The 72089-nt window shown below is 40.1% G+C and overlaps 4 protein-coding genes across 4 annotated transcripts; 1 reads left to right on the top strand and 3 right to left on the bottom strand.

Moving 5' to 3' along the window:
- The first annotated feature begins 12124 nt into the window (after positions 1-12124).
- On the top strand, positions 12125-19590 carry LOC143862003 (GDSL-like Lipase/Acylhydrolase superfamily protein). Its single transcript, XM_077372995.1, has 5 exons — positions 12125-12425; positions 16379-16588; positions 16673-16842; positions 17332-17602; positions 19143-19590. Exons 1-5 carry the CDS (start codon positions 12176-12178, stop codon positions 19406-19408), a joined length of 1167 nt encoding a protein of 388 aa, XP_077229110.1. The 5' UTR covers positions 12125-12175; the 3' UTR covers positions 19409-19590.
- Positions 19591-22323: 2733 nt separating this feature from the next.
- On the bottom strand, positions 22324-24450 carry LOC143862242 (uncharacterized). The gene has a single exon (XM_077373253.1). The coding sequence runs from the start codon at positions 23807-23809 to the stop codon at positions 22886-22888; it is 924 nt and encodes a 307-aa protein (XP_077229368.1). The 5' UTR covers positions 23810-24450; the 3' UTR covers positions 22324-22885.
- A 1237-nt stretch (positions 24451-25687) lies between these two features.
- LOC143862241 (putative protein phosphatase 2C 14) lies at positions 25688-38037 on the bottom strand. Its single transcript, XM_077373252.1, has 5 exons — positions 37604-38037; positions 36358-36528; positions 29032-29202; positions 28349-28528; positions 25688-26440 (listed from the first exon to the last, which is right to left on the bottom strand). The coding sequence occupies exons 1-5, from the start codon at positions 37967-37969 to the stop codon at positions 25964-25966; spliced, it is 1365 nt and encodes a 454-aa protein (XP_077229367.1). The 5' UTR covers positions 37970-38037; the 3' UTR covers positions 25688-25963.
- A 29252-nt stretch (positions 38038-67289) lies between these two features.
- Positions 67290-67958, bottom strand: LOC143861476 (uncharacterized). Its single transcript, XM_077372404.1, has one exon. It carries the CDS (start codon positions 67956-67958, stop codon positions 67290-67292), a length of 669 nt encoding a protein of 222 aa, XP_077228519.1.
- Between the last annotated feature and the right edge of the window lie 4131 nt (positions 67959-72089).

Here is a 72089-nt window from a genome sequence, read left to right as displayed (position 1 = left end):
TGTCTCTTGCTCTATATTTTGCAATTGCACTTAGGATTTAACTTGTGTACTTATTTTTCATTCTTGATCTCTTAATCTTCGAATTGGGTTAGAAGTTTTCAAAAGATTAAAACTTGTTAGCAACCCAAATTTTACCTCCTCTTAAGTTGCCGTACTCGAGACCACCCTTGGAATTTCACTTGGTATCAGAGCCTTTGCTCTTAAAAGATTTTCTTTTCTAAAAATCTTTAGAAATTATTTTTTAAAATTTCAACAAGGGAAAGATCATAAGATCTTTGGCAACTTTCTAATTGTGAAATGGCAGACAAAAATGGAACCGGACTTTCGGAAGGCCATTCCACAACTAGACCTCCTTTCTTTGATGGGTCCAACTATGGACATTGGAAGACAAGGATGCGCATCTATTTTCTTTCGATAGATGTGGCTTTGGCACATTGTTGAAAATGGATACATTTTGCCTTCCAAGCAATTTGAAGAATGGAATGCTGTAGAGAAAAGGCATGCAAATTTAAATTACAAAGCTATAAGCTCTTTGTTTTGCGCCTTATCTACGGAGGAGTTTAATAGAGTAGCACTTTTTTATTCGGCCAAGATTATTTGGGATACACTTGTCGTTACCTACGAGGGAACATCACAAGTCAAGGATTCCAAAATAAACTTGTTAAAGAGCAAATATGAAATATTTAGAATGGGTCAAAATGAAAGTATTTCCGAAATGTATACCCGATTTTCTAAAATATCTAATGAATTAGCTAATCTTGGTAAATCTTATCATACTGATGAGCTTGTGAGTAAGTTGCTTAGGTCACTTCCTCCTTATTGGGACCCAAAAGTCACCGCCATCCAAGAATCAAAAGATCTCAAGACGCTAACTATGGAGGAGCTTGTAGGATCTCTAATCACTCATGAGATGCTCCTCACTAGCCGTCAAGAAGAGAAGAAGCCGAAAGAGAAAGAAAAAGAAAGTAGATCTCTAGCTCTAAAGGCCTCCAAGACGGACTCATCATCCTCAAGTGAAGCGGATAGTGTTGAGCAAGAAGCGTTAAGAAAATTTAAAAGTTTATGGAGAAAGAAATATAAGAAGGATAAAAAGAAGAAGAAAGAATAAAATGAAGTAGAAGGAGGAATAAGGTGTTACAATTGCAAGAAGACGAGACACAAAAGACCGGATTGTCCACTTCTCAAGTCATCTTCCTCAAAATACAAGGGAAAGAAGGATTGGAAGAAAAATGCTCTTGTAGCCGGTTGGGATGCTTCTAGCACCTCGGGAAAGAGCTCAAGTGAAGGGGAAGATAAAAAAGATGATCTTTGCTTCATGACACTCACCCACGAAGATGAGGTAAATTCTAACCCCTCTTGTAATTCATCAAGTAGTGATAGTGGAAACATATCTTACGATGAATTGTGCATAACCTTGCATTCTCAAATTTTAAAAAATAAAGTTCTTAAAAAATCTATTTCAAAATTAGAAAATGAACTTGATACTTTGAAAAATGAGTCATCTTCTTCCATATCTAAATCTCAAGCATAACTTGAAAATTGTAAACTTGAGATTGAAACCCTTAAGGGTTGTTTGGATAAGAAAACTTGCCAAATTGTTAAACTTCAAAATGTGGCAAGCTCTTCCAAATCTCATGAAGATGACACAAATGATTTTCTAAATCAAATAACCCATCTTCATAATGAAAATGAAAGGTTAAGATTATGTCTCAATGGATTCCTAAATGGTAATAAAATTAATTACATAATCTTAAAGAAGACTAGTCATAGACCTAATCATGCATTTTATGATAGGAATAGTCTATCTAACCCTCATGTTAGATGTCATTATTGTGGAATTAATGGTCATTACCAATTCCAATGTGCATCTAAGATTAGGGATTGTGGTGGAACCAAAAAATCTTGGGTTCCCAAAGCTCCCATATGATTCTCTTCATAGGGCTGGCAACGGGGCGGGTCAGGGCCGGATGTTGGGGTCCCCTACCCCTTCCCCTTTGCGGGGAATTTCCCCCCTCCCCTTCCCCTCCCCTCTGCGGGGATGGTGGGGAATCCCCCTCCCCTCCCCGCGGGGAATATCTAATCCCCTCCCCTTCCCCTCCCCGCATCCTTCGGGGACAAAATCCCCGCCCCGCCCCGCCATCACCCTCTCTTTAGTCATTGATACACTGATGATGGGTGTCCCTAATCAACTTGATGCAATTTCAATATATAAAAATGTTATAAACTAACATACTTGTAGACGAAGGAGATATATTTCTTACTCTTCAGAAGATAGCAAAATCCCTTGAAATACTGACTTGACTCTTGAGTGCCCTCGCAGCAGTCGCACCAACAGGCGTTATAAACCCAAATAGATGCCTGAGCAATGTTCAGAGGCTTGGGAATCACCAAAATGCAAAAAGTGAACTGTGTCCCTAACCTGAGCAATGTTTCTTTCGTGGGAAGGAATTAAGGAAACCCTAAGTCCCTAACCAAAATAAAAATGTAATCTATTATTTTATTATTTTATTTTCGCCACCGATGTTGGCACTACGATTTTTTGATAATGCCATACACTCAGCTTGTCTTTATTATTTCAACATCTGTCAAAAGGTTATTATAGTTCCCAAAATGCTCTCTGAAGCTAATTAAAAGGAAAAGACAAGCTAAGTTTATGTTTGGGGGAATCTTGTAGCCGATCCACAGAGTTTCTAGTAGTTTTCCTAAAAAAAAAACACTTAAAAATATACAAAAAAATGGCATTGATTAACGGGGCGAGCGGGGCGGGGAGGGGACAACTACATCCCCTTCCCCTTCCCCTCCTCGCACCGGGGAATTTTTAAATTCCCCTTCCCCTTCCCCTTCCCCTTCCCCTATCAAATCGGGGAATCCCCGCCCCAAACAGGGCGGGGCGGATCCCCTCTTTTTCGGGTGAAATTGCCAGCCCTATCTCTTCATATGTGCTTAGATTAAGAGCTTGTGCTTAAAAATTTGTATATCTTTGAATTTTAAAATCCCCTCTTGTATTGAATTTGTTTTCACAATAGGGGGAGTTCTATGTTTGTCTTTTTCCTTAAAAAAGGGGGAGCTTAAAAATTAAAAATTTTATCCCTTTGATTTTCTTTTACCCCATCTTTTTTATAGATGCCAAAGGGGGAGAAAAATCTAGTGTAAGGAAATTAATGTGTGCTTTTATTGGAAAATCTCTTGTGCTTGTCATCATAAAAAAGGGGGAGATTGTAAGCCCAATGGTTCCCACCATGGCATTCCCATCTTCTTTTGATGATTCCAATACACAAGTGATTTAGATCACTAATGTGTTTATATGTCTAAGTTGTAGATCATAATGGTGTTAAGACAAGATTGCTTAGATTGAGGCCAAGAAGCTCTCATTGGACCACATTCGAAAGGCCAAAGACAACGGAGATCCAAGACGCATGAAGACTTGAAGCATCTATTGAAGATCAAAGTCATTATAGAATGTATAAGATCCAATCCTAGTTTAGGATTTTAAGATGCATAAATAAAGTAATAACTCACACACCCTAAATGTTTAATTGATTGTCCTTGTGGTGTTCCAACACTTTGGAACCCTCATAACAATCCCAACTTAGTGTAGAGTTGGAAGCCCATAAAAAGAATTGAAAATTTGCTTGACATAGGCTTCTCAGAGCTCCGAGAAATGGTCCAGTAGCATTTTTTCATCTTCTGTTTGTATTCCCGGAACTCCGAGAGAAATTCTCGGAACTCCGAGGAATTCTCTCGGAACTCCGAGACCACTATAACGGGAAGAAAAAAGAGCCATTGGTGTTTTCTCCAGAATTACCACTATGCCACCAAACGGTCATATTTTGGTTCTTCTATATATATGGGCATTCTAAACTTCCAAATCATGAATCCTAATACTCTAAAACTCTATTTGAAAGTCCCAAGAGTGAATCAAAGCTTGTTTATGCCTCTCATCCTCTAAGATTAGGATTTGGATCATTAGGCTCAAATTTGTACATCTTCTACAAATTGTAAACCCTTGTGAGGGATTTTTTTTCCTTCTTTCTTATTCAAGAACATTGTATTCGGGCGAGTGTTCGGAGAAGCGAAGCCCACTCTCCGTGGTGAAGATTGCCACCAAGGTTAAAGCAATTGGAATTGTAATCGGCACCGATCTTCGCCAGAGTTAAGAAGATCAAATAGTGAAGCCATCAACGGGTTTGGTGGAGTGGAGTAGGCCTCGCGTTTTGAGGACCGAACCACTTTAAATCTCGGGTGCACTCTCTCTTGTCTCTTGCTCTATATTTTGTAATTGCACTTAGGATTTAACTTGTGTACTTATTTTTCATTCTTGATCTCTTAATCTTCAAATTGGGTTAGAAGTTTTCAAAAGATTAAAACTTGTTAGCAACCCAAATTTTACCTCCTCTTAAGTTGTCGTACTTGGGACCACCCTTGGAATTTCACTTGGTATCAGAGCTGATAAATGAGAAAGAAGGAAACAAAAAGTATGCTCATGTTAAATGCTTGGGTAACCACAACTTATAAATGAGAGGGTTAAATGCTCATTGAATAGAGGTACATATCCCTTGTTATACCATACAGTTTCAGTAAAGTATGCTCATGTTAACAATTTAACCTGCCATACGAGCAAGTTGTTCAACCATAATATTAGAACATAAAAATTATCATCGAAAAGGAAACACAAGGTTATCTTCCCTAAACAACTCAATGATGTTGATATTGGCACTCCCATGTTTAATAATTGTGTAAAATTCAAGTTATCTTTCCTTTTTGCTTTTGAGTGATTTTTGGGAACTACAGTAACCTTTGGCAGCCGTTTAAATAATAAAAGACAAGATGAGTGAGTGCAATTATCAAAACATGGTATTGCCAATATCTGTAGCCTAATTTACATGTTCTTAATATGGCTCAAATTTTATGTATGTTAAGATGTCATATTAAGTATGGGACACGATCAAACTTTCCATCAGTTGCAAGTTCCTCTTCTATTTCCTTGACATTACTCAAAAGCGCAAGATAACACACTTTCATGTAATTTGGAAGCTGATATGCGGTCTATAAATACAACCATCTAAATACATGGAATTCAATCATCTAAATACATGGAATTCAATCCATGACAATCATCCAATTCCAATTAAAAAACTTAATCACATCCAATTTGATTTGAGCTATGGAAGACATGTATTGTCACACAAACTAAGAAGATGAAAACCACAGACAGGCATTATCCTACAAACCATGCATTGGAACATAAGATGGCTAGTTGTTTGGGTAATGGAGGAGGTGGGTCTGGTTCTGTGGGTCCAATGGGGTTTGGGAAAAAATTTCAAATCTTGTCAAAAAATCTGAAGACATACTAAATGGGCTTGCTGGGAGTGCTAGCCCCTTTTCATTCACGCCTATTTCTCAAAAACACCCCAACTCCTCGTCTTCTCCGACGAACCTACTAGAATCCGGCACCACCATCATCTTCTCCGACACCACCATCATCTTCTCCGACACCCCTCTACAACCGCCATTATCTTCTTTGCTATACCCACCACCCCTATCTTCTCAAACCCCATTGCCTTAACCCCAAGAACCCTAACCAACAATCTTCTTTGTCCAATCAACAAACCCATTTCTATCTCATATTATTTAAAAAAAAAGAAACCCATTTCTATAAAAAAAAAAAAAACCCTAACATGAAATGCTTTTCTTGCATTCAAAACAGAACCTAAATTACAATTCCAACCTGGGAGAGGTCGAGAAATGTAGAACCAGTATAGCTTCAACACAATATTGCATCAACACCACCACCTCCGTACAGCTTCAACACCACCACCTTCCAAAACCTGCAACAAATTAAAAACCCTAGTTCAAAATTGATAAAAAAAAACCCTAGCTTTAAATTGAATGAAAGGTGGGGTGTTTTTGAGTTGGGGTGTTTTTGAAAATTAAAAATCCTAGCTTTAAACTGAGGGGATCATTCTAAAATACCCCTCAGGTGGGGTACTTTAAACGGGGTATGGGCAGAATTCGAGTTAGGTTTGACAAAATCAGGATTTGGGTTTGTGGTTTTTTCATGGACTATCCTTTGAGATTTGATAATGGGGGATGAAATTGAATAGAATCTGATGATAGCGCGATGAGGGTTTATGGGGTTTTTATGTGAGAACGAAACAATGGAGCTAGGGTTAGGGTTTTGTGGAGACTGGATGGGTAGAAAATACAGAGGAAGGATAAAGGGTTGCCTTCACCTATTCTGGATGGGTAGTAACGAGATCATAAGCTCAAAGCTATGTAAATCTTCCATTTCTTTGATAAAACACGTGAAAGGTGTTTTCTTTGGAAATACATAACCAGGAAAAGTGCAAGTGGGGGAGAGAGATAGAGCGGGGGGAGGATGACATACCTGAGGAAGAAGATGAGCTAGGGTTTCGTCTGAGGAAGAAGATGAGCTAGGGTTTCGACTTTCGTATCAGATGGGAGCAAGGGAAAAGAGACCGTCGCTGCCCTTTTTTTTTCCCCAACACAATTGATTTTCTCGAGAAACCAAATCGCACCAAATTAGTGAGACTTGGTTTCCCACTCTTGTGAGAAAAGAGGGGTATCCACGTCATTTCTTGCAATTTCCATGTCATTTTTTACGTTTTCCACACAGGCACTGTTAGTTTCCCAGGAAAACAAGTGAACATCGCTATTTTAGCTTTCTCGGGAAAAAGGGGTGTTTTCCCGGGATTCGGTTTCCCGAGAACGCAAGTGAACAGAGCCTTAGAGGGTCTCTTCCCCATTATCCAACAGTCCTTCTGGATTCTAGAGGGGCAAGGAGAAATACCGAGCTGGGACATGCAAGATTCCTGATGCTCTCTGAAATATTGTTGATAATTCTTTTGGAGGAGTTATATTGCGTTCAATTCGCCTGCTACAATTCTCCTTCCAAATTTCCTAAGCTATGAGAGGTGTTGTGTTACTTGAGATTTCCTTTTGTTAGTTGCTTTCCACCAGCTAATTATCCTAGTCTTGATTGAGTGATATCAGGTTGCAGTTTCAAAGGATGGCAAATTCCGACCAAATAGATTGAGCTAATTCTCCTTTTAAGAATATTTGATTCAGGGTTTCCTCTTTATGTATCTTGCAGCAGGCACAGTTGGAGGGCACCTGGATGTGCTTCCTTTTTATTCTTTGATCTGGTGCAATGGTGTCCTTGAATAATTTTCAAATAAAGCATATGATTTTGGGAGGGATAGATCCACAAGTGGGAGAAGCCCTGCTCGCTTAACTTTACTTGACTGCTTCGAATTATAATGTTCCTTTTTAGGAGCATTGATCAAGGCTCATGGTTCGTCATGTGCAAGGACCACTCTTTTGGCTGTTCTACTCTTATGGAGTTAATGTGGGTGCAAGCTAAGAGCCATCTTCGTGTGGGGCCCACTCCGTAGGACAAAGATTGGAAGGAAGGCAAGGTTTTGACCGTGTGGGGGCACCTTTTTGGGTGCATAGGCATCATCTATTAGGCCGGATCAGGTGGAGGTGGTCCAGTTATGGAGTCTCTCTCTCTCTCTCTCTTACAACATGGGCCAACTGGTCATCTAGCGTTGGAACAGGCCAAGAGATGCGCATCTACTTGTAAACACCTAAAATTTTAAAAAATAACATTAACCATATAAAAGAAAAGATATCATGTATATTTTATTAAACAACAAATCACTTACCTTTTTTAACCCAACAATCATTTTTAAAAAGTTTTTTTTACTGCTTCTTTGAAATCCAATCAATTACCCAACTTTCTCTCTCCATCTCCCATTGTTTCACCTATTTTAGAAACCAAAGAATACAATCTTCTATCTTTCAAATAAAAAAAAGAAAGAAAAGAAAAATATCTCTCTTCCCCAACGTCTCTTTTCCTTCTTCCTCTCTACAAAAAGCAAAAAAAAGAGGAAAAAACTTGTTTCTCAAGGAGCATTCTCACCATCTTCCAAAAGAGACAAAAGAGCTCTCTTTTCAAAACTTTTACTCTATCCTCATCTGTACTTCTCTCTTTACACAAGGACAAAAGTCCTCTCTTCGCAAGGGACTTCTTCTTTCATTTTCCTTCTCTACAAGAAAAGAATGACTCACATAGCTTTTTCCCTCTCCATTTTCTACAAAAGACACTTTTCTCACATACACATTTCTACAAGAAGTTTCTTCCTTTCTCATCTCAACCCTCTTACTTGAAAAGAAGAGGCCAACTTTCTCTACTTTAATTATTTTTACAATCTCACCGGGGCAACAACGTCACTTCACCGCCATCCATCCCGGTCTTCAAACAGGGCCTCTTGCGGCCCACCACAATTATCCCTTTCTTCGCAATGAATATGTCATCAACAATCGAAAAGTGAATCGCAAAACTAGGGAAACACTGAATCCCTATTTATTTACTTATTTTATTATTATCCTTTGCTTGTTTATAATTGTTTATTTTATTTTATTACATATTCATGCCTAACAATTAATTAAGGGCGGTGATAAATTCACCCCCTTCTAGGATGAATTCCCCCGTACTATTCAAAATAGATTGTGTGGCCCGGACCATAGGATGATCCAAACCATCCATTTGATGAACCACAATGTAAACTGGTTGTGCCCCAAAAATAATTTCTATAGGATGATCCCAACCATCCGATCTATAGAAGTTTCCATAATGGGAGTCCCTCTTTAGATCGGAGGGTTAGAATCATTCCTATGGAAACGATTTTTGGGGCACGACCTGATGGTGGTAAAAATAACAGCCCAATTACGGGCTGCCGCATGGCCATGGCATTAAAGTAATACCACCCCATGGGTGGAAACCTTGGGGAGAATGATACCCAATCAGGGACTGCCACCTACGGTGGGTCATAAGGTAATTCCACCGGATGGAAATTACTAAAAATCCCAAGGTGGCCCTGGCTATAAATAGCATTCTAAGGCTCAAAGTAAGGGGAACAATTCCCAAAACTAATTATTTCCAGTGAGTTTTCCTTATCTGTTGCAGTCACTGACTTAAGCATCAGAGGGCCTTCCTAGAGAGCCATTTCTAGGTCGGTCTTCTAACCGTTTTCTCATGTGTATAGGTTGAAACCGAGGTCATCAGCTCTCTTTGCTTCCAGCTTAGCCATTCCCAAATTTTGACCGCAACAGATTGGCGCCAACCATGGGACTCGACAAAAGCATGTACGGGTCTAGATATGGCAGGACCAAAGAGAGGCGCACATGCGAGCTCGGCTCGGGGGGGCACGATCCACCCCTAGAAGCAGAACTACGAGACAACTAATAGCATCTCAGATCATCATACCAACTCGGAAAGACCGACTTGAGAACCAGCAGGAACTGCCACAACCGCCAGTTCCTACCGGTGAACAGTTCAACACCCTTGTTCGGCATGTCGCCGCACCAACAAATCAATACAAAAACCTGACAGAACATTTGGCGGCTGAGGACCAACCTCAAAGCCCGTCGGGGAGATGTGAGGAACCTAGCCGAGCAACCAAACGAATCACCTCATCACGAACCTTGTCCGGTCTCTCCAGACGAACATCGAAGAGAGCGTCCTAGGTCTGCCTATCGCTAATATTTCCTTTTTATGAAAGAAATTATTACTCCGACGCCATTAACCCATGAAATAACACTACTGCCCTCGACAAAAATCAAAATTACAAATGTGGAATGTAACATAAATATTGCGAATAAAGCATCGGAGCCTATACATTTATAACCGAGAATCATTAACCACTTGGGGGGGGGGGGGGGGGGGAAATCATTCACACAATATCGAAACTTTCACTTTTCGTCAGTAAGGAAATAGTTATAGAAGAAGAATTCATGGCCGATTACAAAGCCTCATTTACTCTAAAACAGAAACTTATGAAAATTAAAGGACGGAGATCGGGGTCGGCTTCCCAACACCTCAACCCTAACCCAACCTGAAATGAAATTGGGTTGCCTTTTCCCAACCCAAATTGGATTGCCTTTGCCCAACCCAACCGAGGAAATGCCAGCCCAACCTGAGCCAAAATTGGGTTGAACTAGTCCGGTTCGAGTTGAGCCGATACAAGTTGCACTCGTATCGACTTTGATACCTTTGAATATTAGGGCTTTCTGTTTAAAAAAAATGAACTAATAATAGGTGCTATTTCCCTATGTGTCTCTGAAAGTTAAAAATAATTTATTTTTAAAAAAAAAATATTCTTATTTCGGTCACTATTTAGTGGAAATTGGAGACGGACACAAATTCATTGCTATTTCCCTATGTATCCCTCCCGAAATCCATGGCAACACTCATTCGTGAGAGAGTGATTTACCCCACTTCTACCACATCTATATGATCAGATCCGTTGATCCAAACACCTTGATCGGATGATCCTAGGCCCTTGATTGATCAAGCCGCATTTGGGGATCCACCTTGAAAGGCTAAGCCCTTTGATTTTGTAATCATTTATCTTATGCATTTAATGTCTCCATTCCAGCTGGGACCCAGACCATCGGGTCCTGTTATAGTATTTTACAAGGTTATTAGAATTAATGTTGTAATTATCCAAACATTCTTCCTAAATCAGTCGAATATTATCAATCTAATCTCAACTCTTAAATGGTAATTAATTTTTGATAATCTAAAAAGATTGCAACCTTTTACGATAGGACACGGAAAGGGTTTGCTATATCTATTTGAATTCACTCGGCCTTCATCATCTTTGCTCACGTCTCCTCTCTAACCCAATCTGTTAAGTTCTCAATCATTCTCAACCCTACATCTTATGCCTGACAAGATCAACGGCCAAGGATATAGTCCGTAACCCATGGGACCCAGAAGTCTAACCTGACAGTCCTTTCATTAGACAGTCTGTCGAGTCCTTTCATTAGACAGTCTCATCCACCCACGCCTGGGTGAGACTGATTACCATATCATCTATAAATTAATTTAGGGCGCTGATATTCCTCTCCCCCCACCCGGGGCGGGGCGGGCTACCATTTCCCCACCATTTGACCGCCCTCTCTCTCTCCACACACACACAACAAGAACAGTTGGTGGGCCCAACAAAAACCGTTGGTGGAATGGTGGGCCTATCTTTGAACAACGTAGCCCCGCCCATACCACGCCATAGGATAATCCAAACCGTCCATTTGATGGACCATAAATGTAAATAGGTTGTGTCCTAAAATATTATTTCCATATGCTGATCTTGGCCGTCCGATATAAATAGAAACTACATCTTATGCAACCTCTATAGATTGCAGGGTTGTGATCATCCTACGGAAATGATTTTTGGGGCACAACCTATTTACATTGTGGCCCATCAAATGGACGGCTCTGATCATCCTATGGTCTGGACGGTACACTTCATTTTCAAAAATCTGGGAGGGGCCTAAATTGGTACGAACCACACCATAGGAAGATCCAAACCATGGACGGCTTGGATCATCCTATGTTGTGGACGGTACGCTTCAATTTGAAAAATATCGGTGGGGCCTATGATTGGGCCTTAATGTTAGTGTACGACAACTCCATAGGATGATCCAAAGCATGGACGGCTTGGATCATCCTATGTTGTGGACGGTACGCTTCAATTTGAAAAATATCGGTGGGGCCTACGATTGGACCTACCATGGACGGCTTGGATGGTCCTATGTTGTGGACAGACCTTAATGTTACTTTACAACCAACTCCATAGAATGATCCAAACCATTCATTTGATGGGCCACAATGTAAATAGGTTGTGCCCCAAAAATCATTTCCATAGGATGATCACAACCCTACAATCTATAAAGGTTGCATAAGATGTAGTTTCTATTAGATCGGAGGGCTAGGATCAGCCTATGGAAATGATATTTTGGGACGCAACCTATTTACGTTTATGGCCCATAAAATGGACGGTTTAGATTATCCTATGGTGTGGTATGGGCGGGGCCTGCGTTGTTCAAAGATGGGTCCACCATTCCACCAACGGTTTCTGTTGGGCCCACCAACTGTTCCTATTGTGTGTGTGTGTGGAGAGAGAGACCCTGTCAAATGGTGGGAAAGTGACGTATACGTTAAATCCTAACGTTTAATGTTAGCCAGCCATTCCGGGGGGGAGAGATAATATCAGCGCCCTAAATTTATATAAATAGCATACAAAAACCCCACTTCTCCTTATTTTCTATTTCATATCATCTCCTTTCTTATCTTCCTGTTTTCACCATGGACCCCTCTAAACGTTTTCTTAGTGTCTCTTTTAGTATTCTACTTTTAACACTGATTACCATATATAATCCTGCCTATGCTTCTGCCCATTGTAATTTTCCCGCAATCTTCAACTTTGGCGACTCGAATTCCGACACGGGTGGGCTCTCGGCGGCTTTCGGCCCTGCTCCTCCACCCAATGGGGAGTCCTTCTTTCATATCCCGGCCGGGAGATATTCCGATGGACGCCTTCTTATCGATTTCATCGGTATGTCTTTTTCTTTATTTTTTTCCTCCACTTATTCTATCTTGTTTTTTAATCTTTAATGGAGTTAGAGTTTAGCTTTTAGATTCATCATGAATGTAGTCTTAGATTAAAAAAAAAAGGAAGAAGATATATACTTCTTTGGATTCTCTTGTTAAGCTTTCTACTTGTTTTCTTGTAATACTTTCTCTAATTAAGAAAGAGTATAATTGTCTAAACACGTTTATTATTAAGAGAGTATATAATTATATAAACACGTTTATGGGTGCTTTATTTTTTTAAGATTTTTACACTCCCTTGTTTTGACATGGCCGCTGCTTTCTTAATTTTTAACTTCTCTGATAGACCTGTTGATATAGCTTTTCAGGGAATTAGAGGGTAAATAAAGATAGGAGTGTCGATATGAAAACAAGTCAGTGTAGATTTCATCTTCCTAAAGGGCCCTCTTTGTATTGCACGCAGGGATTTTCCAGAAAAGTTTGGAGAGGAAAGATTTTTCTAAAACATCTTACTATTTCCGTGCCCAAGAAAAAATACAACTTGAACCTAGGGGTATCAACGGATCCACTTCGGATCCGATCCACCTATGTCACGGTCACGATCCATTCAAATTCCTTATCAGTCTAATCGGATTCGGATTGTTCTTCGGATCCTACTTTCGACGTCACGTTCATGATCCATTTTAAATCGGACCGTCCATTGGAGTGTCCTATTATGTCTCACTAAGCTTAGTACATAATTAATTTTTTTTTAAAAAGAGTTAGAATGTCACTCCACCATAATGGAAAGCAGTAATCGACTTCAAAGAAGTGACTAAAAACAGAGAAAAATATGTATCTACTATCCAGTATTCTAAGAAGATAATAGAAACCAAAAACTTAGCAGGAGTTTTCCGTGCTTACTGCTCGGATGCTGGGAAGGCAAGGTTGCTACGATGGTGAGGGTGAGAGCAATGACTAGCGATGACGAGGGTGAGAGCAATGACTAGGGACAGAACATGGAGTAGATGGGTTATGTTTACAGATAGGAAGATGAGATGTTTGTTCCATAAATGGGGAGGAGTTACTTACACGGGAAGGTATAGGAGATTTCATTCAATAAAGATGGAAACGAGTAACTACTAAAAGAATATGACTATTTTGACGAGAATACCCCCACTTAACATTGATGTTGTAATGATTTTGAGGGTATTACTGTAAGATGATTTCGGATCGTGACTGTCCCTAAGGACTTTCGCAACATGCCTGGATCCGATCCGAAAATTTTCGGATCATATGATTGGGAATCCGAAATATGCCCATGGACCCTCTTGGTATGCTTATATCCTGTTCATTAAAGTTCGGATTCGGATGGTCCATCGGACCATCTGGATCCATTGAAAAAAATTCCCAAGAAATTTTTTTCCTTTAGAATTGTTTTTCATGCAATCCAAACAGGGCATAAATTAAATCCTAGCTTTGAACAAAACCTGGAAAGATACTGACCTTTTTGACTACTCTTTTGACTTATTCCAAAAACTTTCATGTGACCCATGTTTTGTAGTATGTATTGCTGGTGAAAGGCCCTGTCTCGTGCAAGCATGATTGGGAGACAAACCTCTCAGCCTCTCAGGACTTATCTAAAATATGATTTTTTAATAAAAGCAAACTGATATTTCGAATTTCGATCACTTTTGTTTGTCTTTTCCCGAATATGATGTCAGGAAAGTAGGAAACAACAAACAAAAGTTGTGGAAATGCAATTATTGTAATGATGCCATCTTTTAGACAACGTTTTGTTTTTCAAAAAAGGTTTAAGAACAAGACGATCAGTATGAGATTGAAGGGAATAATTTGAAATAGTGGTGGTCCCCACAGTATGGAATGCCTTTGTTTTACAGAACAAGTTATTAATGGGTAATTATTGTGTAATGCGTCATGAAAAATAGACTGTACAGAATTTACTTTGAGATTTGCTAGCAAAACGGGATCGCATGCTGAAAAAAGAGCACGGGATCTTCTATCATGACAAAAAAACAAAAAAAGTGGGGATTTATCCCTTCTTTATTTTAGGAAAGGGATCCTGTTTTAGAAGTGTTTTCTATTTACCTTTAGATAAGATAATGGATTAAATAAAGTCTTAAAAAGCAAGACCTTTATCTATAGAGGGCCCCTTTGGATGATGAGGACTCAAGTCAATTTGTCCTAGATAAGAATAAAAAGTGAAATCAATTCAAATAAGATGCTCTTGTGGAAAATGCCTAAGCTTAAGATTGTCCATTCAAATTCTCTAGTTAAGACACTATGGAAAGATTCAAACCAATATGAATCTCTCTTCCTCTTTATTTTTAGTAAATAGGATTCACTTGGGCCCTGTTTGGCAACCTTGAAAATACATTCAAAAGAAAATGTTTATAGGGCCAGTTTTGAGAGATGTACGTCAAGGTGGCAAGCAGGCCGTGCCGTGCTGGCACGGCACAAAATTTTACTGCCCACATAGCCCGCGGGCCAAGCACGGCACGGCACGATTCGGCCATGGGCCGTGCCGGAGGTTAGGCACGGACGAGAAAACAACCACATAAAGTCCTTTTTACACTGTTTTTCGTCGTGCTGGAAGTGCCGTGCCGCTTTTCGTGCCGTGTCGTTTCGTGCCGCGTGCCTAAACCCTTAGGCCGGCACATCCCACCTCACTGTAGCAAGCGTGCCGTGCCGGGCGTGCTGCGGGCCAACACAGCCCAGTTGCCAACTTGAGATGGACGGGAGAGGGAAAACTTTGACAGGGCGGGAGTGATGGGGGCATGAAATCTCCTAAAAATTTTAACGGGTAATTTCTTTTCACTATTTTTAAGGACTCTCTCTCTCTCTCTCTCTCTCCCCCCGTTGGGTCCACTACTATTCCATGGAATAATATTTCATGGTCGCAAAATATGGCCTTAGAATAAATATTTTATTTGGTAAATTTTAGTTTTTGGTTCGATGATCCCAAAGGGATAGTTTTAGGCGGTGGTCATTTCACCCTTGATGAAATAACGGTGGTCTTTTTGACCTTTTATACGTTACGTAAGCATACTTTTCATGTAATAAGATTAGTTATAGCCACGTATTTGATGATCTAAATCATCCTTTTGTGGATGGGACATGCCCTAAAACTGCCCTCATCGAAAATACTAATCCTTTCTAGATACAACTTTTATTACTAAGGGTCATGTGTATAGTGTATGCACCTTACATTTCCTATATAAACTCCTCACATGAGTCGATGAGTGGCGCCAACTGCCTGTTCAAGATATGGACATGCTTGGATAGGCCTCACTCCTCGCTAGCTATGTACTTGGTCATGACTGACATCATATATACCGAATGGTTGATGTATATGATCCCTCCGGTTGCTTGCTTTTGCAACCTCGCAATGTGACAACACTATAATTGGGTATTTATTGCCAATGGTAACACAAGTGTGTCATCAAGAATAATTCAAGATTAATTATTATTTAGGAGCTATTTGGGTGACATCATGAATGCTTTTGTTGGACCTATCGGAATCATTGATTCTACATAAGCCAAGGTCCATGCCCTCTACAAGGGATTAACTATTTTCTTCAACTAGATGGACGGTTGGAAGTGGAGAGTGACTCTTCGAATACTACGTTGTGGGCTAAAGGAATGCCGCGGGTCTGTGGAGACTCCAACTTATTAGATGAGACAAAAGATCTATCTATTTAGTGATTATTCCTGGTAGTGCCAATGATTTGGCTGATCGATCGCCTTGTCAAATCTGGAGCTTCTAGAGGTCACTCGTGTATGGAGCATTTGGGAGCATTTGTAATCTTCTTTGATTTAATGAATTAATAGTATCTTTCTCATAAAAGAAAGAATAATTGAAGCTTAATCATCTAGTTTTATTTAGTGATTCTTTATCTCTTTTGGTAATCACTGATCATTGATCAAATACAAGTTTCTCTGATTCCGGCTTTACAGCAAATAGCTTTGGATTACCATATCTTAATGCGTACCTCGACTCGGTGGGAACTAATTTCACCCATGGAGCGAATTTCGCCACTGCTGGATCGACCATCCGAGCACAAAACAGTACTCTACAACAATCTGGGTTCAGTCCTTTTTCATTGGACGTGCAAACCTGGCAGTATGATCAGTTCATATCTCGGTCCGGGTTGGCCATCCAAAAAGGTAATTTTACTAGCCACAAGCATTTTCTATATGAAGAGTGTGTAGGATTAGAGTGTTTTAATTTGGGGGCTTTGAATCATGCAGGAGACGTTTTCAAGGGTTTGTTGCCAAAACAAGAGTATTTCTCCAAAGCGCTTTATACTTTCGATATTGGTCAGAATGATGTCACCTCAGGGTACTTTTCTAACAAATCGTCCGAAGAAGTAAAAGAATCTATTCCAGATATACTCGATAAGTTCACCATAGTAATAAAGGTAACAGTTAATTGAGATTTAATACGACGTGTGGCCTTATAAAGCTGTATTTTTCAAAAAGTATGGTATAAGATGATCCATTTGTCGGACCACACAGCATAAATAGGTTGTGCCCCAAAATTGTGTCCATAGGATGATCCTAACCCCCAGATCAATAGAGGGGAAAATTCTATAGATTGGAGGGTTAGGATCTTCCTATGGAAATAATTTTTGGGGCTGAACCTATATATGTTGTGGCCCAACAAATTCAAGGTTTGGATCATCTTATGATGTGGGCCGTAGCATACTTCCCCCTATCGGACGGTTAGGACCATACCATGGAAATGATTTCGGGGGGCACAGCCTATTTATTTTGTGGCCCAACAAATGGACGGTTTGGATCGTCTTATGATGTGGGCCATACCCTACTTTTTCAAAAAATACTTCTATATAGTGCCAGACACCAGTTAATCTCTCTCTCCGTCTATTAAAAAGTTAGTTCTTTTGCAGAATATATATTGGCAAGGAGGGAGATATTTTTGGATTCACAACACGGGTCCTGTTGGGTGCCTTCCATATATTTTGGCTAGATTGCCTATCAGAAAGGAGGATTTGGACAGTGCTGGATGTGCAACTCCTTATAATAACATGTGCAAATATTTCAATGAGAAATTGAAAGAAACTGTAAAACAACTTAGAAAGGATCTTCCAGAGGCTGCATTCATCTATGTTGATGTCTATTCAGTCAAATACTCTCTCATTAGCAAAGCCAGGAAGCATGGTGAGTCCTCACGCTACTTTTATTTTCTTTAGTTGCTAACTTTATTTACCAAATTTGGTCCTCCCATGTGGGAACATGGATGGCCAACTCGGGACTCGTCCGAGTCAGATTGACCTGGTCATTAATTAGGTGGCGGGTCAAGAAGCCCATGCTGGATCTTATGGGTTTCACGTTTAGAAAATCAAGCCAAATTTTCTTTGGATTTGCTAGGGACCATCGCACAAGGCATTTCGCGACCAGGTTGTTGCATGAGTGAGAAGCCACCTCAGATGAATTAAATGAATAAGACAAAATCTGCTGAAAAGTGAGCCTATGTGGCAGGTCTCTCATGCAACAGCCTGGCTCAGAAAATGCCTTTTGCGATGGTCCCGAGCAAATTGCAATTTTCTTTTACTCGCTAGATTTCTTTTCTGAATTTGCTAAGATGTGGTTGCTCGAGAAATTATATGATGCCCGACCGTCAATTCCCTTCTGGGTGGAACGATAAAAGTACCACCCTCGATGTTTGATCCAACAGCAGTAACTTAAGAAAGTGATATGCTGTTGGATCAAACAAAGGGTGGTACCGCCCACAAGGGACATGACGGTCGGGCACCAAATAAAAACTCGTGGTTGCTCTCTCATGCAATAGACCTTTCTAGAAATGCCTTCTGTGATGGTCCCCAGCAAATCCCTTTTTTTCTTTTAACTTTATATGGCTTCCGGAGAATAAACTTAAGGGAAGTGATATATTCGCCCGTTTTTTCCCTTGGACAGCCTCATATATTGTATTTTGACTATTTTACACAAGGAGATGTCCCAAGGAGAGAAAGGGGCGAATATATCAACTCAACTCAACTCAACTAAGCCTTTGTCCCAAACTAGTTGGGGTCGGTTAATGAATCCTATAGAAAGTTTTAATGAGGAATGTGAAAGGATCTACCAATTGACTAATTCTAAACCTGCCACTAGTTGGGTTCATCTACATGGATCATTTTCTTCCATTCTCTCCCATCCAAAGTCACGTTCTATGTTATGTTCCTAGATCTCAAGTCTCTCCTCACCGTTTCTACCTAAGTTATTTTCGGTCTTCCCCACCTCTTTTTACTCCATCAACTTGGCACGAGTCACTTCTTCTCACTGGAGCATCCTAAGGCCTACGTTGGATATGCCCAAACCATCTTAAGCGGTGCTCTTTCATCTTCTCCTCAATTGGTGCCACCCCCACTTTTTTACGGATGTCTTCATTTTTAATTCGATCTAACCTTGTGTGGCCGCACATCCATCTTATAGAAAAACACAACATCTTGTTCACATAAAGGTAATTAAGAAAAAGTAAGTAAATACATCACACTATTGATCTTCCTATAAGATTATTTTGACATTATCAAGAAGAATAAGAGAACATCTCAAAAAAGTATAGAAACTAGAAAAGTCTTATAAAAAACCACAAAAAGTTGCATTAGAACACTTTTGCATTTCCCTACACATATATCATTGCCAACGTTGTCTGAAGTCTTTTCCCTCCATTTGTTCTTACTATAGAAAAATTTGATGGCAGGATTTTTGCATCCTCTTAGAGCATGCTGTGGACATGGAGGTAAGTATAACTACAATAGGCATTTAGGTTGTGGAGGAAAGATTCATGTCAACGGGACTGATGTTTTAGTTGGAAAGTCGTGCAAAGATCTATCAGTTCGAATCAACTGGGATGGAGTCCATTACACTCAGGCTGCTAACAAGTGGGTCTTTGATCAGATCGTTGATGGTGCATTTTCTGATCCCCCTATCCCTTTGAGAATGGCTTGTCACAAGAAGGCAGATTGAACGATCATATTCTTGTTTATTTATTTTAATTTTAGAATGTTTGGTTTTAGGATTAATTTGTTTTGAAAAATTGGACATGGTTAGAAAGAGGGGTGAAATTTTTTTCTTGTGGAAGGCAATTTGCTCTCCAAAATGGAACTCTTTAAGTGCCATATAAGGATGAATGGTCACCATTGCATGTATCCCAAAGTGGAATGAGTTTTTTTTTTTGGTGTTAAGAAATGTTGATTTTTTGTTATTTAAAAATGAAAATCATTTAGAAATTCAATATTTATTTTGAACGGAGGTCTCGATCTCATTTTTTCTACTGTAAAACACGTGTTTTGTTTGGACCCGAGTAGAACTCACCCTTAAAAGCTAGCCCTTAAGCGGAGGGGGTGCCCAAGTCCTTATAAGCCCATACACATTCATTCCCTTTTCCGTCGTGGTATCTTTTGCTTTTGTGTGGAACCCCCAATAATCTCTCCCTCCACCTGGATTGAACATGGATAATCTCGCCTCTCCACACTGCGGCAACGTGGCAAATACGAGATCTTCTTTGAGGGAATTTCACCATCATCAGAGGTTGAGGAATTTTCTCCATCCTCAGAGGTACACCGGGGTTATGTCGCCCCGGCTCTTATACCACTTGTTGGGACAAAGGTAAAACTCACCTTTAAACCTAGCCCTTAAGGGGAGTGTGCCCAAGTCCTTATAAGGCCATCCACATCCATCCGCTTTTCCGATGTGGGATCTTTTTCTTTTCCGTGGAACCCCTACATGTTAGTCATGTGGGAAAAATTATTGCGTCGTTTAATTCGGTTACCGTTATAGAAGTGCCTTGCTAGATAATTGTATCCTAGAGGCATAAAGTGGAGTTCCCATTTGCACCGTTGAATGTGGGGCCAATACTACCTTAAAGGCAGCGGATTTAGATCCATGCCTCGAACCAGTTGATTCCTTTTGCAAGATTGGATTCGTTCACTTGTGGCTATTTGATTGGTGTTTTCTTTTATTTGAATAATTTGAAATCACATGAAGCATATATTTTTTCTGTAACAATCTTAAGACAAGTAATTTCTTACTTAGATTTCAGGTTATAATTTTAAGGGGCCGTTTGGATAGGCAGATTTTAGAATCCAGGCTTTTAGTTTGAAAACAGTGTAAAAAATGGTTCATGATCAAGCTGTTATATGCTGCCCTGACAGCGTTTCTTGGATTTGAAGTGAGAAATTCAGGTTTTAAAAATCTCTCCTGCATCCTTAGATTTCTAAAACCTGGAAATATGGGAGGATATGCTACTCTCTTGCTGACTGAAAGAAGGGAGAGAAGTAAAAAATGAGTAAAAAACGATGGCTGGTCCGCTTCTTCTCGTCTCTTAGCTACAATTTTGAAGAAATCGAGGATTCTAAAATCCGCGTATCCAAACGGCCCCTAAGTGTTACAAGATTGCACAAAATCTTAAATAATTACTACAGTAGTCGGCAAAAAGAGGGAGATCAACCTTCTCGTTCAACGCTCAGTCACATGTATGCAGACGGATACAGGCTACCTTCAGTCATCGGTTTTCACACACAATAGCACCCAAGCCAATGGAGCAATAACTCTGAAAACAAAATGTTGAGTGCCTTCCGCATAGATTTTGGATCTGTTGCTGATCAGAAACTGGGATTTGTACATGACTAGTTGTGCAACTCTGTCCAAAATCAATATAGATTTGAAGTGAAGAAAAAAAGAGCAGATCACATCATAACTATCCTCACAGAGTAAAGTCAGCATTTTGGGTAGGCTTCGATCTCCAGCCCAAGGTTTTCTAACAGAAAGTGGAGTATTACTTTTGTTGCCTACCAGATCATCTCCAACTCATTGGAAGATTTATTTTTGTGTTTTTTAGGGAGGGGGATTGATTTGTAACGTAACCATGTATCTTTCTATCCTTTAATGTGCTCCATATTTGTGGTAAACCGAAGAAAATCAGTGTAAAATTCTCTTATTTTGGTAGGATCTCACACGGATTTGGCATGTGTTTTCTCCTTTCACAGTAAAAGATTTTCCAAGTAAATTTGGTGTTGTAATTTTGTTTGGGAAGTGATATATCAGCCCCTGGACACTCAGCAGCGGTGTATGTGGCAATCAGCCCCATTGAATCCTTCTGACGTGAAGTACATTAGCCCCTCTGCAGTCATTGATACACCGCTGCTAGGTGTCCTAGTAATCAAAAGGGCGGATATATCACTTACCTTCTGTTTGTGGCTGATTATATTATTTTTCTTAAGGGAAGTGACATTTACACCCATTTTGATCACCAGGGATATCCAGCGCCAGTGTACGTGGCAATCAAAACCACTGGATTTTTCTGACGTCAAGTACATTAGCCCCCCTTTAGTCATTGATACACTGGCACTGGGTGCCCCTGGTGATAAAAAAGGGTGTAAATATCACTTCCCTATTCTTAATTAGCGTCTGATTTTGCATTGTTTATTTGTGGAGGGATTTATTTTTTTGGCATCTACGAGGACACATTTTTCAGTTGTTTTGATTTTTTATTCTCGAATCGGAAGGCCTTGCTTCCCAATAGTTAGACCCTATTTGTTTTAGGAAAAATTGCCAATGGAGGACGTCAAAATACGAGAATTGCCAAGGAGGACACACTTTTATAAAATTGTTAGAGAGGGACGAAATGGGGGTTATCAAGTCTCTAAAAGGGGGTTATCAACCCTCAAAATGGGGTTATCAAACTCTCAAAAGGGGGTTAGCAACCCTCTTTAACAATTTTGAAGAGTGTGTCTCCCGTTGGCAATTCTCGTATTTTGATGTCCAATTGTTCCTTTGTTTTATTTTTTGAGAATAGATTTTCAATTTTGAGTCCAAACACCACAACGCATGAAGTTTAAAATTCCCATTCTTATTTCATTGGAAAAAGGTGGGAAAGGCAATAAAATGAAGAACAATTCCCACTTCCATTCACATAGACATGCATACATATTAGTGCTTCTATCACCCTCACTGCCATTCTCAACCTCACATCATCGGCCCCCTTTGCTTTCATAAGGGGTCCCTTCTGGCTTCCAAATCTGACACACATGTTACAAGCTGGATGTTATCTTGTTGTATTTTTGTCGACAATCAGTAGAGAAAGAGGAGAGAGAGAAATGGCATGGGATATGGGAATTATTGTGGCATGTATGTGATCCAATCCAATTCGTCGTATCTAATCATGGACATTTGATCAATACCAGCTGTAACTAACTTCATTTTTGTGGGGTCTACCCCCATGTGAGCTCTCTCTCTCTCTCTCTCTCTCTCTCTCTCTCTCTCTCTCTCTCTCTCTGTGTGTGAGACATCATCCTAGATGGAAGTAAATATAATATTAGAAAAAAAGTATTACAATCCACCTCATTCCACCTTGCAACATGCAGCTGAACATGTTCTCTCTGGACTTTCTGTTCTTTTGTTCTAAGTATAGACGAGATCAAGTGAATTCTCTAATGGGAGATCTCATTCCAACTTCCAAGCATACAAAAACAAGCAAAAACCAGATGACCCACTTTCATTTTCCGCCTCGATCGAGCTAGAACATCCTATTTCAGACGATAGTGATAATGATGATGACGATGAGGATGTGGATGATGAGGATGGCTTGAATATGAACAATGCGTGCCGTAAACCAGGACTAAAAAGCCAGTCATGAACATCCCAATACACTTCTACTCTAGTTTTATTAATAGAGATTGATTCATTACCTCGAAATTTCCATTGGAGATGCTTCACATGAATTCCAACATGCCCATCAATCTTTATCGCCATTTCCATATCGCTAGAGTCAGAAGAATTATTACCAATACTACTGTTTCTATTGCTGCATTCTATCGAAATCTCGTGGAATTTTCCTCTCTCGTGGAATTTCGCTCTAGTAGAGAACCTCTTCTTACCAAAAACATGTTCCTTCTTAGACACCAATATGGCGTCGATCAGAGAGGGGCGCGATCCTGTCTTTCTATAGGCTTCTTTCTTTAGATCACCAAGAAGTAAGACAACCTCTTCTTCACAAACTATCGCGACATAATAATTGGACTTTGGCTCTGGATCTCCACTGAACTTTGAGGACTTAAGATCCCAATGGATCTCCACGGCTTTACTGTCAATTTCAAAATGTTTGGAGCCTTGTTTTCGCCAGAAAGACCAAGGCTTTATCTCCACTTTACAGATATAATGGTTGTCACCGCCATCTATGGCAATGGAAAGGCCATGGACTAGGAGATTTTTGCACCATGTGACTGTTATCAGACGGCATTGGCCTGCGATCTTGGTGCGGAAGACAGACATAACGACACTCTGACCAGACTTGGCCGCGGCCGAAGTGTCATCGGCGGACTTTTCGCTGAATGAGAAACAGGCAAACAAGGCATTTGGGTCTTGCATCTCAAATCCAGTGACGAACTTTTTTTGACTGAGTAGGAGATTACTTGGATTGCATATCTAACAAACAGATTGCCAAAGGGGAGAGAAAGAGAGGGGATTTGAAAAGATAAGGAGAGGAAAATCAATTGGGTCTTGCTCCTTGAAGTGAACTTTATAGTGAAAAAGTTTTTTTTTCTTCAAAGAAAAGAGAAGACTTGTCTGATTTGATATCTAGCAGAGGAATTGTTCTAGGAGTGATAAAGAGAAAGAAGAAGAAAAGGGTTCACTCATTGGGGGAAAGCACCATACAACTAAGACTAGAAATCCACCACACACACACACACACACAGAGCGAGAGAGAGAGAGAGAGAGGGGATTTCCCTTCTTTATTGGTAGTAGGTTGATGGATCCAATATCTTATTTGGAGACCTTACCAGCAAGACCACTCTATACAGATGGGTTTGTTTTGGGCGTTGTGAGTCTAAGGAGACTTTTATATTGCAAAATTTCTATAGGGTTAATAATCATTTAAAGCTGTGTTGTTTTCCAAAGTGCTCTTTCATATTCAAGAAGGATTTTATACTTTCCTTGTTTACATCTCTCAATTAGAATAACTTTCCCCATGCATGGTGAAAAGAAGAAAAGCTTTTTCACTGAATTTGGAGTTGGGATTCCTAAGCATGGACTGGTTGGAGACATGAGTGCGTACGGGTAAAAGGAGACCAGTCAAAATAAAGAAATTTTGGATTACCAATGTGGGTTTTCATCCTTTTTTTCTCCCCAATCCATGTGGGCCTTTTTAACTTTCTTTAGAGCTGCAAAAAAGTAGAGTGGGATCTAGAGTGGCAGTTGCAGAAAAATGAAAAAAATGGACTAGAATCCTTGCTTGAAACCCCTGTTTTTCTCTGGTTTTAGAGGACCCTATTCACAAGGACAAATAACTTTTTCCTTGAGGAGTTTAAAGAAGATCCAACACTTGAAAATATCCTTCCTTGAGAATCTGATTCTGGAGGAATGATAGACTGACGCCCTTGTAAAAACCAGTTACAAGGGCGCCCTAATTGGTCCATATAAGCAACGTACAGTTATGGTTACAGCTGTCAACGTCATTTCCCTATTTTTTTGTGCCCTAATAAATGCAATTTCTTGCTATGGACCAATGAGAGCGCCCTTGTAACTGGTATTTTTAAGGGCACCCTTCAGTCTATCATTACTCCTAACCCTTCAGTCTGACCATGATGAAAAAATTTATCTAGAGTGGGTAAAAAATATTTGTAGGAAATGAAACACAAAAATATTTGTAGGAAATGAACTTGCATTGATAACACTTTTGGAGGACTAAATATTGTTTTTACAAGAGTTAGCAAATGATCCTTGTATCCATTAGTTTTTACATATAGATCCACCCTAATTCAAGAGACTTGCATTAATAACATTTTTTGGAGGGGTAAATATTGTTCTTACAAGAGTTAACAAATGAAACATATAGATCCACCCTAATTGAAAAAATGGGAATTGCAACATAATTTTGAAAGATTCGTAAGAAGCGAATGGAATTGATTGTGAAATAGCAATCAATTCTTGGTTAGAAAACATGGTGCCAATTTTAAATGGGGAAAAAATATTCAAAGTCATTTAAATATGGTCTTCCATCATTTTTTATATGCAAAACAAACTATAGTTAAATCGTTTGGCCAGCTTGGCATTAGATGATATTAATATTCCTTTAGCTTATTTCCTGGTAATGTTCTGTTCCATGAAAAGTGCTTGCTGCAATTGGTTTTCAATGATGAGAAAGCATAAGTTAAAGGTGGTAATGGTCCAATGACAGAGACATTCGGTTGAACTGTCACAGCTCTCTTCAATGGAAATATCATATGAATTTGAAGAAAAAACACAACTATTCAGCAGCTTAATGAAAAGGGGTTGGCGATTAAAAATACAGAGACTAAAGAATAATGGGTTTTGCTGGAATAATTTATTTCTTTTACAGATAATGAAAAACACCAGAAATATAGCTTGCTCAACAATGGGTTTACCACATGTTTACTTGAAAAAAAGGGTTTTTTTGGAAAAATTTATTTCTTTTCAGACTGAAAAATTCCAGAAACAGAGCTTACTCTACAATGAATTTACATGTTGAAGAGAATGGGTGCTTGTCCAATGGGAAAAAAATCAGTCGCAGTAGAAATGCTTTAAGTCGACGATCATAACAGTGATATCATCTAAACTGCCCTTAACTACTGCAAGGTTAACAAGCTCCTTACAAGCTGCCATGAACCTATAATAGCCATTCTCTTGAGTTGGACACGCGATTTTCAATTTCTGCGGGCAGCTTAATGAAATTCTTCTCGCCTTCGATGGAGGACTGGTGTTTTCACAACCAAACTCATCATCATTATCTTCTTTCTGATGATCTCTCTCAGTTCCCAAATTGTTCAAATCAATGGGAAAACCATTCTCTTGAGTTGTGCACCTAGTTTTCATTTTCTTTGGGTGGTCTAATGAAACTCTTCTTGCTTTTGATAGAGGACTGGTGTTTTCACAACCAAACCCATCAGCATCATCTTCTTTCTGATGGTTTCTCTCAGTTCCCAAATTGTTCACATCAATGCACTTTTTTGCAGCATCTATAGCTTCTTGATTGCCCACCTAGAAAATTTTGGCAAAATAAGTAGCTATAAACAATGTCACAGTTCATTTTCATCTTGATAAATTATATTTAAAAAATCTGAATTAAAGCTACAATTATTATCGTAGCAAGGTTAGAGTCACCAATAGGGTAGAGTAGTCAAAAAATTTGATTTATGGTTATTGATGAGAAGGATTTCATATTAAGGGCAGTGTCTGATTTTATTGGTGTTCGATTGCAATAATTCATTGCTATTTATAAATTGAGCACCAGGACTCAATGAATATAATGTCAGCCCACTCCAAAGTCGAGCAATTATGTCCAATACTGTCAATCCAAAAAATTCTAGTAGTGAAATTGGATAACAATTTTCCAATACTCACCAAAGCAATCAGAAAATTGCTGTTGATGTAACATCTACGCCTTGGTGCCTTCCCCTATCGGCCCTACAAATAAGGTCTCGCTGTCCTTAGTCCCCAGTGCCACATATCTCACCAAAGCAATCAGAAAATTGATGTTGATGTAACATCTACGCCTTAGTGCCTTCCCCTATCGGCCCTACAAATAAGGTCTCGCTGTCCTTAGTCCCCAGTGCCACATATAGTTGAAAAAGAAGATAATGATTTTCCTACCACCTTAGTCCTATAGTCGAAAAGGAAGATAAAGATGTAACATCTACACCTTAGTGTGCCTTGCCCTATGGCCCTACAAATAAGGTCTCGCTGTCCTTGGTCCCAGTGTCCTTAATTGTAACTTGCATAGTTGAAAAAAGAAGACGATGATTTTCCTAACACCTGAGAAATCATGCATTTCTCATTCACATGGAACAAGCCAAACGTGTGACAATATATTAATGATATTTTGGTTTACAATTTTTCTTTTCCTTTTTCCCTTTGTCTTTCTTTTTTCTTTAAAGAAGAATTCGCGTTACAATGATATCACCAAGAAATAGAGAAAAGCTAAGTGAAAAATATTCCAACTTGATTTACTGAGAAATGGAGAAATAGGGGAAAAAACAAAGTTAAACACAGGCTTGCCGGTTTGAACTAAAAGAATAATAATTTCAAAATATGTTCACAAATGACAAAAAAAAGAAAAGAAGTTCCACATGCATCTACAGTATTTGTGAAACATGACAATTTCTAAGAACATGAAATATCTATGTTATATAGCTTGGACAAAATACTTATACATACTTCGTTTTTCAATGAAATGATCTAGCCTATCCATCTAGCTTGAACCTCTCAGTGTATAATAGAGATAAACGACATAAAAGAAGCAACAACATTAGATTATCCTTGATTTCTTAATTCTGACAATCAGCTAGAAGACGAAAAAACTATCAATCATCAATAATATACATAGGGAAATGATATCTGTGCCAAGTGTTTTTGATAAACATGCGCTCCACTTGTTTGTCGTCTAGCATTTAAAGGGTTTAAATGATATCTGTGCCAAGTGTTTTTGATAAACATGCGCTTCACTTGTTTGTCGTCTAGCATTTAAAGGGTTTAAAGCGCTTTTTGAGAACTGCAATATCCTCTGACATCCTTTTAAATACTACACGACAAACAAGTGGAGCGCATGTTTATCAAAACACTTGGAGCAGATATCACTTCCCTATATATAGGTGACAATAAATAAGAAAAGAAAGCCTAGAGTTATTTGAAGACAAGGCACATTACCATATTGAGAAAAACTAGAAGTGCGCAAAAAATATAGATCGATGACTAGAGCATGTGTTCTTTTAAATTCCTCATCTCTTGAAAGTCTAGAGCTAACATTTCAAGCAAGAAGTATTGATGATAGGAGAGATAATGTTCGATGAGCAGAGCGTGTGTTCTTTTAAATTCCTCATCTCTTGAAAGTGTAGAGCTAACATTTCAAGCAAAAAGTATTGATGATAGCAGAGATAATGTTCAACTCACCTTTTCCCACAGGCCATCAGATGCTAAGACAAGGAATTCCATGTCAGAAGTAAAAGGAAATATTTTTGAATCAGGTTCTGCCAACACCCATTCCTTCAGATGAAAATCTCCAATGCTTCTAGATACAGCAAGGGTGTCTTGAACCCTCCAAGTTCCACGGTGGTTGTCAACATACCCTCCCTGTATTAGAAGAGCAGAAAAGGCCAATCAAATTCTTTTTCCATGCTTTTATCCAGATTGCTAGGAATACTGAATCATCGAAAAACTATGGCTTTCATTACAGTTTAATGAGGTAAAAATAGAGACGATAGGATGTGTAGAGAGCCAGCAGAAAAAAAAAAAAATTCGCATCTAAGAAGAGAAACTTAGACAACATCATCCAGTACAACTTTCATAACCAAAATAAAAAAATATCAGTTGTCATAAAAAACAACGAGATACTTAGTCAATAGGATTTGCTAGGGAATTTCGCGGAAAGCCATTTCTCGGTTGACTTTTACATGAGAGAACAGCCACAAAGTCTCAATTTTCAGCAGAGTTTGTATTATTCATTTAATTCATATGAGGTGGCTGTTCTCTCATGCAAAAGTCATCCGCAGAAGGCCTTTCCACAAAATTCCCTTGAAAATCCCTAGTCAATTTCATTCTAACCAAAACGAGGTGCAACTGAGTTCTGCACACACCTTCGACTCAATTCTGTTTCGCTCATCCTCCCGTCCTGCTTTATGATCGTTTGTAAGCGCTTCAGCCACACCACCTCTACAGAGAACGGCTCTGCAATCTCCCAAGTTTGATACACTGATATCCCCCTCTTCAATTAGTGCAGTGACACAGCAGGTGCCACTGGCTAGACCCTGTGATAATATCCAAAATTAAATCCAAGGCAAAAGTTAACAAAGAAAGGGCAAATATAATGAAAGACAAAGGCAAAAGTTGACAAAGAAGGGCAAATATAATGAAAGACCCAATGGATACACATATTATTCTTATACCCCTTCTTTTTCTGTTCTCACTTTTCACTCCAGTTTGACAATTCTCACTTGGAACCCCAGTTTGAAAAAAGGAAAATGTAGACAGGATGTGAGATGCTGCAAGATTGTTTGCTTTAATGTACATAATATTCAAACTACTACAAGGAATAAATTAAATATCAAACATTTTTTGCTAAGATATTCAATTAGTAGTTCTTCTTTTTTTTCATGTTTTCTTTTTGAAGAGTTAGCTGGGGTTGAAATCTCAACCTTGTGGTTGCAACAGAACACACCTTTCAACTAATGGGCTCAATCCCAACAATTTGTATCAATTGAGTTATATAATTAAGCTCAACTTCAATTTGATTGTGACATGGATTAATAGATCAATTGGTACAAAATTAATTAAATAAAGTAGCTACAAATAACTCTTTGTCATCAATAAAACAGTCAAAGCAATTGATAAGTTGTCACAAAATATTATAAGAATTAAATAATTAAAATATAGATTATTGATATTAGAAATAACATAATACAACAAAAATTAAATAAAAATAAAAATTGTTTAGGCCCTGTTTGTTTAAGATTATGACAACCGATTGTGAGTGCCAAACCTATTAGTGGACTCAAAATTATGTTTAAATTTTAGTCCAATAATCGGTTGTCATAATCTTAATAGAACATGGCTTTAATATTTTCATGTCTAAAAGCAGATTTTGTAATGTAATTGATCGCAATAGGAGAAAAAGATTCCATATCAAGACAGAGGGTTTCATAACAAGACATGCTCTGTTAAAAAATAAGAAAATATTTAAATTAACAATGGGTTGTGGCATTCTACAAGATTCGAGCTCCTAGGTGCATCCAAAGGAGGCTACCACTTGGACAGCTCAGGATAATAAGCTAGAGTGGTCCTAAGCCCTCTTCCGTAGAGATCACACTTTATAAAGTAACCAATGTGTGACTAAGCCAACAGTACAAAGACATAAAGATGCAACAAGTAAACTCAGGAATATGTTGAGGTTGTATCTTGAATATCTCAAAAATAACAATGAATAATCTGGACCTTTAATTTTAAACTGTTTTGGACAGAATAAGTGTTTAGATAGATGAGGTTTCGAAGACTAAGAGGATTTTCTTTAAGGTATATAAAGTTTCGATGTATGATGAGTCATCAAAACTTCAACTTTAAGCATAAGCAATCCTCTGCGATATCACTTAAAACTTTTAAGGAACATTCAATGGGCATAAATGGATGAATCAGAGAGATAAGTGATAACAAACAATATATGGAATGACAAACTAAGAGAAGATTCAAAGAAAGCCACAATATGTATTCAATTTTGGTATGAATTGCATCATAGAGAAGCATGCCTGGTTGGACAATGTGAACATGTCGAAGTCCTTTCATGTAGACACAATCCTTGTGAATGTGACACAACGAATGTGATGCGCTTGACATTAGTTGGAAAATTGGGTAGCCACAGCATTAAACAAATGGGATTTGTTGTGGAAAATGATCACTGGATTGGGCATTGCCAAAAATAGGGGCAAAGTCAATGAAGACTAACCAATTATATACAAAAAGTTGTACCATTAACCATAAATGGGATGCAGAGAAACCTTGGGAAGAAAAAGGGTTAAGAAAATCAAGCAGGCTGTATAACCCACTCTCGTACTACATCTTACGAAATAACAAACATGAAAATGTTTAATATTAACAAAGGACTTGGGAACTCTACAAGATTATAGCTCCCAAAGTGCACCACAAGAGGCCATATGTTGACCAACACAAACTTTACAAGACTGGAGCCGCCAAGTGCACCTACAAGAGGCTATCTGGACTAACATGAGCTGATAGAGGAACAAAGCACTTCTTTATGTAGAGAGGGGTCGTAGATTACCTACTATAAATGGCTGATGTGGAACTCAACCACAATAAAATAACATAAAGACATAGCAAGCTCAATATAAACAACTGAAATTTTCATACAGAGGATAAAGTGGATATAAAATGCTATAATGGACACACAGAAAGAGTGAACCCATTCGAAGGTAAGTTAATAAAAACAAAAGGAAACCTCAATCGAACATATTATTGTAATGAAAAGCAAATATATATTTTTGTAGCCATTTTTTGAGGATCAAAAACACAAAACACTAAAAAATGGAGTACGGAGATAACTCCTGAAAGAGATTTGCATTTAAATGGAAGCAAAGATTCCTTGGCATAGAATAGAGTCAATTAACATGGTGAAAGAAACAGAAGATTATGGTTCCTAACATTACTTGATATTTGATTGGTCTATTTTATAATTTAGAATTGAGAATCTCTCAGAATAAAGGGCGGGCAATTTTATAAAAATCACCAGAAATAAACATTTTTTCCATGTTTGAGAATCCACTAAATCTCATTTCCTTAGAAATTACAACTAGCCCACATAATACAATCTCTTTTACATGGTATGCATGTACAAGAGAAATTTAAGAGTATGACAATATTTTTCTGTGATTACGATGAAGTGAATGATGAAATTATGAGACATATAACCAGCAACTGCATATTTATCACAACAAATGCATACACCATGCAGGTATCATAGGCCCTTTGGAATGAATGTATTGAATTCTTTTCATTTTCTTTTTTCTTTTTTTTTTGGAATAGTGAATGCATTGAATTCTTAGGACAGCAATGAGTACCAGGCAACAAATTGTTTGACTGTAGGTGAATCATTTCTTGAAACTTTGGGATATGAGACATGGAAACGGAAATGTTTGATCCAATAGTCACATAAATTTGCAAAGTTTGATCATTCATGTAGGTTAACACAGGATAAAGAACAAGATGGCTTAGTACTTGGATTTTTCTTGAGAAAGTATTCTTTGCGGATGGGATGTTTGATCGAATATTGCAAAAATTGGAAGTGTTTATCAAATATCATGTAATGAGGAATGAATCACAAAAAAAGGTTTACTACTTGGCCATTTTCTTGAGAAAGTACTCTTTTCTGACCAGGTTTCATCAATGGTAGTTTGCATTTTTTCCCTTGGAAATCAAAACTCAACACAAATGAGAATCCCTGCATCTCTCTATTTTTGTTGGCTTCTCAATAGTTTTTATACCTTAAGTTTTGGGCAAATAACTTGAGAAGAAAAATATTGTAATCTCTTTTTCATTTAGTGGATCTCTCTCTAGGATTTGGCCCATGCATTTTTCACTTCACATTGAAGGGTTTTCCACGTAAATCCGGTGTTGTGGTTTGACTTGTGGCTGATCCTATTGTTTTTTGCTTTCCGATTTTGCATTCTGTTAATTGTTGGGACATACTAGGCCATTTTCTTGAGAAAGTACTCTTTTATGACAAGGATTCATCAAAGGGTAGTATGCATTTTTTCCCATGGAAATCAAACACATCACATATGAGAATCCCTGCATCTCTCTATTTTTGTTGGCTTCTCAATATTTGTGATACCATAAGTTTTGAGCAAATAACTTGAGAAGAAAAATAGGGCAATGATATTTTCACCCCCCCTGCAGTATGCATATGCGCCCCCCCCCCCTTTTAACGTGATTAAGGGCAATATGCATATTTTCCCATGGAAATCAAACACATCACATATGAGAATCCCTGCATCTCTCTATTTTTGTTGGCTTCTCAATATTTGTGATACCTTAAGTTTTGGGCAAATAACTTGAGAAGAAAAATAGGGCAATGATATTTTCACCCCCCCTTTTAACGTGATTTGACGTAAAAAAGCGTTAAAGTTGCCCACCGTTCACGTCAAATCATGTTTAAGGGGGGCGCATGCATACTGCGGGGGGGGGGGGGGGGGGCGGGGGTTAATATCATCTCCCGAATAATATTGTAATCTCTTTTTCATTTTAGTGGACCTCTCTAGGATTTGTCCCGTGAATTTTTTCCTTCACATTGAAGGGTTTTCCATGTAAATCTGGTGTTGTGGTTAGACTTGTGGCTGATCCTATTGTTTTTTGCTTTCCGATTTTGCATTTTGTTATTTGTGGTAGTCACTAGGCCATTTTCTTGAGAAAGTACTCTTTTATGAGAAGGATTCATCAAGGGTAGCATGCATTTTTTTTCATGGAAATCAAACACATCACATATGAAAATCCCCGCATATCTCTATTTTTGTTGGCTTCTAAATATTTGTGATACCTTAAGTTTTGGGCAAATAACTTGAGAAGAAAAATAGGGCGTTGAGAAGAAAAATAGGGCTATTTTCACGCCCCTGCAACGCATGCGCCCCACTTTTAACATGATTTGAAGTCAAAAGCGTTAAAGTTGCCCACTGTTCACGTCAAATCATGTTTAAGGGGAGCACATGCGTACTGCAGGGGGTTGAAAATATCATCTTGCGAATAATATTGTAATCACTTTTTCATTTTAGTGGATCTCTCTAGGATTTGTCCTGTAGATTTTTCCCTTCAAATTGAAGGGTTTTTTCTAAGTAAATCTGGTGTTGTGGTTTGACTTCTGGCTGATCCTATTGTTTTTTACTTTCTGATTTTGCATTGTTTTATTTGTGGTGACTACTTGGCCATTTTCTTGAGAAAATACATTTTTTGACAAGGTTTCATCAAGGGTACTATGCATTTTTTTCGTTGAAAATCAATCATAACACATATGAGAATCCTGCATCTCTATTTTTTGTTGGTTTCTCAATATTTAATATACCTTATGTTTTGGGCAAATAGGCATTATTAGAATCATTGTTTGTTTGTAGAATGCAAACATCATAGATAAGAGTAGCTATGAGAAATATGAAATCAAGTTAGGCTAGAGGGCCTAACGATATTCCTATTGAGACTTGGAGATGCTTGGGTGATGGGGGGGGTTTGGTTTGGTTAACTAGATTATTTAACAATATTTTGGAGACTCAGAAGATGCCTGATGAGAGGAGGGAGAGTACATTAGTACCTATTTATAAGAATAAAGAGGATATTCAGAGTTGCACCAATTACCGGGGAATTAAGCTAATGAGTCACACCATGAAGCTTTGGGAGAGGGTAATTGAGCATAGACTAAGAAAAGAGACTAAGGTGTCAGAGAATCAGTTTGGCTTCATGCCCGGACGATCGACTATGGAAGCTATCTTCTTGATTAGGTGGTTAATGGAGAGATTTAGAGAAAATAAAAAGGACCTTCATATGGTTTTCAATGATTTGGAGAAAGCATATGATAGGGTTTCTAGGAGTGTTATGCGGTGGGTCCTTCAAACAAAAAAAGTGCCTACTAAATATGTTGATGTGATTAAGGATTTGTATGATGGAGCAGTAAAAAGTGTCAGAACCACGGATGGCACGTCTATTGAGTTTCCAATTACAATATGACTGCACCAAGGATCAGCTCTAAGCCCTTATCTTTTTACAATAGTTATTGATGAGCTTCCGGAGGGTATCCAAGATGAGGTGTCGTGGTGTATGTTATTTGCAGATGACATAGTATTAAACGACGAAACCAAAGTAGGAGTAAATGCTATGTTAGAGTTATGGAGAACTACTTTGGAATCCAAAGGTTTTAAACTGAGTAGGACCAAGACATAGTATATGGAGTGCAACTTTAGCAATGTAAGGAGGCGGGGCGAGGATGTAGTAAATATGACTGGACAGGAGGTACCTAAGAGGGATATCTTTCAATATCTTGGTTCAATTCTACATAAGGAAGGAGAGATTGAAGAGGATGTTAACCATAGAATAAGAGCAGGTTAGTTGAAGTGGAAGCTTGCCTCAGAAGTTCCGTGCAACCGTAAAATCCCTACCAAGTTGAAGGGAAAGTTTTATAAGACAGCTGTGAAGCCAGCCATGCTGTATGGCTCAGAATGTTGGGCCACCAAGAAGCAGCATGTGCATAAGATTAGTGTAGCAGAGATGCGAATGCTTAGATGGATGCCACACAAGGTTAGATAGAATTAAAAATCAAGGCATTCGTAAAAAAGGTGGGGGTGGCACCAATTGAGGAGGAGATGAGAGAGCACTGCTTGAGATGGTTTGGACATATCAACCGTAGACCTTTGGATGCTCCGGTGAGAAGAGGCGACTCGTGCCAAATTGATGGAGTAAAAAGAGGTAGTGGCAGACCGAAAACAACTTTGGTAGAAACAGTGAGGAAAGACTTGATAGCTAGGAACATAACAGAGAACATGACCTTGGATAGGATAGAATAGAAAAAAATGATCCACGTAGAAGAACCCAACTAGAGCCGGGTAGATTCCTTTCACCTTCTTCATGAATTTTTCAAGATTCATTTAGCCGACCCCAACTAGTTTGGGACAAAGGCTTTGTTGAGTTGAGTTGAGTTATGTTTTAGGCCAATAACTTGAGAAGAAAAACACCATAATCTCTTTTTCATTTTAGTGGATCTCTCTAAAAAAAATATTGTAATCTCTTTTCCATTTTAGTGGATCTCTCTTCCACTTGTCCCGTGGATTTTTCCCTTGACATTGAAGGGTCTTCCACATAAATCTGGTGTTGTGGTTTGACTGGTGGCTAATCCTATTGTTTTTGCTTTCCGATTTTGCATTTTGTTATTTGTGGTGACTACTAGGCCATTTTCTTGAGAAAGTACACTTTTCTGACCAGGTTTTATCAAGAGTAGTTTGAACTTTTTCATGGAAAATCAAACACTGCACATATGAGAATCCTGCATCTCTCTATTTTGTTGGTTTCTCCGTATTTGTGATACCTCAAGTTTTGGGCAAATAACTTGAGAAGGAAAACACCATAATCTCTTTCTAATTTTAGTGGATCTCTCTCGGATTCATTGAAGGTTTTCCACGTAAATCTAGTGTTGTGGTTTGACTTGTGGCTGATCCTATTATTCTTTCTTTCTTTCCCATTTTGCATTCTGTTATTTGTGGTGTGGTTTATTTTCCAGGTATATACACCACATGTTTGTGGGTTGTTTGAGTCTCTGATTCACACACAAACGGAAGGCCTTGTTTCCAACCACTTCCAAAACAACTGAAGCAAAGGTAGTTCAGTTTTATAACATATGAAAGATGAAACATAAAAATAAGTACCTGTTTCAAGTACTCCCGATCCGTCATTAGATACCCAGCTTTAATTGCTTCCTGCTTTCCCATACGTCCTTTACATTTCTCCATTATTCCCAATATATTTCCGTGCAAATTCTCTGCAACAAACTCAGCTGCCCTTCGACCTCCATGCCCATCATAAACCCCAAAAAATCCCTAAATTTCAAAACAACAACCGAGATAACGATTCTCTTGTTAACAGAGAACACATTAGCAAAGAACCCATCAACACTTAGAAAGAAAGGGGTTTGGCTGGGCGCTTGCTGAGTAGCATTTAAGGGGCAGTTTGGATACGTGGATTTTAGAATCTTGGATTTCCTCAAAATTGTAGATGAGAGACGAGAGAAGAAAGAGACCAGCTGTCGTTTTCTGATTTCTCTCCCTTCAGGAGGTCGCCCATGTTTCCAGGTTTTAGAAATCTCAGGATGGGGGAGAGATTTCGAAAACCTGGATTTCTTTAATAAAATCCAAGAAACACTGTCAGGACAGCAGGACAGCAACGGAGCAGCTTCATCATGAACCCACTTTTACACTTGTTTTCAAACTAAAACCTGGATTCTAAAATCCCCGTATCTAAACGGCCCCCAGGATACGGGGATTTTGGAATCTGTGATTTCTTCAAAATTGTACATGAGAGACAAGAGAAGAAGCGGACCACCCGTCGTTTTCTGATTTCTCGTGCTTCTTTCTGTCAGCAAGAGCGTAACAGATCATCGCATGTTTCCAGGTTTTAGAAATCTCAAGATGCGGTAGAGATTTCTAAAACCTGGATTTCTTACTTAAAATCCAAGAAACGGTGTCACAACAGCACACAGCAACTTGATCATAAACCCTGTTTTACACTGTTTTCAAACTAAAAACCTGGATAATAAAATCCGCGTATCCAAACGGCCCTGAATGTTCTTGGAAACATCATTTTACACATGTTTTGAGAGTTTTTTTTTTTTTTTTTTATCAAAAAAGTGTAAAATTATCTTTCTAAGAGCATTTAAACTGTCCATAATGAGTGCCCACTCGTTAGCAAAACCCTTAAACCCAAAAAAACAGAGACCCTTTCTCATTCTAGAATTTCCGACATGGAAAAATCGACAATATGAAAAGAAAAAGAAAAAAAAAACAGAGAATGAATACCCCAAAGGAAATCATAAGCATACATTCCTCCCTGTTTCCTAACTAAATAATAATTACAACTACCCATAAACATAATAAAACTCACATATCATAATGTTACCTTCTTGGAATCTCCATTTAAATGAGATATGATCTTGTGGGTATCTTCCATGAACTTTTTCTTCCCTTTCTTGGCGAAAACCCCATAGCCAGTGCCCATGTATCCAACTGTCTCATCTTCGAATGCCTTTGCTCTGCATTTAATATTCACCATTTGAAGTTCTTGTAAAACAGAGGGGATCTGAATCTTGGGGGGTCTTTTCCTCTTCAAAGAATAACAAGAACTACTAGTAGTAGAAGGTTGAGTATTATTGATCTCTGTTAAAACAGAAGAATCGGAATTATCTTTTGGGTGGTGAAAACATGAATGAAGTACATTGTTTAATGGCTTGCGATTCTCGTCGATGAATGATGAAACGCCTGGCATTGTGTGTGTGTGTGTGAGAGAGAGAGAGAGAGACGCTCCAACGGTTAGAAATGAAGGTTGAAAGAGAGGGAGTAGTGTTTAAACGCAGAGAGAGAGAGAGAGAGAGAGAGAGAGAGAGGATACGGCACGTATTTAATTGGGAGCCGTTAGGGTTTTGTTCAGTAGTCAAACATTGAAGTTGGGGAAAAGACGAAATACCTTTCCCATTCCTAGTCATGGTTTTAAATTTCAGTTTCGGTACAAATTTGGGCCTCGGCCGAAACCGAAATTTTGGCCGAAATCCGGTAAAAGTTTACAAAATTTCGTTTCCTTGGGCCAGAATTTCAGCGAAATTCGGTAAAAGAATAAAAAATAATATTTTAATGAAATTTCGGCCCAAATTTTTGACGAAATTTGGGATATCGATTTTGGTGCATTTTGATTTCGGTGTTTGACCGAAATCCAAAATTTCAGATTTGGGACCAAATTTAAAACCATGTGGGTTTTAGTTTCTAATGGGAAATGCTATGGACACTCGCTCAAACTAATATCTTTTGTAACCTTTGTGGGCCCACAGTGTTGTGTCTAAGTTGTTATGAATCCTGACCGCTGATCTGGTAGGAGAGCATCAGATCGTGTGGAATGGGAACAGTCTTAATCACTCAATCAAGTCAATTGCATGGGCGTGGCGAAGGTCAAAGTTGTGTTTTTTATGAAAAAGTCCTGAGAAGCCTCTTTTCCGAACAAGGGTTGGGAACATAGGATTGGATGAGCAGATGGGATGTGGCCACCAAACTAACAACACCAATTACTACACACATTTTATCAGGAATGCTTCAATAGGGCCCTACCTCTTTTTAATAAAATGTGCACACTGGTCCCACCATTGATTGAGACGAAATGTTCAATCGCTTTGGATCTTGTATGCCCAAAACCAAACTGACCGTTTCTTAAATCTAATTTTGACCGTCCATGTGTAGGCCCTGTCGAGGCTTGAATGCCTTATTCTGACCGCCTAGGAGAGGTTCTAGGACCTATGTAGGGGACTACCAAAAAAGAATCTTAGGAACTGGTCCTGCCGGGTAGAAAATTAGTCTCTACTTTGGATACTATATTGGTTCACTTTATCTTAAATTCTTGGTTTTAGATGAATTGATGCCCCCATAAATTATTAGAATAGACAAAGGCTTGCAAAATTCGGCACTCATATTATATGGTTTTGTGTAGGTTGCAACTGGGGTCCGGATTTCCAAAATCCTATCCTACCCTATGCGGCTATGCGAGAAGCTATCTCGGGTCAGGTCGGGTAGGTTTTTCTTTTTAAATACCCAAGATTCCTAAACCCGATCCGACCCGAGATAGTTTTTCGGGTCGGGTCGGGTCGGGTCGGGTCTGGGTATAAACATTCTTGATGCATGCATCATAAGTATGGATTGTTTTTTTTTTTTTTTGGGATATGGGGGATTTCGGATAATACCTTTTTCCAGATGAATCTGATGATAAACAATGCTAAGTAGAAACTGCAAGATATGATCTATTGAAATAAAACAGTAACCAAATAAAAGTTAGAGAGACTTATCAGTGAGTTGAGGCGCGAATCTTAATTCGCTGTCTTTGAGACAAATATCGCCCCCACATATGACGAATAATGGTGCAGATTGGGTCTCCTGGCGTATGACTCCATGATACAACAACTCCGCCCCAGGGAGTGTGCACTCACGCTACCCGGATGCCTAGCGAACACACTTATGTAGGCTTCGATCGGAGATGAAAAACAACAGAAAAACTATTCAAACAAAAAGAACCAGTAGGTAGAAGAAGATGAACAAAACCAGAGAAAACTTTCTGTTTTTCGTGCTTTCCTTCAACCCAAAATGACTCATTAAATAGACTTCCAAAAATCGCGTCCATAATCCCCATAATCAAGGGTCACGATTAGGTAACGTTTAGAACATTAACGGGAATAAAGGAAAAGGTGCACTTATTGGGCGGTTACAGAACCAAAACGTCAAAGCATCGAGCAGATTACCTTCGAAGGTAATTTTACGAGCATGGTTTTAAATTTCGACCGAAATCCGAAATTTCGGTCGAATTTCAGATTTCGGTGGAGATCGACACCGAAATCACACTTATCCGAAAACAGTATTTTATTTCGGCCGAAATTTCGGAATTTCGGTCATAATTCCATTTTTTCCAAAATTTCACCCAAAAAGCCTGTTTGTTTTTTTAATTAAAATTTCATTTTTTCTGAAAATGGTATTTTATTTCGGCCGAAATTTTTTATCAATTAAAATATTGTTTTCTGTGTTTCACCGGATTTCGGCCGAAATTTTGATTTTCGGGGGGTTCCAAAACCGGTATCGAAATCAAAATTTAAAACCTTGATTATGCGAACAGTTAAGGTAATTACGAAAACGACGAAGTTATTCGTCAAAAACTGTCAAGGTTATTTTATAGAATGACGAAGGTAATTTCCAAGAACGTCGAAAGTATTTTCCAAGAATGGCAAAGTTCATTTTCAAGAACAGCGAAGGTAATCAATCACCAATAACTTCGAAGTTCTTTGAGAATAACAAAAAATAAATAAAAGATAGAGAAAGAGGAAAACCTTTGAACCACACGCACGCGCGGCCGGCCGGCCGCGCGTGTGTGGTATTGCCAAAAGCCCACTTAGTCCACTCGGCCACTCATGCAAGTAGGCCCAACTTTTCCTCTTCTCATTCACAAACCAAGAGAAGTGATAACTAATATAAACCCGTGAGCCTTTCCTCCACTTTCCAATACGGGGCTAAACATCCCTTCAAAGGACAATAGGAAAGGAGGGAAAGTCAAGTTTGCTTTTTTAAAATCCACAAAAGCTAAAAGAATAAGTGGGTAATAATTTTGAATTATAATAAGACTTTCTCCTTTTCCCACAAAGGAAAAAGTCAACAATCCCCCACAAATTCAAAATTATACAAAAGGAAATAAATCAATAGAAAGGACAACTCTGATCAAGGCAGGAGAATAAGATATGCGTCGGTATAGGTATTTTTTAGACTTAAACCTAGACCTAGTGTAAATATATCGAGTTTACCAGGTACTTGGTGAACTGAAGTCTTGAACCAAGGACCTTGAGTGATAAACTAAGATAACATATCACACACACACACACACACACAACGAATTCAAACACAAGCGTATTCTCGGTGTAGCACTTTTTGACAATGTGATCGATCCTGTTTCATATGGTAGGTTAGAAAATTCTATCTCCATTTTGGTCAAGAAGTCTGATGGCTTTTTCAGATAGGATTTCATCAACGATGTAGGGACCAGAACAGTTAGGTCTAAACTTTCTTCGTGGAACGAAGATAGAAGCTCGGCATTCTCTAAGCACCATATCCCCCTCTATGAGTTCTCGGATTTGACCCTTCTTATTGAAAGCTCTTTCTATTATGTGCTGATAGCATTGTACGTGGTATGCTGCTTTTAACCTTTTCTCATCCATCATGCATAACTCTTGATGATGAATGCGGGTCCATTCAGATTCTGGTAGACTGTTTTCCATCAGGATTCTGAGTCATGGGATTTTTAACTCAATGGGTAAGACAACTTCCATACCATGTGTAAGTGAGTACGGTGTGGCCCCAGTGGATGTACGGACAGACGTTCTGTATGCCCAAAGTGCGAACGGGAGCTTACTTTACCAATCCTTGTAGGATCGAGTTATTTTCTGAAGAATAGTCTTGATATTCTTGTTAGCTACTTCAACAACGCCATTAGTCTGAAGCCGGTACGGAAATGATGATTGATTCTGAAATCTTCACACAACGAGGCTACATCTTCCTTGAAGTGGGATCCGTTGTTTGATATCAACTCGTGAGGGACTCCATATCAACAGATGATGTTGGCCCTGATAAACTTGGCAACTGATGGCGATGAAATCAAAGCATATGATTGTGCTTCAATCCACTTGGTGAAGTAATTGATCGCTATAAGTATATACTCGTGCCCATTGGAGGACTTAGAGGAGATCTTGCCAATGATGTCAATACCCCAGACTAAGAAAGGCCACGGAGATGTGAGCGAGTGAAGCTCTGACGGTGGCACATGTATCAGGTTTGCATGAATCTGACATAAGTGACATTTCTTGACAAAAGAGAAACATTATGCTTCGAGAGTAGTCCAGAAGTAATCCAGACGAAGGATTTTCCATGCTAACATCTTTCTGTTCATATGAGGATCACAGACACCTAAGTGAACATCTTCTAAGATTTCTGCAGCTCTGTCTTCATCGACACAAAGGAGATGGACTCCGTCAAATGATCTTCGGTAGAGGTCTCCTCCACAAATGACATGCATGGATGTCAGTTTCTGCAATGCTCTTTTCTCCTTTAAAGAGGCCTCTAGGGGGTGTCCCTTGTCGGAGATAAGAGTTTTGATATCAAAATACTAAGGTTTCTCGTCTGGACATCTGACTGCTATCTGAACCATGTGTACATGTGCTTGGATGACGCATCACTTTATTGCCAAATGACAGACTTTAACCCCTACTAGGATATCGACCATGGATGCAAGAGAGGCCAAGGCATTAGCGAATCTGTTTCTCAAACTAGAGATGTAAGTGAAACTGATATTGTGGAAACTCTTTTATTTAGGCTTGTAAGGTAAGTGTGATACGGGATCAACCTATCTTCTTTGGGGAGCCATTTCCTGTTTGTTTGACAAATGATTAACAGAGAGTCTCTGTACACATCGAGGTCTAGTACCTCTAATGACAGGGCTGCTTCCAGACCGGCTATGCAAGCTTTGTACTCAACCATATTGTTGGTGCAGTCAAATTCTAATTTGATGGAGATTGGTATGTGCTCATCTCGAGGTGAGACAAGAACAATGCCAATTCCTCTGCCTCTTGAGTTTGACGCTCCGTCGAAGTACATAGTCCATGTAGCATTACTGGGTGCATCTCTGATTGTCATGATCCCTTCATCTGGAAATTCACGGCTCAGCTCTGTATCTTCAGTAGGTGCATTAGCTAATTGTTCTGCGATGATTCTGCCTTTGACAAACTTTTAGGTGACATATGTGATGTCAAATTCTGATAGCACCAACAACTAACGAGCAGTTCTGCTAATTAGGGCTGGTTTCTTGAACAGATACTTCATCGGATCCATCCGAGATATGAGGAAGATCCTCTGTGATAACAAATAGTGCCTAAGCCTTTGAGTGGCCCACACTAGTGCTAGACATGTTTTCTCCAGTTGAGTATAATTCAGTTCGTATTCCAACATCTTCTTGCTGAGATAATAAACTAACATTTTTTTCTCGTTTCTGGATCTTCTTGTGCCAACATACATCCGAGGGACGTGTCCGTGGTCGAAAGATACAGAAGCATTTGTCGTCCAACGACTGCTGGTGATAACACTGGAGGTGATAACAAACACTCTTTGATCTTCTCAAAAGCTTGCTGACATTCGGGGTTCCACTGCTTGGAAGCATTTTTCTTTAGAAGCTTGAAAATCGGCTCGCTTATACTGGTAAGCTGAGTTATAAAATGGCTTAAGTACTGAACCTTTCCTAAAAATCCTCTAGTCGCTTTTTCTGTTTGGGGAGACGGCATCTCCTGAATTGCTTTGACTTTGGCAGGGTCTACTTCGATTTCTCTGTGGCTGAGCAGGAAACCCAGCAATTTTTCGAAAACAACTCTGAAAACGTACTTGTTTGGATTAAGCCGGAGCTTGTATTTTGCGATCATTTCGAAGAATCTTCTCAGAGTTTGAATATGATCTGTTTGATCTTTAGCTTTGACAATCATGTCATCAAATTATAACTCTACGTCCTTGTGGATCAAGACATGTAAGAGGGTAGTTGCAGCCCTTTGATAAGTTGCACCAGCATTCTTGAGACCGAATGGCATCACTCTGTAGCAGTAGGTTCCTTACTGTGTGGTGAACGTTGTCTTGGTCTTGTCTTCTTGAGCCATCTTTATCTGATTATATCCAGAAAAGCCATCCATGAATGAGAGTAAGGCATGACATGCCGTGTTATTGATGGGGATGTCGATGTGAGGCAGAGGAAAGTCATCATTTGGACTGGCTTTGTTCAGATCTCTGAAATCGACTCAACACCGTACTCTTCCATCCTTCTTAAGCATTGGGACAATGTTTGCCAACCACTTGGGATATGTGACAACCTCTATAAAACCTTCTTTCAATTGGTTAATCACTTCATCTTTGATTTTGAGGACCCGTTCAGGCTTCATTCTTCTAAGCTTCTATTTCTTCTGCTTAGCTTCTGGGTAGAGTGGGATATGATGTACAATTTCCTCACTTAATCTTGGCATGTCTTTGTATGACCAGGCAAAGACTTCTTTGAATTCTTTTAAAAATTTGATTAATTCCGCATGTTCTTTAGGGGATAAGATTTTGCCAATCTTTATCTCCTGAAGCAGGGATTCAGTGCTTATGTTAATAGTTTCAAACTCATCTTCTAATGGTTTTGCACGACGCGGCTCCCTTCGTTTGATTAAGTTTTTAATCTCGAAGGGAGTTTCGTCTACATCCTCATCTGATGAGGGTCTTTGATGTTATTTAAAGCATTAGTTTCAAAAGCAACGAGAGACAAAAAGCGAGTATATAGAAAGTTCTTTGATTGATTCGCAAGATACATCAGAAGAAGAAGAACTGACTGATGCACCTTCTTCAGGCTCGGTTACATTTGACCTTTTTCAGAAGATGAGTCAGAATCGAAAAAGGAGTCTGACTCAGAGGACGAGAAGTCTATATCCGAAGGGATAGCTATAGTAAGGAGCGGGACAAAAGTATCTGTCCAGTTGGAGATTTCTGAATTGCTAGCATTGGTAATCATACTCCGTTGGGAGAACATTGGAACAGATTCCTTGATCATACAAACTGCCAAAGGAGCTTCTTGGAACATTGATCGCATCAGCACCGGTGCTAGGTAATCTGCCCAATCAAATTTCAGAGTCTCTACACGTCTGTAATGCGTTCTCCACCAAATGTCATCTTCTTCACCTGGCCAACTCGTAGCAAAGAAGATCTGAAACCCGAGAACTCTCTCTCTAGTGATAGGATGCGTGGACCATTCTGAGAAACCATAGTAAGGGAAGTCTTCTCCTTCCCTGCAGAAATGACCATGACGGTGTGGGACCCGATCCCGCAAGAAGGGAGCGAACTGCCTCCCTCTGTCTCTTGTACCCATGCGAATGACGTGTGCTTTTTATTTTTGATATAAATCATCTTTTCCGTGAACTTGGGATCACTACAACAATCCGAATTTCACACAAAAGAGAATAATCAGAGTCGCCACCTAGGTAAGAGACCTAGGAACCCATAAGTGACACTGCAATGATCTGTGGTCCCAGAAGTCTAGATTCGTTACCTGATTATGAGAATGGAAGGTATGGCGGATTGCCACCATATGCACCATTCTTGCCAGTTAATCCGGTCTTCAATTCTAAAGATTAACTCATTTAAATCTCTTTTGAAAGGCTCATTTAAACTCTCTTGATGTGATCTATGTGACATGCATCCTAAAAATCTAGTTTCGATGTGGTTCCTAGATTCGTCTTTTGATTTTCATGATTTGTTTGGTTCAATTTATGTGAAAGTTCTCTTGAAATCTAATTTTATGGAAAACCCTAAGTGTTTTAATCAATTTAATTTAAGGTTTGAAAAATGAGAAAGAAATAAGTAAAATAAAACCCTACAAACCTTACAGAAGTATGTAGGACCGACTCGTGCGAGAAATGCCATCCAAACATCCAAGCTGCTTACGTACCCAATCCTCACTGGGATCAGAGTCGACGTAGTTCGGTGCCTAAACTAAGCTATATGCCTAGCTAATCTAAGACACCAATCTAGACTAGACTAATTGTTTCAATAGTTTAAAAGAGATTATTTAATTCAAGTTGAGTAGCTTTTATTATCCTAGGACTTCATCTAAGATGCTATATGGTCCTATCTAAGCGCAAGACATCCCCTTAGACTAATGCAGGTGAACTTAGATCCTAGGTTAACTAGGCTTGTCTTATGGGAAAATGGTTAACTAGTGTAACTAAATCTATGGCCCAATTGCTATCAATAACAATCGGTCGTGATGAGGCTGGACTCCTAATTCTAGGATACCCTAAACCTTAGATAGGACCATATAGCATCTTAGAACTTCATCTAAGATGCTATATGGTCTTATCTAAGCGCAAGAAATCCCCTTAGACTAATGCAGGTGAACCTAGATCCTAGGTTAACTAGGTTTGTCTTATGGGAAAATGGTTAACTAGTGTAACTAAATCTATGACCCAATTGCTATCAATAACAATCGGCCGTGATGAGGCTGGACTCCTAATTCTAGGATACCCAAAACCTAGATCGTGACGTAAGGATTCCTAAAGAGGGCTCTTAAGGTTCCTATAAGATGATACCGTAATCCAACGGTTCAAAAATGACTTAAACATTGATTAATCCAACTCAATTTATTAATTTACTGATTTTCGGTTCTCTTAAGAGTTCCTAATGTCTAAAATTTAAGAAAAACCTAAGGCTCTAAGGGTTAACAAGTTTCTTGCTTAGGTTGCACTCGTGGAAGGAAATTGTGCTTTCTACACTTATACCATTTGGCATATAAGTTATAATATCTTATTGCCTGGCATGTTCCCAATATTTTCGTGGACAACGACCTCGGAGCCAACAACATATTATAACTTAGATACTTAAACCATACAAGATAGATCGCAATTGGTAAACGATTATGAGTATAACCCATCCACCAAAGACCTAGAAAAGCAAATTTTCAAAGGAAGTTATAGACTTTTAAGGTTTCCGTTTAAGTGCCTTAAGGATTAGATGCACATTGAGAAATTAAGATGTTCTGAAAATTTTTGTGACTTTTGGATTTAAATTGGATTTTTAATGGATTTATCAATTTCAGACCAAATTGTGATTTTACAAAGCAACACATACCAATTCTACTCCAATTAGAGTCAAACTTTCATATAAATTCAATAATGATAAAAGAAATTTTTCATGATTTTTGGAATTAAAAAATCTTTTATAAGGTTTTTTTCTAAATCCAACCAGGTACTAAATTTACGAAGTAACATATATATATATATATATATATATATATATATATATATATATATATATATATCCTATTCCAATTCGATCAAAAAGCTTATAGTAACAAGATATTAATATTATAAGACTACTATAAAAATTTCATCGATTTTTATTTTGATTTATGGCTAATTAAAAATCAGATAAAATCTAGCAATTTTGAAAGAAAAACTAAAAACACATATCAATTCTAATCCTAAAATCATGAAAAATTCACAAAAAGATCAAATATGAATCATATTAGTTTTTTTTCCAAATTTCAGCTTCAGAAGATGAGAATTTAATCGAAAAAATCAAATTTTATTGGAAAAATAGTAACTTTATGCGCAAAACGAAGTTGTGATTTTAAAACAATGAAGGAAATTGATTTTTCTAAATTTCTTCAACAAAAACTCTTAAATATTTATAAGATATTACTCTTGAAAGTTTTGTGATTTTTCAAATTCATTTAGTATTTATTCGAATTAAAGCAAACCTTAAATCAATTAAAAATGGCATTAAATAAATTCAAAAAATTATGAACATTTTTGAGTGATCTGGAAATAGTAAAAAACTACTGGAGCCAAAATTTCAGCCAATTCAAATATGTTTTACTATAGATTTGATTTTTCATCGACAAATCACTCTTTTGTGGGCAATTGCTCGAAGAGCGATATCGGCATCAAAATGAGCAAATATTGGCTGGAATTTAGGTTTTCAGAAGTTTTTAATTATGTTTTAATCCTAGAAAGAACCAGATTTGAAGAAAACTATTGATTCAAACCACTTGCTTTGAAAATCGGATTTAAACCCATATCGAAAGAGCTTTGAAAGAAAATTGATTTTTAAATCATAGAAAATTAATTTTCCAGCAAAAATCTGGATTTAAAAAGACTATGATTCATATTAGATCATGTCAAATTTTCATCAAAAAATACATCCATATGCATCATCTATGAAAGAAAACTAAAAAACCTAACCTATCATGCTTTTTCTAGTTCTTAGTTTTCAAGGGAGTTAATACTAACCGTTGATCGCTTTTTCTTGTCTTTAGGGCTGGTAATCCAAGATATACGCTTTGACCAGCCCTTAATACACCTTAGAAAACCTGGAGATTGAAGAATTATAACCCCAAATTGAAGTATGATGAAGAGGAGAAGAAGATATCCAAGTATGCTTCAATGGAGCCCACTTGAAAGTGATGAATTATGGCCCAAATAGTGTGGGTCGAATTATTTTTTTCAAAGGGGGGAGCGTTGCATGAATTTCAAGAGAGATTTTAGGTTTGGGTGATATTTATACAGAAAAGGATTAGGGTTTGCAAATGATATGTTGTTTCCATTCTGTAGAGTCATTCTTTTAGTTAGTTTTCTTTATTTACACACTAAGCTTCCTTTTCTCTTAGTTTCCAAATTAATTTGAATCCTAATTGTGATTCCTTACAAGCCAAGGCATATTATTTTGCATAAGGTAGATCTTTCAAGACTCTTCTAGAAGCTCTCACACAATGAAAATAACATATATATGAAAGATTCCCATCCAAAAAAGACTGTCCAACGTTGGAGCTCATTTTTGAACTATTTAGGGGCAAAATGAAGAAAAGTAGTAAACTAGAAACTTGTATATCTTTTCTAGCCGTTCGAAACAAGTATCTAAATTTTTTTTTTGGACAACTAGGTAAAAAGATATTGCCATTTTAGTAATCTTATGGGCCTCCCATATGGGTGAGTCCATATGGGCCTCCCACATGGGCTTTTGTCTAATGGGCATTTTTAAAGTGTTTTTTGAATTTTTTAAATAAAAATTCAATAAAATCTCATTAAATCCAAACTTTTTATGAATGAACCCAACCCATATGACCTTCATGGTCCACCCCTAAGCACATGGTCGAGCCACCCTCTGTAGGAAAAGCAAATTTTCGGACCAAAATGCTCCTATTTGACCCATACACCTAAAAGCGACTAAAAATGACCTCAAATTAGATTGTCCTCTAAGGGGAAAGTTAAAAATGGAAAGTCTTCATAGTCAAACTTCAAAAATAGCAAGTTTTTAAGTTTGTTTTTTTGGTGGACGATATCAAACAAGACCATTTGGCATTCCCTAAAAATGCCCAAAATGCTCTCAACACACGAAATTTCCAAATCAAGTGAAACCCCTGAGAAATTCTAAATTTAGCAGGTTTTCTAAAAATTCATGAAATAACTCATGACTCCTTAGAAACACTCTAGAGATCAAATTAAATACAATGAAAATGACCAAACTACCCTCGAGGTGTAAAAATTGATGAAAATAGAAAAAACCCTGAGAAATTCAAAAAATAGTAGGTTTTCTCACTTGATTGGAAACTTGAATTCTCATTATCCAGAGACCAATGGACCCCATAGAGACCTTCAGGATTGCGAATCAACTTCAAAACACCTAAAATGAAATGAAATTTACCCTAAATTGCAAGGATGCCTACCCTAATGCAGAATACTGACTCAGAATTTGATCCAGACCAACCAAATCTTTCATTTTTTAATGTATAGCAAAATGGGGGTGTCTACAGAGGGTCAGATTGATTTCTAGCACCACCATGACCTCTCCAGCTTCTCTGCATAACCTTTTTCGGGTTATACTTCGATACATATCTTGTTCCTCTCGATGAGTGTTGCGGTTGCCCAGACCAATTGTCCCGATATTGGAAGGAAATTGCAGATCATCGAATTGAACTACTCTTTGCTGATATCGTCCTAATCCCATTCCTGGGATGTATCCGTTGATCTTAAGCATGGTGGATACAACAGGGCTGATATTGTGAGGGAGTGGAAGTAATTCCTTCTTTGCTTGTTCCCAGCTGATATTAGTAATATCGAGATGGAAACCATTGAGATGGACACTGTCTGCTACTGACTTCCCATTAGGATCTGACAGAATAGCACCTACTTCTAGGTCTTCATGGCCTCAAATGGTGATAACTCTGTTACCTTTAATGAATTTGAGCTTCTGATGTAAAGAAGAGGGTACAACTCCCACTTTGTGAAGCCAGGGTCGTCCTAACAACAGGTTGAAGGATGACTTAATGTCAAGTACGTGGAAATCAACATCAAAACTTTCACTGGCCACGAAGATGGCAGTAGAAAGAGTTTCGACTACATCTCGTCTGGAATTGTTGTAGGCCATGATGCCTTGATCAGACGGGGTGAAGTCGCTGGGACCAAAACCGATAGCTGTGGCCGTGCTTAGCGGACAGATGTTAAAGGCAGAACGATTATCCACGAGTACGGCGTGTACCTTCTTCTGATTACACAACACAATAACAAGGAGAGGCTTGGAGTGATTCTTTCCTTCAGGGGTCAGATCTTGATCTGAATATGAGAGGGCTGTAGAAGCTATGATTGCTGCAACCAGATTCGTAAGCTGCTCGAGTGTAGTGTCCTTCGACAATTGGGAAGTCTGCAAACTTTTGAGGAGCACTGCTCGATGTGTAAGGGATACCATCAGTAATGCCCAAAGTGAGATGTCTGCCTGAGTCTTGCTGAGCTGCCTGATGATATCTAGATCTTCGTGATCAACCTCTGTGCTAACAACCTATCGTTTGACAGCGTTGATCTCCTCGTCTGAACCGAGTTCTAGGGGTTTGTAGTTTCTACCACCCCTAGTGAGATGTCCTACCTCTGAAGTTCCAGGATCACTGATTTTGCAATCTTATAGTGAAAGGAAGAACAGAGTTTTGTCTATTCTAGCTCCTTTTAGATCTAGAATACAAGGTTCTTCATCAAGTCTGCGCAAATGGCAAGAGGATAGGGTTCTGCTTCCCCGATTTCTTGTATGTAATTGTTGTTATCAGTACGCCAAGGATAGGGTTCGATAGTACAAATTAAGGACGAGAAATCAATCGGCGAAGGTTCGGTGCAGATGGCGTTCAAAGTGGACATAGATGGATTGTGATTTGGAAGAGGGTTGGTGTTGATATTTGACCCAGATGGGGGAATGAACTGCTTCTTTTCAAGAAGGTCTTAGATATCATGTTTCAGAGCGAGACATCTATCAGTTTGGTGTCTTCTACCTTGATGGTACTCACAATATTCACTGTTGTTCCAGTTTCTTGGCAGAGGATTAGGAGGTGGACGAGGTGTGAGTAGAAATATCTTCTTTGCTTGGAGAAGTAATTTCATAATGGTGGTAAGATTGGCTGGTAAGGGAGTGAATTCCCTGGGTGGCTTGTTTACAATGGTAGGTCCCGGAAGTGCATTTTTCTGTTGCAAAATGACTTGAGGTTCAGAGGTTTCTGGAACTGACTTTGTTTCATTAACTTCCTAAGATATAGGAGGCTTTTTGAACTGAGTATTTCTAGAATCGGAGGGAGCTTTGCTGAGCCAACCACGAGCCATGGAATCCCCAATTTTGTTATCGGTATCAATGAAGTGTTTAAGGCTAGTGAAACTTTGAATAGCCATAAGACGCTGGAAGGACAAGGTCAGATTCTACTCCATCATGTCGATCTGCTCTTCCTCGGTGGGCCGCTTGAGCATCTGAGCTGTTTTATGGCGCCAATGTTTTACAAAATCGGAGAAGGCTTCCATGAGTTCTTATCTGGTGGTCCGAAGATCTCGGCGAGAGGTTAAAATACCGTCTTCATAAGAGAACTGCTTGATGAACTCATTCATAATGCGTTCCCAACCCATAATCGGCAACTCAGGCAAACTCAGAAGCCATTTCTGTGCAACACCTTTCAAAGACATTTGGAAGACGAGGGCCAGCTGATCTGGGGACAGAACCTGTGATCGGAGCATACTTTCAAACACTGCGAGATGATTACGAGGACAACCGGTTCCATCGTATTTCCTTATGTAAGGCCATTTGAAGCTGGTCGGGAGATGTACATCTGAAAACAACGAGACATCTCGAAAAGACGGTCCTGTCGACCCCTGAACTTTGATAACTTTGAGGTCTTGACTAACGTTGCCAATCTTATCTTCTAACTACTTCAAAATCTAGGCAAAGGGATGATTCTCATCTGCATACTGTTCTCCCAAGAACAGGTCTGGAGGCTAGGTTGTAGACTGGTTAGTGGGCTGGATCGGTATGGTTTCCTGGATAGGAGGAATAGGTTGTTGAGGTGCAGTAGGTGCCACAGTAACCTGAGGAGGTGATCTCAACGCGGAATTCTCTTCCGAGAGTTGGCGGAGACTCTGAGTGAGTTCTGCTACTGCCTGTTGCAGCTCTTGGATAAACTGAGACTAGTCCGTAGGTTTTGCCATGAGAGGAGTTGAAGGACTAGATGATTCTGAAATTTCTACCGAATGAGTAGAATTTGAAGGATTAGGTAGATCCAAGGTTCTTTCTAGACGAGCCTGGGTAAGGGCCCATGCTTTTGATTTCTTGGGTGCAATGGTTTCAAGTGTAAGAACTTTCTCCTGTAGATTGGAATATACACTAGTTTTAGAATTTTTCCAAGCAAGGTGGAAGAGTTATGCAAACAATTGGAAGAGTACAAACAGAAGTTTTATTTTATTTATATGTCTAACCAATTTTTACAATTTGTACAACAAGGCCTGTGCTGGCCTGACTTCTAACACCATTTATAAAAGACTTTGCAAAACAGGAAAAAAAACTTGGTATCTTCTATACAGACGTAGTCCATAGCCTGGTAATCATGAGCCAAGACGAAGGTAGCAGGGAGCTATATAGCTTTTGTAGAGTCCACCGACTCAGTCTCTGAAGGGATGTGCGAGAGAAGTGCTGATTAGTAGTCCGAATGTACCATGTCTTCACGAAGAACATAGATATCACGCATGGCGACTACTCTGCGATTTTCCCATACTGAGTACAGAGTCCTGGCGAGGTTTGAACTGAATTCTATAGGTGGATAGAAATGAGAGACAGGTTCCCACGGTCATTGCTTTCCTCCGAATTGACGCATGATCTGGTGAGGAATGTAGAAAGATGTGTTCTCTAGACCAAGAATACAAACATATTCGGCTTTGGCAGTATTCATGGTAAAAGAGTCAGGACCTGGAATCCTCCAAGAGATGTCATAGCTCGCACGGGTTCCTAACCAGTCGTACCACTCAGGTACACTATCGAAGTGAACTTGTGGTCTCCATGACCTAAAGTTCGTATTGCGAGGGATCGTTTGGGAACGACGGATAGCTATGTGAAGCTTTAGACATAACCAAATGTAGAGAAGGGTTGGACATCCTTGAAAAGGAAGATGAGGGTACTACGAGATGCTATCTAACCCTTTGAAATTTTCTGCAAATATGGTGGGTATGGGGTTGTCATCTAATGGCAACTGGTCCACAACACTAAGCAAGGAGAGAGAAACTATGTTAGTTTCTTGACATAGGAGAAATTTGGAGTATACACAAAGTAAATAAGCCTCATGACGACGTTGCTGGAACGTTAGGTCTTCTAAGTCTCCCTCTGGGGCATAGGTGTCGATGAGACTATCTATGTAAAGGCCGTCTAATGACATAAAGTCATCGGGGTCTTGTCCAGGCAAACAAAGTAGCCGAAGACACATGAATTTGTTAATCCCATACCTAAGCTCAGGGCGAATGATGGGCCCGTTTTGAAAATACTGCAAAAGAGTACAACATTCTTCGAAAGTGGGACACACTTCCTGAAGACCAAAGCGAAAGACGTGGTACCGGGGATCCCAGCATTTGGCCGCTGCTTTTAGGAGGTTCTAATCTATTGGGATAGAATCAAACAAAGGGAAGGTTTGCTCATTGTGAGTGAGATGGCTAAACCATAAGTAGCTTCTTGACTCACCACAACTTCGTATTCATTCAGACATCATTTCCGCAGACATGGTCTGTTCCATACAAAAGATAACAAGAAATTTTCAGACAAACAAACAGGTAAGACAATACCTATGCACATGTTTTTATTTTTTTATATTTCATTTTTCTTTTACACGGAGGCCTGTAGTAGGCTATGTACAAAAAAAAGCGGTAAAAGAAAAGAAAACAACGTTCTCTCTCCTCTGCATAGACTGATCAACGACCGATGGAAATGGTCCCCTGAAGGACATCCATTCTGAGTATGGAGTAGTAGTTGATTGCTACTTCATTTGCACGTGGAGTAGCCAAATCACGAGTGGGCACGGTTTTCCTCTTTTTCCATTTAGACGTAATGGTCTTGGCGAGGTCATTGGAGAACTCCTGTGGAGCAAAGCAACGAACGATGGGTTCAATGACTTCTTGCTTGGCTCCGTATTGACATATGATGCGTTTTGGGATGTAGAAAGAGGTGTCTTTCAAACCAAGGAGTTGGACATAGGAAGATCCAGGTGTTGACATGACATTTGGACAATATGCATGGAGTCTCCAGTAGATGTTTTCTGCTTTTAGACTAGACATACATGCATACCAGCCGGATACTATGTCCAAATGTTGACAATGGTGCCAATTACGATAATTATGGATTGAAATATCTAAACGGGAACTTGGGGAGGCAATGTAAAGTCCCAAACAAAGCCAAATGTAGAGAAGGATAGGGAAGCATGTGAACTGGCAAGCAGGATTAACTAAAACTTTGTCTAACCCGTTTAAAGTTTCGGCTAGGATGATAGATACTGGATTGGCTTTATCAGGAAACTGATCCAATATGCTAAGAATGCCAAATGAAGCTTCGCCGGAACTTTGCCTTGTGAGGTATTTGGCGTATATGAAAAACAGGAGAACCCTATGTCGAGGCGTTTGATAAGTAAGATCATCCATATCTCTAGCAGGAGAAAAGGTTTCGATTAGCTGGTTGACGAGAACACCCTCTAAAGTCATGAAGTCCTAAGGGTCTTGCCCTCGGCTGCAGAAAAGTCGCTTGACTCATTGTACATAACCTGGCCTGATGACAGGCCTGACATAAGGTTCTTCCTTTTGTACCCCGAGTAAGGTACAAAATTCCTCATAGGTGAGACAAATTTCTTCCAATCTGAATCAAAAGACATGATTGTCTTTATCCCAACACTGAGCAGCTGCTCTGAGGATATTCCAATCGATCTCAATGGAGGAAAGCAAAGGAAATAACTGTTCGAATGGACCTGTGAACCATTGGCTAAAGTCGAGACTTTCCATGGAGTAGAAGTTGTGGATCCAATCATCCAATTCTTCCAGGTCCATGATCTATCTACACGGACGAACAAGAACAAGAACAAAAACAAGGTAAAACAATTGTAAAATGATCGGTAAAATATTTGTTTTTGGATTTTTGTTGTTTTTTTTTTGTAATTTTTACAAATTCTGGACGGATCCTGGACAAGCAAGGGGATGAGAGCAAAGTCTGCCCCTGCGGTCTGTGAAATGGGAGGACACCCCTAGAAAGATTAAATTTGAATAGGGTTTAGATAAAGATCTAACCCTGATCTCGAGATGACAGATAGACAGAGGTCCGATACTTTGGGTTATGACAAAGGTTGAGGTGGGTACATCTCCTCGTGTGAGGATATATTCATTCGAACGGAGCCCTGACACTTTGACCATAAAAAGTAGTCCAGAAAAGGGCCATCTTCCCAGAGGAAGATGAAGACAATTTGGGAAGAGTTCTGCCACTGCTTTGACCATTACAGATGGTCGAGATGAGTCTAATCGTTTGGAAAGACTGACATGGATTGAGCAGAGCTCAGGTATAGTGACCATAACAAGGCTCATAACAAGACTGTCTTCGTACAAGAAGACAAGTTTATTTGGGCAGAACTCCGCCGCTTTTGACGACCATAACAGAGGTCTGGAAGGTCTATCTCTGTGTGAGAAGATAGATTCAAAAAGGGTTTGACCGGGATGATCGGGACAAGTCTAGGAATAGACTTATCCAAGCAGGGCTTCGCCGTCTTGACTATAATGATAGTCAGGACGGATCCAGACACAATAAACAGTAGAGTCTGACAAGGTTGAGACCAAGATGGTGTGGATAGGAAGATAATTGTGGGGTTAATATTTCAAAAAGAAACAATAACCTTCAAAAGATCGGACCAGAATGAGGGTCTTTTGGTTAAGCGTATTAAGTGCAAGATGGACATCCCTCCAGGGTACAATGGTTGCTTCTCCAAGGAATGCGATGATATGGGTTTGCAAACATGACTCTGGACAAAACTAAAGGTTTAGAATAACCTCTAGTTTTTGGTGAAAATGAGCTGCGACCATTTGCGAATCGGGCTAGGGTAATGACATCCATAGCAAGAAAAGGCAACCCGGAGACACCTTTCTAAACTCGCCCGACTTGCTCGAGGTGGGCGAAAGGTTTAGTGTATTCCTATTTTAGGAAGATGCTCACATCTCTTAAGAGTAACTGTTTTTGGCTTGGCTAACTCTAAGCTCAGCATGCCCTATACGGGAATTATACATCTATGTGCGTATGCTGGGCTTATGCATTGTGATGAAGGCTTCAAGGTCCCTCTTACCGAAGTGATCAAACAACCCTTGCCAAGTTGTCCCTAGCGCGGCGGGAAGTTCAATACATCATCGTTTTAATGTCACCACAAGGGTGACGTGCAAAGAAGTGGTGCTTTCACATCAAACGAGTGCGTGATAAACAACAATTCGGGTGATGAAATCCCAAAAGCCACCCATCCATCCTGAGTGCTAGTCACTCCAGAGGGTAATAAGTATGCAAAATATGGTGTGTGCATGTGTTTGCATAAAAATAAATAGGTAGGCCTAGGTGCGTCCCAGGGCATTTTTGCGCAATTGGCGGCAATTTTAAGCATTGGCTCTTGCAATCCCTGCAGAACAAGCATATGGTACTGGAAAGTAAATCTAACACTTATTTTATTTTGCACGTCAGGAGCGTCCGCAACTTGCGAAGTGTTCGCAACTTGCGGATGCCCCTAAAGGCTACATCAGCTTAAAGATAACCCTAATAAAGGAGAAAAAACCAAGTTGTTTGGTTGAATTTTTTCGAGAATGGCAAGTCAAGTCAATATAGAGCTATAACCTTTTCGATTTTTTATAACAAGTCTGCTGAAAGAAAAATCTTATCTCCAGCAGAGTCGTCAGTCTGTAGGAGCCGATTTTTTCCCCCACGCGTGAGGCGGTAGGGGATCACCACATCGGGTTCTTTGGGAGTGTTAGTTGATCTGCGTTTCTTGCAGACTAGGGACTAGGGTCCTAACTCCACAAGAAAGAGAAACTCAGAGTCGCCACCTAGGTCAGGGCCTAGGACCCGTATCACATGGAATCCCCTGAAAATGCCCAAAATGCCCTTATCTCACAAAATTTCCAAATCAAGTGAAATCCGTGAGAGTTCTAAATTTAGTAGGTTTCTTAAAATTCATGAAATCACTCAAGATTTCTCAGACACAACTTGGGGGGGTCAAAAGAGACATACTGGAAATGACCAGAATACCACTCTGGTGCAAAAATTGATGAAAATAGGGAAAACCCTGAGAAATTATAAAAATAGCAGGTTTCCTTAAATTCATGAAATCACTTAAGATTCCTCAGACATACCCCGGGGATCAAATGAAACCCACTAGAAATGACCAAAATAACCCTGAGGTGGAAAAATGGGGGAAATCCTGAAAAATCCAAAAATAGCAGGTTTCGTACTTGATTGAAAACTTGTATTTTCATCTTCGATGGCCAATGGAATCCCTTAGAGACTTTTAGGATTGCGAATCAACTTCAAAACTCCTTAAAAATGCAAGAATACCTAATCTAATGCGGAAGACCGACTCAAGACTCGATGAAACTTCCGAATCTCTCGCTTTTCAAAGCGTAGCAAAATGGAGGTGTCTACAGCTTAATCCGGTCTCTTAACTTAGATTGGCATTTTAGAAGGATTTGAAATGAAAGAATTTGATTTTATTTCCCTTGTTAGATTATACTTAATTCCGAATGTAAATGTAATGAATTTACAAAAGAAAACGAAAATAAGCGATAATTAACTTGATTGGTGTTGTAAGTTGTTTACGGCTCGAATGGAACTCGCAACTACTCATGATCAGGTTAACTTAAATCAAACGGAAAATGACTGTATAGAAAGTAAAAAAGTAAGTCAGAGGGATTTTTGTCTCGAGCGCTCGGCCATAGCGGAACAAGTCTCTTTGACATCTCTACCTCATACCTTACTCATGCATAAAGCAATAAATTGCAGAAATAAAAAGCAAGTCAGAAGGAATAATGTCTCAAGCGCTCAGCCATAGCGGAACAAGTTTCTTTGACACCTCAACCTTGTACCTTTCTTGTGCAGAAAACAATAACTTGTAGAAAGCAGTAAATGGGGAGGTAGGGGGGTTGACATTAAGATTGATGAAACCCATCAAACCCAATTTGTAAATAGCCCAACAGGAAAAGTAAATGAATTACATCTTTCCGTTATTTACATTTTTTAGGGTTTTGTAAGTTGCTTTCGGTAGAGCCTGATTTCGCAACTTATTTTTATGACAGAAAAGTAAATGGATTAGGGAGACTTCAGAGATTGCAAAATTTATGCAGAACCACGACGCTGAGAATAGGGCATTGGGTTCTTTGAAATTCAGTAGCGCTACTGCACTGTGTTGAAGAGGAGACTTAGAGGCTGCGAAGAAATCGGTGGCGCAACGGCGCTGTATAGCCGAATTGCCTCCGAGTTTACCGAGATTTTAGCAGAACAACGGCGCTACTATGGAAAAGTAGCTTGTAGTTCTGCGAAATTCGGCAGAACAACGGCGTAAACAAAAAGACGCTCTGAACCTTCAGAAATTTGGCAGACTGCCCGTCTGCCGACGTCCGAAAGGAACTACTTAGTGTGTCTTTACTTTCTTTCTTTTAAAGTAAGCTAACTAGGGTTTCTATCTAAATTTTTACAGGGGTTAGGGGTTTGAAAAAAGGAGAAATACACCGAAAGAAGGTGTATACACCTGAGGGAAGAGAGAGAGAGAGAGAGAGAGAGAGGAGAGATAAGTGTTAAAAAACCTTACCCCCGTCATAGGGGAGGGGTAAAAAATATCTGTGCTCGATATCTGGGTGATGTCATCCCTGGTTGCCGCGATAGTTCGTCTCCTCTCCGTTTTGTTTTGTAGTGTTTTCATCTTTTATCGATACTTACGATCGTCCCTATCTCTTCCGATTGGATTCGGTTTCGCACATGGTCAGGTCCGTTGGATTCCTTGTGTTTAGGGCTTTCCAAAGGATAAGAAATCGGGTGCCCTTTGGATGCCAAAAGAGAGTTTCAGACCCAAAGTTAACCAACCGATTGGGAATGCCATGTACAGACAGGCTCACCGACGAATGCTGTAAATGGCGGGTACTGAGTGGACAGGCTTCTGGTTTGACGAAAAAAGTGTTTGCTGTGTTTAAACAGGCTTCTGGGTGGTGGTGATTTCGTCTCTTGCTAATGCATTCGGTCATCCATACCTCTTCTGATTGGACTCCGATTCGTATGCGGTCAGATCCGTTGGATTCCTTGTGTGCAAGGCTTTCCAATGAATTGGTCATCGGGCACTTTCGAGAGAAAGGGTGGCCTTTGGGTGCTAAAAAGAGAGTTTCGGATCCTAGGTTAGCCTACCGATTGGGAGTGTCGTGTGTAGACGGACTTATTGGTTTATGTAGAAGACAGGTGCTGTATAGACAGGCTTTTTGGTTTGCCGAAAAGGGCAGGTGCTATGTTAAAACAGGCTGTTGGTGGTTGAAGACATCGTTAGGTACCCTAAAGAGAGATTGAGAGAAACACGATTGGTGCTCCGAAACTCGTCATAAGTTTTTTCCTCACGTCACCTATCACTAATACATCCTTGAAAAAATTGGGTGTCTACAGATGCCCCTCTTTGGTAGAGGGTGTGAGGCACCTGAATGCCAAAGTAAGGAGACATCAAATTTTTTTCAACGGAGACTAATGATAAGCTTGCAAGATTCACATCGGATCCTCAGGTGTCAACCTTCACCGAGGAGTCTTGCTATCAGGTCATCGAGTGGAAACCTTTCGCCGACGGTTTTTGGGGTTTTGAAGATATGACCATCAGAACGAGTCCTGGGATTGACGTTATTGCTAACAGCCGGGAGGGACAGTGGGAATTAGGTTAAGGATACCTAACTCGGGGAGGGACCTCTGGGGATGTCATTTTGACACCCAGTGCGGACACTGATAACAGAAATGCTAAAGCATCACCTGTTGCTTGTTACGATGTATCGTACACAAGATTTTGATACTACACTGTGTTTAAACAGTGACTAATTTTGACAAGTTACCCTGTATAAACGTACTTACTCGGGCTTTGATTTGATTTGCAGGACTATTGCAAGAGCGAAACACTTTTGGTTCGGAAAGTGATTTGCGTAAGAACGAAAAAAACGTTCTAGAGAGCTACCGTGTTATAACGGGTTGGCTCGGATTGGATACCATGTGATAACGGGTTATATTGGTTTGAAAGGGCTACCGTGTTCCGACGGACTTACCCTGAAGGCTAACGCGTTGCAACGAGTTAGCTTAGATTGGATATCGTGCGGAAATGGGTTTACACTGGGTTGGAGGGCTACATCGTGATAACGGGTTAACCCGGGAAAGCTAATGCGTTGTAACGGGTTAGATCAGATTAGATACTGTGTGGAAACAAATTTACATTGGCTTGAACGGGCTACGGTGTTCAGACGTACTTACCATGGAGAGTTAATGTGTTGTAACGGGTTAACTCGGATTAGATACCGCGTGGAAACGGATTTACACTAGCTTGAAAGGGTTACCGTGTTTGGACGGACTTACCCTGGAGAGTTAAAGCACCATAAAGGGTTAACTCAGATTAGATACCGCCTGGAAATGGATTTACACTGGCTTGAAAGGGTTACCCTGTTTGGACGGACTAACCTTGGGAGTTAACGCGCCATAACGGGTTAACTCAGATTAGATACCGCATGAAAACAGATTTACAATGGCTTGAAAGGGTTACTGTGTTTGGACGGACTTACCCTGGAGAGTTAATGCCTCGTAACGGGTTAACTCAGATTAGATACCGCGTGGAAAGGGATTTACAGTGGCTTGAAAGGGTTATCGTGCTTGGACAGACTTACCCTGGAGAGCTAACGCATTGTAACGGGTTAACTTGGATTAGATACAACGTGGAAACAGATTTACACTGGCTTGAAAGGGTTACTGTGTTTGGATGGACTTACCCTGGAGAGTTAATGCGTCGTAACGGGTTAATTCGGATTAGATACCGTGTGGAAACGGATTTACACTGGCTTGAAAGGGTTACCGTGTTTGGACGGACTTACCCCGGAGAGTTAACGCGTCAAAACGGGTTAGCTCGGATTAGATACCACGTGGAAATTGATTTACACTGGCTTGAAAGGGTTACCGGGTTTGCACGGACTTACCCTGGAGAGTTAACGCGCCATAACTGGTTAACTCAGATTAGATATCGCGTGGAAACAGATTTACACTGGCTTGAAAGGGTTACCGTGTTTGGACGGACTTACCCTGGAGAGTTAACGCGGCATAACAGGTTAACTCAGATTAGATGCAGTGTGGAAACAGATTTACACTGGCTTGGAAGGGTTACCGTGTTTGGACGGACTTACCCTGGAGAGTTAACGCGTCGTAACGGGTTAACTCGGATTAGATACCCCGTGGAAACGGATTTACACTGGCTTGAAAGGGTTACCGTGTTTGGACGGACTTACCGTGGAGAGTTAACGCGTCGTAACGGGTTAACTCGGATTAGATACTGCGTGGAAACAGATTTACACTGGCTTGAAAGGGTTACCGTGTTTGGACGGACTTACCCTGGAGAGTTAACGTGCCATAATGGGTTAACTCAGATTAGATACCGCGTGGAAACAGATTTACACTGGCTTGAAAGGGTTACCGTGTTTGGACGGACTTACCCTGGAGAGTTAACGCGTCGTAGCTGGTTAACTCGGATTAGATACCACGTGGAAACGGATTTACATTGGCTTGAAAGGGTTATCGTGTTTGGACGGACTTACCCTGGAGAGTTAACGCGCGATAACGGGTTAACTCAGATTAGATACTACGTAGAAACATATTTACACTGGCTTGAAAGGGTTACCGTGTTTGGACGAACTTACCCTGGAGAGCTAACGCGTTGTAACAGGTTAACTCGGATTAGATACCGCGTGGAAGCGGATTTACACTGGCTTGAAATTATTTTGAAAGATTCTTGCTGGGGATGATGCCTCATGGGGCTTTTGCTTGTTTTTGAATATATGGTTTGCTCACGAACTCTGTTGTGGACGCAGGTACAAACTTTGCTGGGGACTTGGTTGCAAACTCCGATGGAGATTTGGTTGTAAAGTCTGTAGGGGATATGAATAATTCAGGAGGGAAAGGTCGACATCTTGTCGATGGATTGAATTATTGATTCTAAAGGGGATATAAACATTCGCTGAGAGATCGAGATTGATCTTGATTGACCCATGTTTACTTTGCACATGTTTACTTTGCAAACTCTGCAGGGGATCCGAATAATTTGGGAGGTAAAGATCGACATCTTGTCGATGAATTAAAGAATCGATTCTGAAGGGGAGGGAAACATATGCCGAAAGATCGAGATTGATCTTGATTGACCCATGTTTGGATAAATCCACTATTAAGATTTTGGCATTCCCTGGCCTCGCAGGGCGATTGATTGGTCCGCCGGGTGAGAGACATCCTGAAGTAGAGTTCTAACTCTATGGGCAAGGAGGGTTGCTTTGTTAAGGGAGGCTTTGAATGGCATAAGATTGCCTTTAGAAATTTTCTAATAACGGGTAGACATCAGCCTACTCAGCTAAGGAGAAAATGGGATGTTTATGCATCTTAGATTGAATTTGGCATGGTGCAAGGTTCGCTTAGGAGTGTTCGGACTTTGTTAAGGTTGATTTTGGATTGTTTCCAAGGATTCAAGAATCCCAAAGCAGAGGTTTGAGAGGCGGTTGATGCCCAAAGGATGTCCTACATGGATTTTGCAAAGGAGGATGTGCGAATCCTTGATTTATTTGGGAGTATGGGAGACTTGATTCTGCCGAGAATACTCTGATTAAATACACTCGAAAGATCAGGGGACTGCCCAGAGAGTTGATTTGATCCATAGCTGAAAGATGGGTGGAATTCGCGGGCGAAAAGTGAGCCAAACGGGCACAAAACGGCGAAAACGAACGAAAACGAACGAAATAGGGGGAATATTCCCCCAAATTCATCTCAGACGAATTGGGAATTCGTCCCAAACGAATCCCAATTCGTCTGGGACGAAAATGGGAGGTTTGAACGGGTTTAAATACCCTTTCAACCTTCATTTTCTTCATTTTCTGATTGAGTTGAGTTGAGGTTTTGAATTCTCTCTGCGGTTTCTGAGGTTTTTAAGTTTTCTTTGCGTTCTTTGCGAGGTTTCTGAGTTTGCTTCAGTTTGCAGCAGATATGGTGCGCCGGCCTCACATTCGGGGAAGAGACGTTGGGCGAGAGTCCTTAGGGGACGAGGAGCGGGATCGTGCTCTATGGTACCCAGGGTACGCATCTGAGAGGTACGGTTGGACACGTCTCGCGGTTGTTTTGCAGCGGAGAGGTACGCTCTTGAACTTAGCTTTTTATAAATCCTAGACTTAGGAATATATATATTTTAGCCTTTGGCGCTTGCTCTTCTTTCAGTAGTATAGCTCTTTAGTCGTTTCTCGCTGCTTTTGACACAGGCTCTTCCTCATATGGTTACGAGGGGGTCTGTGAGAGACACCAGGGCTAGATGGGAGGTCTTACACCCTCGAGCTCAAGCATATATAGTGGGGACGGGTTTAGACAGATTAGTCTATACCGATTCTGAGGGGGTGGGTACAGGCTTCGTGTTTGCCCTTGCTAAGAGATGGTGGGAGACGACCCACACTTTTCACTTCCTGATTGGGGAAGTTATGATGACTCTTGCAGCCTTTTCCGCACTGACAGGACTTTGGATGTGAGGGATCCCCATTCAGCTGACTGATGTTTACAGAGGAAGATATCAGAGAGCTTTTAGGAGTGCAAGAGCACGATCCTCTATATCAGGAGGGTAGACCTGCACATGCTTCTTTGTCGAGGCTCCAAATGAGCCGATTAGATCACTGGCCACCTAGGCCAACAGTTCCAGGAGATGATTATTATCGCCAGTTGGCGAAGAGCTTTGTTATGGTCCTTCTGGGCCGCACTCTGTATAGCAACACAGGGAATACTGTTCGGAGAGAAATCTTGAGCATCATCTGCGACATTGACAGGTTTGCGGAGTACGACTAGGGAGGAGAGGCTTACGCTTATCTGATCTGTGAGATTGATGCTTTGTCACGAGATGGATCACACTCTCTGTGTGGTCTCTGGTACATTTGGGCGGTACGCTTCTATCCCTTCTCTCTTCAATTTTGAAAATATTCTAACTGCTCCTTTATAATTCATTGCTTATGATGAGGACAGGGCTTTTCACGCTGCTATCAGGGTCACAGCCGTTACGGTCAGAGGTGGTCTAGTGATCAGAGAGCCTGCTCAGATGGCACCAGCGGCAGAGAGAGAGAGAGAGAGAGAGAGAGAGAGAGAGAGAGAGAGAGAGAGAGAGAGAGAGAGACCTGTTACTCGCAGCATGGGAAAAGAACCAGTGATGGCGTCTTCCTCGACGTCCACTTCTCTGGCGAGGGCGGCTCCTCGCCCACCAGCTGTACCGAGGGCTCCTGCCCGAGTGCCTCACAGACGAGGTACTCGATCCGATTCTTCAGGGGCCGGTCCTTTGTCACTTCGTGAGTACTTTCCACTGCCAGGCCGGACGATACCTTCCTGTGATAGGAGAGGGGAGTTTGAGCTGGCTTGGCCATCTGGGGCGATTGAATATCCTATTCCAGAGACCTATCCGGGGTAAGTGAATTTGATTATGCATTAATTTCAGAATTTGAAATTTGCTTTCACTTTTGATTTGATTTTTACTTGGCAAATGTAGATCCCTCGCAATCAGGCGAATCAACTGTTGCTGATGGTGAGTGATCTATGGTCACTTGCCAGTGAGGAGATAGGAAAGAATGAGATGATGGCGGCAGCTCGACAGGAGGACGTTCATCTCATTGTTGAGCTCCAGCATGAGATAGAGATTTTGAGACAGAGATTGGCTGCGAGTGAGGGTCCATAGACCAGACATGTACTTGCTCTTCTCTTTTCAGAAATTGAATTCTTGTACCTATGATTTGATATATCTTGATGTTTTGATACATCTTGTGGGTACAGGAGAGGAGGCAGAGGCGAGGAGATCCTGAGCTAGAGGAGGTGTACAGGCCAGAGATGCCTGTAGCAGAGGGTCGGGACAGTACCGACGATAGAGATGATGAGGTTGACGAGGACTATGTCCCAAAGGACCCCGAGGTTGCTGAGACTACCTCGCCTGATCGTATGCGGGGTAAGAGGCTGGTGAGACAGAGCACCACCCGGGCGATGAGAGTGAGGATTGGAGTAGGTCCTGGGGGCATGTATGTGCCTCCTCCTTCAGAGCCAGACGTTGGCCCTGGTGACAGAGCATCCACAGCTATTGGAGGTGAGCCTGACTCGGTCCGAGGGTTACTCGTTACAGGGATGACGATGACCTCTAGTTCACTTCATCGTCTCCTGGACGATGTTCAAATGGGTTTTAGAGAGCTAAGAGATTCTTCAGTTTCTCTGCCTGGAGCAGCTGCTACACCTCCTGTCTATCTACATCATGATCGTCCAGAGCAGGATCCGAGAGATCCACCACCGCCAGAGCAGTGATTAGCGTATTCTATTTATGTTTTTCTCTTTTTGATTCTCCTAGTTGGGGATGAGACACATTTTGTAATTGATCAGACACACACACACACACACATATATATATATATATATGTATATATATATATATATATATATATGTATATACACTTTTGACTAGTTTACTTTTATTTGCAATTATTTGCGTTTGTTGTTTTTGAGAAAAGTGGATTTTTGTATAAACAGACATCTATTCTAGATGAATAGTTATACAAAAATGCCCTTAGTATGGTTCTTAAAACAACTTGATTTTGACTATTATAAAAGCTAATTTTGATTTTCTAGCATTTTGCATTATTAGCGGAGGCTAATAATGCAAAATGCCCCTTGCATGGTTTCTTAGTGATTTGATCCTGTTTTTTTGTATTATTAATCATATTTCTGCGATTAATAATACAAAAATGCCCCTAGTGTATTCATTCCCATAGGCAAGAGAAAGCTAAATATAAGATGAGACCAGGGTAGCAATTTATTGCGAACACAAAAGAGATACATGCTGATAGCCACACATGGTAAAGTTACATTCCTTCGAACGTTTATTTTCAGTACACAGAGTATCAAAACTAGATCTTGATCTTCTGAGAACTGTACATGAAATACTGAGTTGTTCTTCTAAGATCTGTACACGGGATGCTGATCTGATCTTCTGAGATCTATACACGGGGTGCTGAGCTGATCTTTTGAGATCTGTACATGGGGTACTGAGCTGGTCTTTTGAGATCTGTACACAGGATACTGAGCTGATCTTCTGAGACTTGAAATACTGAGTTGGATCGCGACCTTCTGAGATAAAGGAATTTGTTGTGCCTTTCTTCAACATATGATACCTAAGCTTGGCAAGGGTATAGCTGAGAGGAAAAATGCAATTTCTTCTTTTTCTTATGAATTTCCATATAGGGAGGAAATGAGGGAAACTTGACTTTAATGAAACAAATGCTTTTGTTTTATTTAGGTAAGTCGGAACCCTAGATAGACGAGTTTAAATATTCTTACGCGTAGGTAGTGTTCCCTGCCTCTGGTTTTTAATTATGGCCCAGAGACCCTTTAGATTGTTTGAAGTATTAACTCATTTTGTTTTGGATTAGAGAAATCTCTGATTGGTCATTCCGAAGATATGCCCTGCCAACAATCAAGTCGTCCTTTGCGGATTTTCAACTTGACGGACTGTTTATACCTTAATTTTTGCTAGGAACAAAGTTTCAGGTTGTGTCCCTACAGGTTTGATGATCCTAATTTTTGCCTAAGCTGCCCTTTCGGGTTTTCAACTTAGCGGATCTTCAGATCTACTTGTTCTGGACATCTGGGAGATTAGTGGGGATATTGGAAAGGTTTATTGGTTTTACCAATGTTGACCGAACCCGAGATGATCAGGTTGCCTACGTACCCCGAAGAAGGGTTGGGATCAGGTCCGCGTAGTTCGAGGCTTTTCTGTGGGGAAAAGGATCGAAAGGGGTAATGTGATGGGTTCTGTTTGGGATGTGCTAAAAGGGTGACCGAACCTGAATTTGCCAGGTTGCCTAAGTACCTCAAAGAGGATGGGATTAGGTCCGCGTAGTTCAAATTTTTATTTACTTCTAAGAGTAATATCTTTTTAACTGATCGAGGTTAGTGGGTTTAGGAATCCTATCCCCCTTTTGGTCAACAAGTCTGACTGCTTTTTCGGGCAAGATTTCATCAACGACGTAGGGGTCAGACCAGTTAGGTCTAAACTTTTCCCGTGGATTGAAGATAGAAGCTCGACATTCCCTAAGCACCATATCCTCCTCTCTGAGTTCACGGATTCGAACCTTCTTATTGAAGGCTCTTTCCAATCTGCATTGATAACCTTGTACATGGTACGCTGCTTTCAACCTTTTCTCATCCATCATACACAACTCTTGATGACGAATACGAGTCCATTTAGGTTCTGGTAGATCGCTTTCTATCAGGATTCTAAGTGACGGGATTTTCAACTCTATAGGCAGGACCGCTTCCATGCCATATGTGAGTGAAAAAGGAGTGGCTCCAGTAGATGTGCGGACAGATGTTCTGTATGCCCAAAGTGCGAACGCCCAAAGTGTAAACGGGAGTTTAGTCGACCAATCTTTGTACGATCGGATAATTTTCCGAAGAATAATCTTGATATTCTTATTAGCTGCTTCGACAACACCATTAGTCTGAGGTCTGTATGGAGAAGACTTATGGTGTTTGATTCTGAATTCTGCAGACAACGTTGCTTTCTTCTTTCTTGAAATGTGAACCATTGTCTGATATCATCTCGTGAGGGACTCCATATCTACAGATGAATTTTGCGATTGATGCAGATGATATTGAATTGTACGGCAGTGCTTCAATCCATTTAGTAAAGTAATCGATTGCAACAAGTATGTATTTGTGCCCACTGGATGACTTGTGAGAGATCTTACCAATGATGTCAATACCCTAGGCTGAGAATGGCTAAGGAGATGTGAGCGAGTGAAGCTCCGATGGCGGCACATGTATCAGGTTAGCATTGACCTAACACTAGTGACATGTTTTGACAAACGAAAAGCAATCTGCTTCGAGGGTAGTCCAGAAGTAACCAAGACGAAGGATCTTCCGTGCTACCATTTTGCCATTCATATGAGGACCACAGACACCGGAGTGAACATCTTCTAAGATTTCTTTGGCTCTATCTTCATCAATACAAAGGAGCTGGACTCCATCGAATGACCTGCCGTATAGGTCTCCTCCATAAATGACATACCTGGACGCCAATTTTTGTAATGCTCTTATGTCCGTTAAAGAGGCTTCTGGGGGGTGTCCCCTACAGGAGATAAGATTTTTGATATCGAAATACTAAGGTTTCCCATCTGGACATCTGGATGCTATCTGAACCATGTGTATGTGTTCTGGGACGACATGTCCTTTATTGCCAAAAGACGGACCTTAACCCCAATCGGGATATCAACCATAGATGCAAGAGTGGCTAGTGCATCAATGAACATGTTTCTCAATCTAGAGATGTACATGAAGCTGATATTGTGGAAACTCTTCATCAGGCTCGTAAGGTAAGTGTGATATGGAACCAACTTATCCTCTTTGGTGAGCCATTTTTCATTTGTTTAACAGATGATTAATAGAGAATCTCCGTATACATCAAGGTCTTGTACCTCCAAGGATAGGGCTGTTTCCAGACCGGCTATGCAGGCTTCGTACTCAACCACATTGTTGGTGCAATCAAAGTCTAATTTGATAGAGATTGGTATGTGCTCATCTCGAGGTGAAATAAGGACAATACCGACCCCTTTGCCTTTCGAGTTGGATGCTCCATCAAAGTACATGGTCCATGCAGTAAGACTAGGGATATCTCTGATTGTCATGATTTCTTCGTCTGGAAACTCACGGGCCAGCTCCACATCTTCAGTGGGTGCATCATCTAACTGTTCTGCAATGATTCTGCCTTTAACAGACTTCTGGGTGGCATACGTGATGTCAAATTCTGACAACAACAACAACCATCGTGCGGTTCTGACAATCAGGGATGGTTTCTCGAACAGATACTTCATCAGATCCATACGAAAGACGAGGTAGATTCTTTGTGATAGAAAGTAATGTCTAAGCCTTTGAGTGGCCCACACCAATGCTAGACAAGTTTTCTCCAGCCGAGTGTAATTTAGTTCATAATCTAGCGTCTTCTTGCTGAGATAATAAACTGGCATTTCGTTTCTTGTCTCTGGATCTTCTTGCGCTAACTTACATCCGAGAGACGTATCCGTGTTTGAAAGATGCAGAAGAAAAGGCCGCCCAGGGACCGCTGGTGATAAAACTGGATGCGATAACAAACATTCTTTGACCTTTTCAAAGGCTTGCTGACATTCAGGGTTCCACTGTTTGGACACATTTTTCTTCAGAAGGTTGAAGATTGTCTCACACATACTGGTAAGCTGAGTGATGAAACGGCTTAAGTACTGAACTTTTTCCAAGAATCCTCTAATTTCTTTTTCTGTTTGGGGAGAAGGCATCTCCTGGATTGCTTTGACCTTGGCAGGATCTACTTTAATTCCTCTGTGGCTGACGAGAAAACCTAACAGTTTCCCAGAAATGACTCCAAAAACACACTTGTTTGGGTTAAGTCGCAGTTTATATTTTGCAATTCTTTCGAAGAATTTTCTCAGAGTATAGACATGGTCTGATTGATACTTGGCTTTGACAATCATGTCATCAATGTATACCTCTACTTCCTTGTGAATCAAGTCATGAGAGAGGGTAGTTGCGGCTAAGGGTGTCAATTTTGGCTCGGGCTCGGAGGCTCGCTCGAGCTCGGCTCGAAAAAAGCTCGGCTCGCCAGGCTCGTTAAGCTTAACGAGCCAAGCCCAATTTAGGCCAGGCTCGGCTCGTTAAGAATTTAATATATTTAAATATATATTATATATTAATTTATACATTAAAAGGGTTGTCCAAGGAGTGAAAGGGGGGGGCAAAATATGTCACTTCATTTTTGGAACCCCATTTGTTACTAGGACCACCCCCCATAGTGTAAAAAAAGTAGTCAAATTACACTAGTAGGGCTGTCCAGGGAAGATGAGGGGTGTGAACATAATATAACCCCAGCTCGGTAAGGCTCGCGAGCCTGGCCGAGCCTGACCGAGCCGAGCCGAGCCCGAGCCTGGTTCGAGCCCGAGCCGAGCTTTTGAGCTTAACGAGTCGAGCCGAGCCTGGCCAAGCTCGGCTCGGGTCGGCTCGGCTCGTTTACACCCCTAGTTGCGGCCCTTTGACATGTTGCACCAGCATTTTTGAGACCGAATGGCATTACCCTGTAGCAATAGGTTCACCACTGCGTAGTGAATTCTGTCTTGGTCTTGTCTTCTGGAGTTATCTTTATTTGGTTGTACCCTGAGAAACCATCCATAAAGGAGAGTAAGGCATGACATGCCGTGTTATCAATAAGAACGTCAATGTGGGGCAAGGGAAAGTCATCATTTGGACTAGCTTTATTTAGATCTCTGAAATCGACGCAGCAACGCACTCTTCCATCTTTCTTAGGTACCAGGACAATGTTTGCTAACCACTCGGTATACGTGTCGACCTTTAGAAATCCTGCTTTTAACTGGTTTTCTACTTCCTCCTTGATTTTGAGGAGCCATTCAGGTCTCATTTTTCTGAGCTTTTATTTCTTCGGCTTAGCTTCTGGGTAGAGAGGGATATGATGCTGGACAATGTCCTCACTTAATCCTGGCATTTCCTTGTATGACCAAGCAAAGACTTCTTTGAATTCTTTTAACAATTTGATTAATTCCGCACACTCTTCAGGGGATAAGGTTTTGCCAATCTTAATCTCCTGAGGGAGGGATTCAGTGCTTATGTTAATAGTTTCAAACTCATCTGCTAATGGTTTTGCTCGACGTTGCTCCCTTTGTTCGATTAGTTTTTTTAATCTCGAGGGGAGTTTTGTCAGCATCCTCGTCTGAGGAGGTTTGTTCAATGTTATTTAAAGCATTAGTTTCAATATTATCAAGAGACAAAGACGATTAAAGAGAAAGTTCTTTAATTGATTCAAAAGATACATCAGAAGAACTGACTGACGCGCCTTCTTCAGGCTCATTTACATTTGAAACATTTTCAGAAGATGAGTCAGAATCAGAAGAAGAGTCTGACTCAGAGGATAAGAAATTTGTATCCGAAAGGATAGCTGTAGTGAGGAGTGGGATGAACGTGTCTGTCCAGTCGGAGAGTTATGAATTGACAGCATTGGTAATCATATTTTGAGGAGAGAACAGCATAGCGGGTTCCTTAATCATGCAGACTGTCAGAGGGTCTTCCCGGAACAATGATCGCATCAGCACCGGTTCAAGGTAATCTGCCCAATCAAACTTCAAAGTCTCTATACGCCTGTACTGTTTTTGCCACCAAATGTCATCTTCTTCACCTGGCCAACCTGGAGCAAAGAAAATCTGAAACTCAGAACTCGCTCGCCTGTGATGGGATGTGTAGACCACTCTGGGAAACCATAGTAAAGGAAGTCTTCACCTTCTCGGCATAAACTGTCCATTCAGGGTTTTCTTGATTTCTGGCATATGCATGATCTCACCAGCTTTTTTGTATGACCTTCTTCGGGCTAGACTGTGGTACATATCTTGTTCCTCTTGATATGTGTTGTGATAGCCTAAACAAGTCGTACCGCGATTGGAAGGGAAATGCAGATCATCGAACTGGACTACTCCTTGTTGATATCGTCCTAATCCCATTCCGGTGATGTATCTATTAGTTTTGAGCATAGTGGACACGACCGGATTGATATCGTGAGGGAGCAGGACCAATTCTCTCTTGGCTTGCTCCCAGCTGATACTGATATGAGTGACATTGAGGTGGAACCCATTGAGGTAAACACTACCTTCGACTGACTTGCCATGGGG

Source organism: Tasmannia lanceolata, unplaced genomic scaffold, assembly GCF_043159265.1.
Source record: "Tasmannia lanceolata isolate RefF3 unplaced genomic scaffold, GAP_Taslan_0.1 ptg000037l, whole genome shotgun sequence".
In the NCBI taxonomy this organism is placed as follows: Eukaryota; Viridiplantae; Streptophyta; class Magnoliopsida; order Canellales; family Winteraceae; genus Tasmannia; species Tasmannia lanceolata.
Note: the sequence above shows the minus strand (reverse complement) of the source record. Positions and strands in the feature narration are given on the sequence as shown.

Excerpts from the sequence above, each read along its gene's own strand:
- LOC143862003 (XM_077372995.1), top strand. The coding sequence starts at position 12,176 with ATGGACCCCTCTAAACGTTTTCTTAGTGTCTCTTTTAGTATTCTACTT. Across the intron at positions 12,426-16,378 it reads CCTTCTTATCGATTTCATCG|CAAATAGCTTTGGATTACCA; the intron begins GTATGTCTTTTT and ends CCGGCTTTACAG. Across the intron at positions 16,843-17,331 it reads AGTTCACCATAGTAATAAAG|AATATATATTGGCAAGGAGG; the intron begins GTAACAGTTAAT and ends GTTCTTTTGCAG.
- LOC143862242 (XM_077373253.1), bottom strand. The coding sequence starts at position 23,809 with ATGCAAGACCCAAATGCCTTGTTTGCCTGTTTCTCATTCAGCGAAAAG.
- LOC143862241 (XM_077373252.1), bottom strand. The coding sequence starts at position 37,969 with ATGCCAGGCGTTTCATCATTCATCGACGAGAATCGCAAGCCATTAAAC. Across the intron at positions 29,203-36,357 it reads ATCGGGAGTACTTGAAACAG|GGTCTAGCCAGTGGCACCTG; the intron begins GTACTTATTTTT and ends ATATTATCACAG. Across the intron at positions 26,441-28,348 it reads CTGATGGCCTGTGGGAAAAG|GTGGGCAATCAAGAAGCTAT; the intron begins GTGAGTTGAACA and ends AAAATTTTCTAG.
- LOC143861476 (XM_077372404.1), bottom strand. The coding sequence starts at position 67,958 with ATGGTTCACATTTCAAGAAAGAAGAAAGCAACGTTGTCTGCAGAATTC.